Source organism: Astatotilapia calliptera, chromosome 8 (genome assembly GCF_964374335.1).
Source record: "Astatotilapia calliptera chromosome 8, fAstCal68.1, whole genome shotgun sequence".
NCBI lineage: Eukaryota > Metazoa > Chordata > Actinopteri > Cichliformes > Cichlidae > Astatotilapia > Astatotilapia calliptera.
Window position 1 is genome coordinate 27486739 of NC_137429.1, and position 72089 is coordinate 27558827.

Below are 72089 nucleotides of genomic sequence, written 5' to 3' on the forward strand. Positions count from 1 at the left end.
GGTGGATCATGTTCATTGGGGGTCTTCTCTAAAGCTGTGACAGGCTGTGACTTGTCTGATATGAGTAAAAAATGAATCCAGCCAGAAGAGAAGTTCTTAAAAAAAAAAAAAACTGCTCCAGAGTGCAATGACCTGAGACTGTGTTGATGGTTCAGCTTTCAGAATGACAAAGACCTTAAAAAGCCAACAGTGTGACTTCAGGACAAGTGTGTGACTGTCCCTGAGTGGCCCAGCTGAAGCCAAGACTTAAAAGCAGCAGAGTTTCTGTGCAGAGACATGAAGACGGTACTTCACAGATGCTTCTCATCAATTCTGACAAAACTTGACAGAATCTGCCTAAAAAATGGGCTTAACTGTCCAAATCCAGGTGTTCCAAGCCTGTAGAGACTTACCCATGACTGGAAACATAAGGTTCTGAATGATTGTTCAGTTTTTGATTTTTTTTATAAGTAAGCAAAGTTTAAAATACGGTAACACTTTGTTATAACAGGTTACTGAATGTCGACTGAAAATCCAATTTTATAAAGCATGCTAAAAGTGAATGGCTCTAAATACTTTCTGAAATGACTTACATTGAATAACAATAAGTGATGACTTGACATGAAACCTTCTGTTGCTAGGCAACAATTAGTGCCAAAAACTAAATTGAACAAGTGGCACAAGTTCCAGTTTAGTGGATGAAGTTATAATAGATGTGTAGGTCTCATCTACCTGCACTTTTTTTTTTTTTTCAAAATTAGCACCAATTGTCTTTTTTGCTGTGAGACGTTCAGGAGACAATCTAGCACTAACTAGCAATATAGGTAGGCATCTATATTGTGCAGATATATTTAAATAGCTCTCCAATCAAAATTTGTAGGCCCTACATTGTGCTACAAAGGTAGAGCCTTCCATTAATTGATTAATTGCCTCCTTCAGAACCCCAGAGAAGAGAAGAAAACAACAAGAGACAAACTGAGAAGAACAGAAAGAAAAACAGAAGAGACAAAGTGAAGGGATCTATAGAGAGAGGGAGAGAGGAAGGATGGACAGATAGACGTACAGATGTGGGCGAGGAGAAATTTATAGTTAAGTTATCACTTATTACTGTATTGAGCAAACTCAGTGGAAATAACTGCTAGAAAAAGATTGATGTGAAATAATTAAGTGTATTTGTCAGAGTTTAGATCAATGCAAAGAGGCAAATCTTGAAAATTCCATTACATAATACATTATTCAGTGTAGAGTACTGCAGTTTTCACAACAAAAACAAGATGGACAGAAGGACAAGGAGAATAATCCATAGAGAAGTGGAAAGCTGATAAGCATTCTTCTTTTCCCTCTGTATTATTGTAGGGTTTTTCCCTTCAGATATAAAGCACTGTTGCTGTGATTTGGTGATATATAAATAAACCCAATTAAACTGAATTGAATTGAAATAGATATTGGAGTCCCTCCTCTGAATGAAAGTGTGATAATTTTTATGCATGCCATAATAACTGTAGAAGCTTTGTAACGGGAGTAACGGCATCATTGTAACTGTAATGCAACCGTTGAATTTAGCGCAGTAATGCGTTACGTCACTGCATTACTGAAAAACATAATGTAGCATATTACTTTGTGAGTCTTCACACCCCAAACTGCTCCCGGGCTCATGAAACCTTCCTCTGGGCAGTAGAATTGCCAGCTGGGGAATTTTCTCCATTGCCAAAAGTATAATGCTACAAAACAACTTGTATAACTTGACTTAACAAGACTTGCAAAACCAAAACTATCTCAAGTAGCATAAATCAGCTTTATCAGCTGAGAGAGTTATCAAAATAAATATAAAAACCATCTATGCGAGCTGCCGTAACAGGCTGTGACTCAGGACCATGGTGGCAGGGGGTGGGAACTTTCTGCTTTGTATCTGCACATGTTTAAAAAGCACTTCTTGTTCCACTGAAGTGCATTTGACATCTGTAACATTACCACACATATTGTTAGCTCAGATTTCCACAGTCTAATTTTTACTTTACAGTGAAATATCTTTTTTTTTCCATCCAGACATAGTTTTTCATTGAAATTCATCTGACAGATTTACAAAATCAGATTGGTACTATTGGCATTCCATTACTCGTGACTATAGGTTTGGAAACCCTTCCTGACCCTGATTTAAATGCATATAAAGTTAAATTATATTTGTCATCCTCTTGCTCCCTGTAGTCCTTTTCTGTTCAGGGATGCAGTTATGCTTAGAGAATTACCTTTCACTAGGAACAGGACTACTTGAAATACATGAGGAAGTTGCCCTCTGGCATTTTATCGGAGGTCAGCTTATACCCTTAAGTCATAATCTAAGCAGCAGCATGGGGGAATCTTAAATCTGGCCTTTGAGGAGCTGGTCTGCTGGTTACCATACATCCTGCCTCTGAAATCAGCAGTCAGAAAGCACATAAATTTACACTGGTCTACTCATTCTTCATCACCATGCTGTCTGATCCTCTTCTGTTTGCTTAGAATTCACAATACAAGCCCCCAGTGGAGAAACAGAACTTCATCAAAAATACACAAACAGTGCAGCTCTCGGGGGTTTGGGAATATCCCCAAAGAGGAAAGTAGAAGTTGGCTACCCCTATTCCTCCTTCTGCTGTCTGCAGCTTCAGCACCAGCACTTAAGCATTCACTCCTCACTGGTAACGTTGGAGACTAGGGCTCCCCCAGGGCACCTTTTTTAACATTCCACTCAGCTGCGTCTTGGTTGCGTGATCCACACAAACAAATTGGGAATAGCCTTTGATTCAGTTGTTGAAAACACTCTCAGGGAGTTCACAGATAGACAAGGAGCATGATTTCCTAATCGCACGCTGGCAGACATGCACAAATAAATGGAAATAGGTGCAGATATGAATGCATTGTACATACACATCCCCCGAGGTGAGGGCACGTGCATTTCCTTATTGTTGTACAGGCACACAGGCTGTTGTGCATCACCTTCTGGCTTGGCTTCACCAGACTAACTGCCATTCACAGAATTCTATTCAAATCCTGCACCACAGCTCCTTGGACATGAATTGTCCTGCTCCCTGCTGTCCTCAACATGCAGAGAATGACAGGCCCTTGAAGTGTTCTGCAAAGGCTTCTCTCTATGTGGCTTCCAGTTGCACTGCTGCTGGACGATGTCCCTTTATGCTGCTGTACAATAACACATGACAGGAAGGAGACAAGTGTCTTCTTCCTCACAGTGAGATAAAGAGACAGCACGAAACAATGACAGGTGGACAGAGAGAAAGAAGGAGAGGAAGAGGGAGAATTTGCGTGTCGTGTCACTCATCCACTGGAATACCTCCCTGGTGAACCGCACAAAGAAAACCCACAGAGGGAAAAACCCAGGATTCATGGCTGAAGTGGTCCTCTGTGCTCTGATTAGATCCTCTGCAGTGTTTACAATGGTCCTGCTAGCTTCTGATAGTTTAACCGCTGCATGGCACATATGAGTGGTGGATGATACATGCAGAAAGGAAAGTTGAAAACATCAGCATAATGAAATAACACATATGACTTAAGGTCTCCCAGGTAAACCACAACCCTAATCTAGCGTTAGTGTTTTGTATGGGCTAACATCCACTCCTTTTATAGAATTTTTGCGTATTAACAAACAAACAGAAAAGCTTGTAATAGAAAAATAAAAAGTCAAAAACATGAGAATTTATTTGAAAGGTAACACTTTCTGAAAATTTGTGAGCGTCTGACTCGAGACCAACCTTATGTTATACAGGTCACCAGTGACTTGGCGGATTCTAAGGGGTTAATTAGGTAGCAGGATTGTAAACAAAGCATAAATGAAAAATATTTAATAACTTCATTCTCACCTAAATCAATTTACCCACTAATGGACATCTGATGGATACACTACTAACAATTACATTCAAATATGGAACTTTCTTGGTAAATGGACTGGTTCTTATATAGTGCTTTTCTACTCTATCTGAGCACTCAAAGCACTTTATACAACTTATTCATTCACCCAATCACACCAGCACTTTTTCTAAACTGTTGGTGCCTATCTAGCATTCACACTCTGATCGGAGAGCAACCCTGAACAACCCCATACCCAAGGATATTTGGCATGCAGACAACAGGAAAGCCAGGAATCGAACCATCAACCTTCCAATCAGTGGATGACCTGCTCCAATGCCTGAGCTACAGCCACCCCTTCTTTTTCCAATCTTCTAGACTGACTGACCTTCATGTCACTGGGTAACTGACTTGGATAGTTTAGTGGTTCTCGTTATACAGACTATAGTGAAAAGAAGACCTATGCTGCAGTAATATATATTTTAGTGGCATGGCTCAGTTAAACCCCTCCATTATACATTTTTGAAATAAAAGACGTGCTGCAAGGAAAGCAGAAGAAAGATCCCAACAGCAGACATGAAAATCATTAAGCATGAAAGGATGAGCTAGAGTGAAATAGGTGTTAAGTTATGTTCATCCATCTATCTATCTATCTATGTTTGAGTGTGTGTGTGGGAGTTTAAAGTATCATAGCTTCTGACTGGAAACTGACATGTAGAGTATGCTGGCTTGCACCCCTCCTTCAGTTTAACATCTCTGTTTATTCCCTAAACTATGAGCCTAATGAGTCAGCAGCTTTTGTCCAGCAACCTTGCACAATGTTTCCGCTTCATATAAACTTGAATAAATGGTATGCTACCTTGGGCCCTTGTGTTACTCTATCAATGGTACCTCTCCTCCAGCCCATTTACTCCTTTGTCTCCACTCCATTACCCATGATGGAGTGAAAGATGCATCGCTCCAGTTGGCTGCTCTGTCAGCTGACAAACTCTGGTAAATAATGCCAAAGAAAGTATTATATCAGAAATCATTCAGAGAATTCATACAGTTTAGATACCGTTCTCAAGTGTCATGTAGCAGGATAATCAAGCAAATGCAGACTTGTTTGTTGCTGTTGTTAAGTTAGGTAATGTCTCTGCTGGATAAAATTTGCTCATTTCTAGTTATAAAAATCACGAGTGGGTGTATAAATAAAAGAAAGTGTGAAGCATTTTTCTTCTGCCCTGTCTGGCTGAGTGCTATGTGTGACCAGAGAGAGTAATGTGGATTGCCAGATAAAGTCAGGCTTCAGTGGCACTTTTGAAATGACCCAACCCTGATAGAAACGAAATGGCTGTGTAGCATGGAGAAGCTACCTCAGCTCTGGGGTGACTGAAGACTTTTACTCCAATGATTCCTATTCCCTTTATTTCTGATGCTGTTCATTGTTGGACAAACACATGAGATTATGGTAAACAAATGTAATAAATGCTCATTTTTGGCTGAGAGGTATTTTGCTTTGATTCGTGTTTTCTAACTGGTGGAAATTTCTGGTACTGACTAATGGTGTTGGTCTTGATCCAAACTCTGCTCAGTCAAAATATGTTTCTTTTTTTCTTTTTTACAGCCATGCAAGTCTCAGGTTTTTATGCTATCCAAAACCCTGGTGGATCCAAATGGACCAGAGTCACTCTCGCAATCTAAGGTGGATCTCTAATTTAATTCTCTAATTTGGATCATGCCTAATTTTCCTCATGTCTACTCTGGTGCGCTTTGTGTACACGCACTGTGTTCAATCATAAATTCCAGGCTCTGGCACACAAACCTTTATTAGGTAATCCTTTCAAATGCTGTTTTATCATCCATATTGAAGCCTTTGGGAATGACCAATGAGCCCTGCCTTAATTCAAAATTTTAATTTCAAATTCAGTCACTATTTGTGGACTATTCTTTTAGCCCATGTGAAAGTTTACTACTTTTGGAGCACCAAAGTAGAAGAAAATAATTGGTGCAATAACGACAGAAAAGAGCCGGTGTGCATGTGGAATATGTTTAACTCCCTAATTCATTGTTTTTCCTTGGTTAAAAATGATCATGTGGCCTGACCTCGAGATAAATATCTCAGAGATCTTGCTGCTATTTGGTGAACATTTCGCATGTTGTTCAGCAAAATTACAGCTGATTAAGGTGGGGAATCGGGATCCTTTTGACTGTGTTTCTGTTTATCATCCACCTAGCCCAAACAGACCAAAGGATGCACACTAGAGCTTGTTTTTACTCTGGGTAAATATCAACATTTGATCATATTTGTTTTTATTTCTAATCATCATTGTATTTTTCTCAACTTGGACTTTTCTTGGTCTTCTGTCTCCACTTCACCCTGTGGTTAGTTCTCGTACCCTAAATTCTTCTACTGCTGTAAAACCTTCTTATGCTTTAATTTATTTATCCTCTCATAACAAAGTTGATGACTTTAATAATCTGCTGCTGCTTACATCAAATAATAATAATAATTATTGCTATTTAGGGCGATCGTGGCTCAAGAGTTGGCATTTCGCCTTGTAATGCCAACGGGGTTCGAGCCCCGACACTTCACCTATCACCTGGTGATGGCCAGGGTGGAATTATAAAGTGGAATTGTAAAGCGCTTTGAGGGTCTCATAAAGTGCTATATGAACGCAATCCATTATTATTTAAACCAACTGTTAACTGTATATTTCTGTACATTTAAGTATTATTATTCATATTGCCGCATTCAACGACCTTGTTTATAGGTAATTTCATTGTTTAATCACATTAAATTGTTCCTAATTAAATGTTTAAAAGCACTTGAAAAAGGCAAAATCCCATGTAGAATTAGGGTAACAAACTGTATTGTCATTACTGAAAATAACCGTATTTTCATGGGAAAGTTATTTTCTGTTATTTCATGGTATTATTTTGGCGCCCCAGCTGCCGGAATATTACTGTTTTTTTTAAGGATTTTTTTTTTTTTTTACGGTGTAGGTCCCCTTGCCGCATTTTCTAAATCTTCTATCAGGAACCTTGGGTTCCGTTGATGCAGGTTTCACTTTAAATGCTGATGTTAAACCTGGTTCACTCATGTTTTATTGCTTAAGAAAAACTGCAAAGTTCAGTTACATTATATCAAATTGTTTGTCATGCATTTTTCTCATCCTGTCTGGATTATTTTAAGTCATTGTTTCCTGGTACAGGAAAGTACTGGCTTTAAAGCATAGTCCACAGATTCTCTACAGAGTTGGGGTCAGGGCTTTTGGAAGGCCATACCAGAAGCTTGCCTGCTTTATCCATTCTAAACCAGTGTGAGGTGTGTTCATGATCATTGGTCTGTTGGAAGACTCATTTATGTCAAACTTTCAGTTGTTTAGCTGTTGATCTTAGGTGGAGGTTGGAGGTAGTCCTTCATTATTCATCCACTTTTTGCAATGTACGAGTACAACTGACAGCAAACAACCCAACAACATGATGCTACCAGCATCCTTCAGTTCAGTTCGTTTTATTTTCCCTTTTGGAAAACTTGGTTTACAAACAGGCTCCCAAAAACCATCAACAAAAAGAAGAAGAATATAAACAAAATTGAGCAGGTGACCATGGCCAGAGTGCAGTGGCCTGGATTTGAGTCTGATCTGCTCCACTGTCAAAGGGCAAAGATGAGAACAGATGAGGAAGGTTTTAGCAGAGAAAATTGTGTCAGAAAATTTTTCCCGACACAGCCCTTTCTGACACAATTTTCTCTGCTAAAACTTTTCTCATCTGTAATGTGTCGGAAAACCTTCCGACACATCACAGATAAGGGCTCTGGGAAACTTGGAATATTACATTGATTCCTGTCACAACCAACTATTTATGTCACTCAGTAAAATACGAATTGAATCACCAAGCAAAACAGGGATGGAATCCTTGTTGGCAAGCAGTGGTAAGAGGTTTCTTGTAGTTTGGTCACCAGTAGTTTGCATACATCTCAGGACCTCTTTGCAGAAACTCTTTAAAATCCTTTTGGTTTCTTGGCTGCTGCTCAGCAGTTTAAAGCTTCAACACCCTCCACAGATTTTCTATGTGGCTGAGTTCTGGAGACTGGCTAGGTCACTCCACGACTTCAATGTGCTTCTTCTCTAGGCGTTCCTTAAATACTTCAAACAACAGGAAGAAAGACATCAAATTTATATATAAAAGACACCAAACTAGAAAAAAGATTTTGGAAGAATAAATTAAGTTACTAGAAAGCACATACACAAAAAATCCTTCTGAAAAGGTGCTGTGTGATTTAAGAAAACAAATCCACGTTTTTGGGGTGGCTGTAGCTCAGGAGGTAGAGCAAGACATCTAGTAATTGGAAGGCTGGTGCAGTATTTTGAATGCTGGCTGCTAAAATATCCTTGAGCAAGATACTAAACCCCAAGTTGCTCTCAGATGCATCTATTAAAATGTAAATGTTAAATAGAAAGCACTTAATAAGAAGTTGTGATTGTGGCAATTTGTATAGAAGGCTCAAATACAGTAAAAAAGCTCTATATATGAATCTTCCCATAATTCTGCAGTTGTAAAAAAATGTTTTATATAAAGTTCTCTACCACTGACCATAACCCAAATCTGGAAGGTATTCACAGATTCACCTCATTTAATGGGCCAAGACTTTAGATAAATCCATATACTCCAGGAGAACAATTGTACACTCTTAATAAAATGTCCAATAACAAAGCACCTGGTCCAGATGGCTTTATTTTTTTCTGGCTGGCCCTCTCTCCCTTGTTTATAAGAATGTTCAAAGAATTTATGACTACCTTCATAACTTCTCTTTCCGATCTTTCTATGAATACTGCAACGACCATCCTGCTGTTAAAATCAAATTAAGATTCTCGAGCACCTAATTATAGACACTTTCTCTCATAAATGCAGACATTACAATTCTAAGCAAAGGTCATTTGCCAGACAGGTTCTTTCCTGACCTGTCTGGTCAGGAAAGAAACCTGTCCTGACCAGACAGGTTTCTTTAAAGTGAACATGAAACACTAGATATATAAAGATTAATTTACATGATGGAGCCCTACTCTAAAAAAAAACAAGTGAAAAAACATAAACCACTCTCATAGGGGCTGGGCTGAGTGGTCGGTTGCTGCTAGTAGACTTAATAGACTCTGGTGAACAAGTGGTGCACCTGATTCAAACAAGCTCTCCCCCACACTGTTCTTATTTAATAAATGCTCTACAGACCCTAACATTACAGCTGACAGGTCAGTTTTCCCATTTCAGTTCAGCTATCAAACAATGAGGAACCACTTACTGCTTAAGAGACGCAGAGTGAAAGTGGACAGTATATCATCATTTTTCTTTTCCTTTTTTTTAAAAACATAAAAACATTGCTGTAGCCAAGGCCAGTACACAAGTGCCCCCCTTAGACTGTTTTTAGAGTTCTTAGAGTTCTTTTTTCCCTACGAACTAATATAAGTGGAAAACAAGGACTTACCAAGTCTACTGCAAGTATACTTCTATATAGAGAAAAAGAAGGTCTACGGGTTGAAAGAAGGAGTTGGAGGCCAAGGTAATCACAGGCAACAAAAAACATGGTTTATTTTATTAATGTCATACTAACTAGAACTCAAAACAATCTCCAACCAGTAAATCTGGTGCATGTCTGTTGCTAAACAACACACTATTTGAACACCTCACCCAATGGGAGTAATGCAATGACAATGAGTCCTCCTCTCACATCCACACACAGTGCACACACTGCCTTGAATGGCCAAACAGCTCTTCTGGTTCTCCCCCTCTTCCTCTTTATAAACTATGCCCACGATTATGAGCGGAAACACCTTCAGTTTGAGGGAGGAAGACAAATTGTGCAGAGGAAGGGGAGAGCAACACACACACACACACACACACACACACACACACACACACACACACACACACACACACACACACACACACACACACACACACACACACACACACACACACAGAACCACTGCTGTAAAAACCACCATCCTGCTATCTGCTCCTCAGAATGGAGCTAGTAACTGATAATTGTTCACGCTTCATATTTTTACAGGATTTGAGCTCCGTGTAAGAATCCAGATCTCTCCCCCTTGAGATTATTGTGAAAATATTAAATTTCTTCTAACAATAAACCCAAGATCGTTCTCAAATATCCCTAATATACCTATAAGGAAGTAAAGTGTCTCTGCTGTATCGTAGGCTACTCAACACATTCCAGAACACTTTATATCACTCACATGAAATCAGTTTAACACTCCTTTAGGAGTGCAAGTATCTGATAATTTCTGCTGTAATAGGTGTATGATATCCTTCTAACAATTATTACCAGGGACTATAATTATGTATTATAATGGCTTTCAGACAAAAGGCGACTGCAGGGACAGAAGGGGAGTAGTTTGCTCTGAGATGTATTTGAGCTGATCTCTAAAGCCTATATCTCTATTAACTGTGAGCTTCCTCAGTGGCACGACGAAAGATAAATGCTAATGGCATTTACAGACCTGACAAGTGATGACAAGGCTATCATAGCTTAGGTCAACACATGGACCTCTCTGATCTCTCAGCATTTAACTATTGGCATAAAAACCTTATTATATTATTCACTTAAAAACAACGGTCAAATGTATACTGTCTGTATAATGTCTAATGTATGTCTTTTGTGTGCGCTATAGTAAATCAATAACATTTTGAAAATAAATTATTTGTTTATTTTACAAAGATATACTAAAAGAGTATGGACAGATTTGTTGGTAGCACTAAAGAGACTAATCCTTGCATTACAGTCATGTTTGAAACCAAGTGTTTAAAGTTGTTTTCATGCTTTTCATCCATTCAGCCTGCATCAAAGGAAACAAACGTCCTATTCCTTAGGTTGGTATCATTGTGTGTTTGAGATATCAGAGGCTGTAATCACAGACCTGAGGTTGTACGTAATAAATAAATAAATATGAGTAAAATTTGAATTACAAGTTTGCAGATATCTGTATACGTGTGTAAATCAATCTGCACACTTTTGAATAATTTTTCTGTAACTCAAAATTTAAAATTTCACAAATGTGTGTGAGAATTTCAAGATACAATTTTTTTGACACACTCTCACTATTTCTACAAGCTCTCATATTTTGCATTTTACCTTCATAGTTTTCTGCTGCTCTCCCACCTTTCACATGGAGCTCTACTCTGTGGGTGATGAGATTAGGAGGATAAATGATTGATTGACTTAATGTCTGTCACATGAACACAAAAACAAAAAAACCCAAACAGAATTATGTCTGTGTTCAATCAAATTAATTTATAACTTTTATGCAATATGTTCTTTCTGTGTGTTTGGCTGATGTATTGTCTGTCCATTAAAATTAAACTATAATAAAAATACTGTTCATTTCTTTGTAAATGAACTTACAAATTCATCAGAGGATCAGGTCAAGGAGCTGAAGGTTCAGGGAACCCATGGAATCTTTTTAACACAAAATAAGAAATGCAAAACTAATAAGAAAGATGCCCAACCTGACAGGAAAACTACATGATGAAACACACAACAACAGAAATATAATACCTAAAGTGACCGTAATGAAACATGAGACACGACAAAGATGCAAAAATGTCCTAATGAGAAACAACTGCAAAGATAGAAAATAAGCAAAGACATGTGCCTTTACATCCAATTACAACAAAGTGACGGCATGACTTGTTGATTACAGCTACACTAACAGTGATCTAAATCACTCCTGCTGCTCAGCTGTACATTGGTTGTGAGCCAATCGATATCTAATGTTTCCAAAACTTATATAAAAAGTCATAATCGCAATTAGAATACTTTTTATCACATTTTCGCTTCTGCCGTTTCTCGTTTTGATTTTTTGTGTCGTCATTTCAATCCTTGGCCGTTTTGCAGTCTATTTTGTACACTCATTCCTGTGAATAAAATCATAATTTCAGCATGCTTTTGCTTAACCTTTTTTGTCTTCCTGTGACCCTGCTACAACTACTTTGTGATCTACAGGTTAAGAAGTATTTTTTAGACTATAAAGAAGGACTCAATCAGAACATTAATTACAGGTAAAATGTTGAATAAACTAACCTTTTTCAGTCCAGCACACAACCACTGTCTCAGCAGGCAGTATCAGGCAGAGCATTTTCATGGCAAATTGCCCTCGCTCCCCCTGTGCACAAAAACAGGTTAGAAGCTAAAGCATCTCAGCCAATTACCACTGCGCTGTCCTAAATTTCACAGGTTCACGCTGTGTGCTAATTTCACCCTTCAACTGACTTAATAGCCATGACTCAGTACCCTCACACTAATTTAATACTAAAAAGAGCTTTTGACCTATGTACTTGTGGTACTCATTATTCTGAATGGCTCCATTTATCTTGTCATTGGTCTGTTAACTCCAGGGGAATGAGCAAAGAGCACAGGCAGCATTTCACTAAAGATTTTTGACCTAGATGCTTATTGATTAGTTTTGCAATCACTGCCAACTGATTAGATGCTCCTTGACAGGCCATCCATCCATCCATCCATCCATCCATCCATCCATCCATCCATCTTCTTTCTCTTATCCAATTTAGGGCTATGAGGGGCTGGCAGTGTGTGTCCCATACACCAAAGTTAAAGATGAAGGCTTTTAAGTACTATGGTCAATACTCATGAACAGCTATTGACCCACTCATTGCTCCTGACAAGATTAAGTTGCTGCAAATGTCACCATAACTCTGAAGTGTCAAGTCCTGTAATGAGACCTTGTTCCATGAAGAAACATTAGTCAGAACTTCATCGGGGGATAGCAAAGGGAAAGCAACTTTTTTCAAGTTAGCTTTAAAAACATAATATAGCATAAAATAAAAAGAACTGTTACAGCTGCAATCTGTAATATATAAGCACACACAAAAACTAAAAAAACAAAACAAAACTGAAGAAGATAAATGTTTTTAAAATGACTTTAAAAGTAAAAAAAAATCATCTAAATTTGGACTTCAAGTAAACTTATACTTATTTACTTAAAACTTTAAATGAAATGAAAATTGTCCAAAAAGATATTCCACAATTAACTGTAAATGACATTGTTGCTTTTAGAAACCACAGTAACGCATCCAGGTATATACTGTGCATATACTTTGTGACATAGCAGTAAATAGGTTAGTAAGTCTACACTTCATAAAATTCACATTGCGCAGGCTTACTTTCTATACAAGACAAAGTCTGAACATGCACAGAAAGCATTGCAGTGACATCGAAGACAAACTTTATATATTGACAACACCAAACACATAAGTTGACATTTGTTACTTTTAGCTGTTCAAGGGAGTCGTAATATATAACACCATCTCTTTTTGTGTTCTTAGCACAAATGAGTTATGTGTATTTATATTGCACAACAGTACTAAATCATTTATTGTTCACATGTTCCTCCTCCAGACAGGATTTCTTCACCTTCTTTTGAGCTCTATGTACCTGTAGGAAAACCTAATCTAAAAATCTAAGTAGCTTTACTTGTGCCAGCAAAATACACAAGGCCAGAAAGATATTCAAAGTGGATATGTTTGAATATCTTTGTAGTAAAAGTATGGTTAAACCTGCCTAATGTGAGCTTGTTGCTCATTGTTAGGCAGAGGTGCTATTTTTGGGTCATTATGCAACTGTCCTGTTTATCAGGTTGGGGAAACCTGCTGAGACTCAAGAAGTCACTTTGATAAACTATTAAACATTTCTCCCACTGCATCCAGATGAACACAGTGATCTTTCTGGAACCAATTCTAATTGTAGTAGTAGTAGTCTCTACTAGATCCATGTCCTGAGATTCTTTAGCTGATATATACTCTGCTATGTTTACCCATGGCCACCAACTAAGAAAGATGTGCTCCTGAGAGATTAGAAGAAAACACTTAGGTGCTGAAACTGAGCCAGGTCACTGTAGGTTTATCTGCATGAGTTACCCTTTTCCATATTATGTGGAGTTTTTAATCACCGTCAATATAAAAGTTTGAATTAGCACAACTTTCACTTCTAGTCACTTAGAGAGGATATTAATTTTTGGATTAATCCTTCATTTTCCATCTGCCATTCCCTTATTCTACCATCTGCCACAATGCGAAAATGAGCAGAGCAATGACCTTGTGCTGTTTTGGGTTTCAAAGCATCAGATTCTCTGGCTAGTCCAACTGATTTCATATCTCCGTGATGCCAATTACGACTGGCTGTCTCTGCATCGTTTGTTTACAGTCCTGCCAGCGAAGAATAGAATACAGTTTCACAGCAATATTGACCTGGGAACATATTACACAGATTTCTTAGCTGTTAAGTAACAATAGTAATTGCAGTTGGGATATGATTTACTTTACAGGTTTACAGGTTTTACTGTGTTCTTATTCTCCCTGAAGACATAAGACAAGAAGTGTTTTCCAGAAAACCCGCTTGCCTGGATCTCATTTCATCAAAAATTTTGATGGGGTACAAATGCAAATGACCAGGGATACTGCTTAAATAACACAAAAGGAATTATTAGAAGATTTAAAGTTTTTTGATTAATTCAGTGAAGCAAGTATTGATGAAAGAATTGTTGACTGAACCTTAGCTCCTTTATTCTACACTCAGCAAGTTTAAAGATTATTTTGAAGTAGGAATTTAGATTGACCAACATATTTAAATACAGTATTACAAGTCATCAAACAAATGCAGACAAACAAATAATAACTGCATTGCCATTGCCTATTGATTTTTCTTATGAGCTTGCACTACAATCAGCTGATTTCAGTTTGTTTGCTGGAGAAGGATAATAGTGGCGCAGTCTACCTTGTGAATATGGACATTACTTTTCTTTTTATTGCACACAAAGACAAGAGCGCAGTCTGTCAACCAGTCTTGACAGACACACATTTACACTGGGCCAACAGCAAAACAAGAAAGGTATCCTTGCTACTTATATGGAATAGCAATTTTATTCCCTAATTCTGGCTCAATGAAATAAGGTTGCAAAAATATACATTCACCATTTGTTTAATGTTTTAATATTCAGTTTCAAATCTTAATCTTTTTTGCTTTATTTATTAATTTTATTTTATTATTCATATTTTTATCAGAGTGAGCATCATGCTGGAAAGGGTGAACGGCAGGTTGGTGAAAGATGGCAGAAGAAGGCAGAGGAATAGAAAAAGAAAGTGGACACAAAGAAAAAGAGAAAGTGATGAAGGATGAAGCCAACAGCATGCCGCTGGATCTCCAACTGCTGCATCTGTAACAAAACACACTAAAAAAATTATAAAGTGTCTGAAAGACAAAACAAAGGGAGGTGCACAAACAGGTGTGTGTGTGTGTGTGTGACAGAGAAAGAAAGCGAGACAGAGACTGTGCGGGTCTGTGTATGAGCTTTTTCCATGAATCACACCTAAAAATGAGGGTGAGAGACTGCTACAATGCAGTCTGGAGAGCCAGACCCAGGAGACCTTGGCCCATCCACAGCCCCTGAAGAGTAGCGAGGACCTGAACTCACACATCTCGATGACAACTGTGCGTCCATCCTAGCAGAGGGAAGCCCCAGATTGAGCACCCACAGCGAAAGGGCAGGAGTGCCAAAGAACCAGAGGCAGTGGGCAGCCAACCCTGGTACGTGCAAAGGACGGGGTCCAGGGATCCAGGTACCGCCCAACATCCAGTGGAGCCCCCACTGCATGATAAAGAGGCCCAAGGCACCTCAGACCACAACCTCCATGGGAGCAGGCCAGCAACCACAAGAAAAACGCCTAGCAAGGCAGGACCAAGCAAGGAGCAGCAGGGAGGGGAACCCCCCCACCCTCAATAACAATGTTCCAGAAGGACCAAAGCTCAGCAATCCCAGACCCAGACAGACCCAGAACAGACCCAGGGCCCCCCCACACACACACACACACACAGAGAAAGTGATCATACAGAATCGCTGAGAGCCACTTGCTACAGACAGTATCAGATGATGATAAAATGTTAATAAAAAATCTCTAAAGAACTTAAAAATATAACATCAAAATATATATTCTTATTATTATCAGGGTCACGGGGGGACTTGAACCTATCCCATTCTATTCACATCGTGACAGACGACCATTTGCACACCTTTGGGCAACTTAGAATGATCAATGAACCTTACCTCACTAAATGCTTGTCTTTGGACTGTGGGAGGAAGCTGAAGTACCTGGAAACAAACCACACAAACCTGGGGAGAACATGCAAAATCCACACAGAAAGGCCACAGCCAGGACCTTCTTGCCATGAGGCAACAGTGATAACCACCACAATGCCATGCTGCTTTACAGGCCAACAAAATATAATGTAAAAAGGACAAGAGATGAATGTAACAGCAAATTGTTATTCTGGTGATTTAGTGCACAGAGCAGTAAAATAAACATTTTAATTCAAATTAATGATTTTATTGCTCAGTGTACTCTCTATGCCGCTGTGTATTTCTATAGTGATTGATGCACAATAGAGCACTACAACTTTAAACTGGACCCATTAAAAAAAATTAAAGCTTACTGTTCCACAGTGTGTGTTCTGTGTTCTTGTAGCTGCAATTCCAGCAGTGTGAAAGAGACTTAACAGCAAATTAGAATCAATCATTTCAACATTTTCTCCATTCCCAACTGAATACATGCAGATTCCTGTAACAACATGAAACACAGTTTGTGGCATTTGTTTTTATTTAGCATAGCTTGAAAGCTTGCACACATAAAACATATTTTCCCAGCTTGTGCATATGTGAACACAGTAATCAAACTTGAGTGTTGAGTGAAACAAATGCACCAAGACCCTGTGGAGAAGGTGGTCTCGGTGGGGTTCCAAATGAACTCCAGAACGGTTCCTTGATCCAAGCCAACTACCTGGTGTATGTTGCAAGTTTAAGCTACATATGCTTTACATTCGGAGCTGTGGCATGGTACTATTGATGTGCAAAGTTTGCAAGTAGGGATGGGAATTTTTAAGAAGTTAGTGATTCCGATCCCATTATATCCTCTATTGCAGGGGTCGGCAACCCTAGGCACGCGTACCAGCTGTGATGATGGCACGACCATATCTGCACTGGCCATCGGGCATACCAGGCATTTGCTCGGTGGGCCGATGGTGATTTTTTGTTTTTATGGGCCGATGATTTTTTCTTTTCTTTTTTCTTTTGTAACGGTATAAACAATGAAAGGTGGTGGATTGGCCAGATGCTGGCCGGTGTGTAAAAATAACTCAGTTGTTTGGTGGTGGCTATGGCGTAGCTTCCACAGGTTCAGTAACATTAGCAAGTGGTGGAGGCCAGCAGGTGGATGAGGGAAAGGGGAGGCAAGAGGAGAGACCCATGTTCTGGACCTGAAAACAGGGTTTGATCATTGGTTTCATTCTATAATACTGGACTTAATTTTCTACGAATGTTTGAACTTTGAGAGTGTTTAAACAAGAGAGAAAAGTGTGAAAATGTTCATGCCTGTCTGAGAAAAGTGTATAAAGTGTGTAGTGAGGGGCTTTACAGCCTTAAAACAGCTATACTAATTTTTAAAAAGCTGGCTACTTTGCGGATTTCACCTATTGCGGGTTATTTTTAGAACGTAACTCCTGTGATAAACGAGGGACCACTGTTTACCCAGGTAAGTAGTGAACCATCTTCATAGTACAGAAAACGCAGGGTAAACTATGAAGTTAGCCGAATAAGACAAGATCCTGCTTTGTAGTACAAATATCTGGTTTCAATTATTCTTGTTGATCTTGTTTTTAATTAGGTAATTATGAATCTCTTGTGTCTTTATCTCCTCCCGAATCTCACTGTCTTAATTGTCTTTAGGCGAAACATTTCTATAATTCAAATAAAAACCATGCTCCAACTATACACAGAGAGAACAGAGAAAATATGATGGTGAAGGCAGAGAAATGAGAAAGGTTTAGAAAGTGCACATACACATACGTGGAACAGGAGTCTGAGAAAAGTGCAGAAAAGATAAGGAATCATTGACCAATTAGCAGGTTCTGCCCTGCAAACAAATGAAAATAAACATAAATATCAGTCATGAGGACCTGCACAGTTTCACACCTCAGTTTGTAGAACTTGTAGAATTTGTAGAACGGTTTGTATAATTATACGTATGAACATGCAGGTGAACAAAAACACATGTTCTCTCTGGTCACATACTGATGCTTAGTCATCACCAAATAAACCTACCAAAACTCATCATGGGAGTGTTAGTCTTTGCCAGGATCAATTTCCCAGATGATTGGTGCCTGGATGTTGGGCTGTTTGTGGATCAGGATTCTGTGACCACCAAGCTGCTGAATTATTTCAGGCTCTGCTAGTCGGATGGATGATCTGATATCGTCGTGTTGGTGTTGTGTGCGATTAACATTGCAAGTGACCAATCACATTGTTGTGACGTTATTCTTTGGCGCGCCAAGCCATTCGTGCATTTATGAAATTCCAATGTTGCAAGGACAATATCAATTCTGCTTAGCGTTAATTAAAGGGTTAGAGTCAGGGTCGGGGTCCATTGATCGGCGGACAGAGGCGGTTTCTCGCAGCTTAAGGGTCAGACGGGACAAGAGAAGGTACATGTGTTTTAAGCATGTATTTCAAAAAGATATTTTCCCAGAGATGCACATGAAAAGATTTCTACAGTTGCTGATTTCCTGCTGTCTTTTATAACTACCTCCTCTGCATGTGGGTAAGAAGTGCTCCCACTGATTTAATCAGTAATTAGGTAGCATTTTCTACCTGGGATCATTTTTACTAAATTACTTGCAATCTTTGATTTTAGTTTCATATTTTTCCCTCTACTTCCACCAAGTTTTAGTTTCTTATATAATGAGCGGAATTATTACACCCGTCCTTGGCTAAAAGGCTCGTTTGTTGGTGTTTGTGCGCTGCCAAAACTGCTTCAAGCCTTAGAGTAAGGGATTTTACAAGACCTCTAAAAATGTGCTTTTGCGACTTGAAAGTGTAAGGCCCATAAATGGGAATTCCATTGTGTCTCCCAGGCACTTATTACTGCCTTAAGGATAGGTTGTATTTCTTAAATGGACTTCTCTTAATTAGTAAAAGACCATATAAACCCTACAACAGTAAATTATTATTAATTTAGTCTTATAATAAATTCTAACATTGGACAAAATAGTTGAATGCTAAATTAGTCTTGTAATGCTGAGAAGCTTGGTTAGAGTAATTAATAGTAAGATGCATCAACAGAATGTAGGTGTGTGTTAAAGTCGTTTTTAGTGATGACTCTAATCCGACATCTTACAGAAAATCAAAGTGATGTTCCCTCATTGACAAGACTTCAGTTAACAAAAATGTTGTATTCTGAAAGCATAGTTTAAGGTAGGGGGTTATCCTTGTCCCAGTGAAGAAGTATCTTTGAATCATTTTCAAGAGCTATAGTAAATAGACTGATTCTTATATAGCACTTTTCTACTTTTCTTTCTCATTCACCCAATCACATCCATTCTCACAAGCACTTTTTCTATACGTAGTGCTTCCTAAGTACATTCACACACCGATGGATGCATCAGAGAGCAATTTGGGGTTAGTATCTTGCCCAAAGATACTTGACACGCAGACTGGAGGAGCCAGGGATCGAACCACCAACCTTTCGATCAGTAGGTGGCCTCCTACCTCCTGAGCTACAGCCACCCATATAGCAAAGTGGAGTGATTCAATTCCAAATGCAAATGTTGAGTTTCACAATAAAATCATGTCATCTTGATTCTTAGGACAGCTCTGACTGAATTGTATGACCAACTTCTAACAGCCTTTGTCTTGCCTTAATCTTGCAATTAAAATCAAACATTGAATATTATTGATTTTTTTTCCATTCATGCAAGTACTTGTGCAAATTAATTAAACCATGTGAACAACCAGTTGTAATGATTCGTTTTTTTCTTTTGCCATGGAGTTGAATCCATAAGTTTTTTCTTGTAAATTTACACCATGAGCATGATATGAAATCCTCTCAAAAATAACTTAATCACACCTTTGCAAATAGCGACCCTTCAAGTCCCCCAGTCTTTATGAGAGGCAAACAAAGTCTATCCTGTTATAGATATTTTCAAAATCTCAAAGTATTCTAGTGTTTGCCAGGTATAATTTTAAATAGACTAAATGGGCTGTCTTAAATGAGCTACAATGTGCTTAATCATGATATAACACTTGATTCAGAAGGGATTTGAATTTTAGCTTTAAGCACCACTATGAATAGGGCTGTATGAGCAAGCAAACATCATTGCAACTGCTGCATTGCGTCTGTGGCCAGAAGTGATTTCCAACTCAAGGCAAAAACTGCAGTGTGTTAATTGGGGGTGTTATTTCCATGACCTCTTACCATCACTCATAGTGGCACACACAGAGAGGTGTGGTGAGGAAAACATCAGACATCACTCTGTCTTAACGGAAGTAGTTACTTTATTGCAGGGTGTCGAACTCCAGGCCTCGAGGGCCGGAGTCCTGCAGGTTTTAGATAACACACTGAGTCAACATACCTGACTCAAATGATTAGTTCATTACCAGGCCTCCGGAGAACTTCAAGACATGTTGAGGAGGTGATTTAGCCATTTGAATCAGCTGTGTTGGATCAAGGACACATCTAAAACCTGCAGCACAGGCCTGGAGTTCGACACCTGTGCTTTATTGTCTCTTGCCAATCTCTTGTACATGACAGCAACTTGGCTCCCAAAATAGCTCCATTTACTGCCAGCTTTAAATACTCTGAGACCACGCCTTCTCAATTCAGACTGGCTTATAAAAGAGCTGCAACTGCGGCAGGCCTTTTTTTTTTTTTTTTTTAACAGGGAAAACGAGATGACCACCATGGAACCTGCGAACACATTCCTACATTAGTGTTTCCCAACAAAGTGTAAGGAGACTTTAACATGTTATTGCAATGAGTTCACTAACTCAATGACCTTTATCTGATGCTGCTCCTGTGTGATGCTTTTGCCCAACATTCAGGAGAAGGAACATGCTCACTCTTTATATGCACAGGTCTTCTGTTCAAGTGTCTAAACCCTTTTTATCTAAAGGAAAGAGATTATAAGTACCACAGTGACAGATAAACAATGTTTTTCACCAGCACAGCTTGTAGAAAAATGACCCAAATCCACCCCACTGCATTGCACATTCACAGATGTTGACTCACTGAAGTCTACTCAGGTGAACAATTTAAATATGCAAACACAGTAATTGAAACGCTTGTCACTGAGGAATGTGTTTCTTAATTAATCATTTAATGCTCGTGTCACCTGCCCCACGGGGCATGCTTTATCTTTGAGAGAGAAGGTGTATGAGGAATGGTCCTACTGCACATGCAATATCAAAGCAGGCTGTCTTCGTGATACAGAGTCAAGGCGCTTAAATTATTCAAAAATAGCAGGAGGGGAGGGCTTCTCTAAGGTCTCCCACTGTGCAAGCTCTGTAAAATCACTTAAAAGTGGAACAACACAACAGGCGCAAGCCAGAAGAAAAGGATTAACAAAAGAGACTAGTCTAATGCAGCATCCATGCAGATATTTGACTTCAGTCCTGACCAAGGTAACCATTATAATCTTAGTAAGGTATTTTTCTTGAGCTGAAGCTTGGGTAATTGAGAGTAACATTGTTCTGACTGTTAATATTTTAAAAAGCTTAATGTGAGGCCCAGAAATTATTTGTGTGTTAAACTGTGCCAGCAGAGAATAACTAAAAATAATAAAATAATGTGTTATCCAGCAATATCTTCCAAATGACTGCAGTTAAATGCAAATGATTGTATATCATAGAGCAGGGGTCGCCAACCTGCTCCGGGTGATCTGGGAAAATAAAATAGAAGTATTTAGCTGAAGTGTATTTTATTTATGTAAGATCTTTTTTAACTTGTAGTTCTAAACTGGAAAATTGTGATATTGAAATATAAAAATACAATTATATTCTATTATTTTTTTCATCGCTCAAAATAAGCGTCACACTTGCGGAAGCCAGTATAGCCGCCGAAACGCCGTGCATTTATCGGGACTTTCAACCCCAGGTAGGCCAATTATGGATGTTCGGATCCACATTATGTCAGCAGCTATTCTCGACCGTGAACTATGTTACAAACAAACACCGCTCACGCCTCACAGATGACAGCTTACAGTCCTGCGTAAAGATGAAAGTGACTTCGTACAGCCCCAATTTGCAGATGCTGTGCGCAGAGGTTCAGGAGCAGAAGTCCCATTGTAAACATATCACGGCAGACCTGACGATGTTTCCATGAACACGCTTTTCAGCATCTCTTTATTGACCACTTTTCACACACGGTTGCTGACACATACAGCCGGCTGTAGCTTTTCAGCTCACAGCCCGACACACACCAACAACAGCAGAGAGAGCACAGACTTTAAGGTGGCGAGGCGTGATTGCGGGTGCCGCTCAGGTGCGTCCGCCTCCCCTGCAGCGACGCTGCAGACCACGCCCCGCCACACACATTAACCAGGTAAAATACATATTTAGACAGAATTTTGCAACTATCTACTTTTCATTTTTTAGCAGCATAGTGCTTTTATTCCCAATTATTTTTTTAAAAGTCAGGTCACATCAAGGCTCCAAAAGCTCAAAGGCGATATAAGGGTGGCGGCTCACAACAGTTTTTGTGTGCTGGATCATTTTAGTTCAGCTGAGTGTCTTTCCTTTTGTTATATTTCTTTAAGAGTTCAAAATGTGTTAATTACATAAATAAAATGTTATTTTCTCTGTAGCACTTCATGGACTTCATAAGCAGCACACTTTAGTTGTTCACACAAAGCATAAAGGTAAAAAGCAATACATACAGTGTTATCTATTTTAGATGTCAAAAAGTATTTGCGGCTCCCAGTGTTTTCTTTTACGTGGAAACCGGGTCTAAATAGCTCTTTGGGTGTTAAAGGTTGCTGACCCCTGTCATAGAGGGTTGTAAGATAAATGTTTAATTGCAGACAACAGTTTCTCTTTGAGGCATTACATTAAAACTGCTTAAATGATAAATGTTAGCAAAAGATCAAAGACATTCAAAGGATGCAGACATAGAGGTGAGTAAGTGGCAGAAATTGTCCACATTATGTTAAAGATGTGTAGAAAGAGAACTCTAAATGCTGTGTAATGGTTAAGCAAGCATTTTTAATGAATGGCATAGCTTTAAGCTACAAGCTAAACCAACCAAATTTCACACTTTTACTTTTTAGTGTCACTTTCACTCAGGTGGTTTTGAGTTCAACAAGAAAGCTTTGTGAATGGTTTATCATACGGATGTTACTGAAGGGATGGCTGCTGAGGAACTTCATATTTGAATAAAGCCTTTGGCAAAAAGTGTCAATTTCCAGGAAACCCAGCCCTGATATTTATCTCATTAAAGTTGCCTGGGTGTAGAGAGGACAGGGCTTTCCAAGTGTGCTTCAGGCTATGCTTTATTCACATCGCTGTGACCTTGGGACTCGGAAGTCCATTAAATTGTGATTAGTTTTGATGTTATTCTGCTGACTCAACCAGATATGTGTACTTATATCCCTCGCAGAGGGGAAGTCTCAAAAATTCAATTCAGGTTTTTTATTGTATCAACATTAATATAAAAACCTGCCTAATGCAGAGGAAGGGATAGTAGTATATTCTCAGGGTGATACTTCAATCAGTGGCCTCAGAGGCTCGTTGCTTGTGTGACCCTGATGGGACAGGCTGAAAACAGAATGACAGGGTGAAATGATTTTAAATTCGTGTCTGTATCCACTAAAACTGCAGTCTTTTTTACAAAATCCTCTTTTTAAAATCAGAAAAGAGGACAGTATTTTATCTGTGCTATATGCATACGCAGTGATATGTAGTAATGCACAAAGCAATTTCCACAGCTTCTTCACATCACCTCATCCTCACATGATCAAACAAACATGTCTAGCCACACCGGAGAGACCTCTGAGGATTTGTGGGTGCCTGAAGACCCCGTCTAAAGGTCTCTGATTGCTAACAACAGAGGAAGAGGAGGAGACACCTTAGAGTGTTTCCCCTTTTGGCATCTATCTATCTATCTATCTATCTATCTATCTATCTGCATACACACATATACATATACAAGAAATGTCTTTACATGCACTCTCAGGTGATTGCATCATTGCTTTAATTTTGTTTTACTTTTCGGATATATCATTGTCATTAATTTTTTGACAATGATAATTGGGAATTGAAAATGATATTTTGATTCATGATAAGCAGCACCACAGTCTATTCCAAGTTTTTTTTAAAAAAGAAAAAGATAACTTTAAGAAAAAGGGAGTAAATATTGAAAAGTTAGAATAATGCATGATGGCCATCCTTCTTTTTGCATAATAATGATCTTCACCTTTTGAAAAAATAATGCATCCTACGGTATAGATCCTGTGCAATGCAGATTGCAGTAGGGGCAGTTAAAATATTAAGAAGCCACTAATGAGTAAGAGAGAGACAGGGAGGGAAAGACATGTAGAAGTTGAAGACACTGGCTAAATCTAAAATGATATGTGTGTGTGTGTGTGTGTGTGTGTGTGTGTGTGTGTGTGTGTGTGTGTGTGTGTGTGTGTGTGTGTGTGTGTGTGTGTGTGCGTGTGTGTGTGTGCGTGTGTGTGTGTGAGAGAGAGAGAGACAGAGGGAGCACACTAATAAGAAGGAAAGACAAAATGATCACCCGCGATAACCTCTCTTTGTGCCACCTATGTTTATTCACTGATTATAACACACCCTAAGTCTCCAATAAAAGGAAATATATGAACGAAGAAAGCCTGTGTGAACTTTAACAGAAATTTCATCACTGAATCACAATTATGTCACAAATCCTCAGTTCTCCCACTGACACAAAAGTAAATAAAACTCTACAAGTCAATAGAGATATCAACAATCGTGCATGGGGTTTTAAAAGGGCCGTTGTTTTTGCACAAAAAAAAAACAAAAAAAAAAAACAAAAAAACAAAACCCCAAAATTCATGTCAGTTTCAATCAAATTCATTATTTGTTTTCCCTTTTTGTGTACAGAGCCTTATGCTTTTCTTTATGACATATGAGGCAAATTTAAAACAAAAAACAAAAAAAATCCAGCAACAATGGACTAAAAAGGTTTTTCCCATGTGTAAAAAATGGACCTTCTCTATGGTCCTGCTCTTTTCCTCCTGCCTGGTACCACTATTTCCCCTTTGCACATATCCAAACAACCTCAACCTTGCCAATCAACCTGAGCTCTCCCTCTGATAAACTCATTTCTAATCCGGTCCCTCCTGCCCACTTGAAACAAAATCGTTAATAACATCAACTCTGTCACCTCCAGCTTGGCCCCTTGTTCCATCTGAGGCTCCTTGGGCACTGTAAGTTGCTTTGAATGGTTGACCCCAGGTATTTAAACTCACCTAGCTTCACTACCGCTGCTCCTTGTAATTTCACCTTTCCGCCTGTCTTCCTCTCAATCACACACACGTTCTGTCTGGCTTTTGCTGACTTCCTTTCTCTAGTGAATACCTTCACCTTTCTAGGGAGCGGGTAGAAGAGAGTAGGCTCTCTTCTACCCGCTCCCTACTCAAGCAATTTTGTCTATGAACCTCACAGTCCATGAAGACATTTGCCTGACCTCACCTTTACCCTGTGCATTACCACCAAAAACAAGATGGGGCTCAGAACTGATCCCAGATGTAATCCCACCCATAATTTGAAATAATCTGTGACTAATACTGCACACCTAACAAGTATCTCACTGCTACACTTGACACATTCTTTCCATTTTAATCTAAGTCCTTTTCTCCTTCCTTAGTATCCAGCTCTCTCATTTAGCTCATTACTTCTTTGCTGTTTGCCTACTCAAAGAACTCCTGTCTACTTTCTTCATCTCCCTGGCTAATACCCCCATTTCTTTGCCAACCTCTGTTCTTGAATGTTTCCCTGCACTTCCTCATTTCACCAACAAGTCTCTTTGTCTTCTTTCCTCTGTTCACTGAATAAACCAAATACCTTCTTGACAATTTCTCTCACCACTTTTTCTGTACTTTCCTAGTCACGAGGTAACTTTTTACTGCAACCCAGAACCAAGAACTTCCACCATTGTTGGCTGTGCCTTCACTCGCTTCCTCTTCTTCATCGTCCAAGACTACCATCCAATGCTGCTAAGCCATTTTCTCTCCTGACACCACTTTTCAGTTTCCCATCTCTTTTAGATTGCGCCGTCTGCATCTGTGGACACCTTCATATGTTGGTACTCTTATACGTCATCCTGTATTTGTCATGAAACTGTGTGTGGCAGACAGGATTGGCCCCAATTGCAGACTCACAGACAGTAAAGTCAAAATAAGCTTTAATGCTGGACACAAGGAAAAAACTATCTAAACTGAGGATACAAAATAAAGTAGGCAGGCTGGCAGGCAGAGCATAGAGCAGGAATGAGGAGGATCGCGGCGGCAAGCATAGGAAGACACAGACACTAAATACAAGAGGGAAACACATCAAAGAGGAAACTGCTGGGAAACACGGCTGGCACAAATTACACTGACGAGACGGGGAAGAGCAAAACAAAACATGACGCACACCGACGAGAGACTATCAAAGTAAAACAGGAAGTATACAGTAGGGATGGGTATCGTTTAGGTTTTATCTGATACCAGTACCAAACCGGTACTTTTGAAACGGTGCTTGAACGGTGCTTGAACCGGTGCTTAAATAATGGAGAACACACACTTTGTCCAAAAACCTCTCATGTTTAGCTGTTTTTTGTAAAAAAAAGATAACAATGTTAGCCTTTTCTGCAGCTATAGGGGATCTATTGCATCACTCTTGGCTGGAAGCAGTGCTTAATCAATTGAAAAAAAAAAAAAAAAAACACAAACTCCTGGGCTTGCTTTCCTTCCACCTTGTCCCTTGCACACATAGTCTATCTACCTTCCTTCTTTCCATTATGTCAGACAAATATCTCGCTTTACTAGTCATAGCTCCTACATTTAAAGCCCTGTTGAAGTTCAGGGTCTGGCTGGGATCAGCATTCACTCATCTTTATCATCACTTGTCAGCTCAATGTTAGCGTGCTGTCTGTTCAGAAGCTTGGAAAGAGTATTAGGAGCATAGGAGTAGTTGTTTCTGTCTTGGGCACAGTTTGCACTTTACACCCTCACTCTTGTCCTTTTGTGCAATAAAAATAATATCCATATCCACGCTGTAGACTGCATCACTATTTTTCTCCTCCAGCACACAAAGTAAAATCAGCTGATAGAGCACATGTGCAACTTGAACTGATGAGTGGAATTGATATGCAAGCAGACTAACATTCCCAAGAAATTGAACTACTGGGAACCAGTTCTCTACAAGAACAGGTTCTCGATTCCCATCCCTACAGCTGAGAGATATAATCTCAATTCAATTCAATTCAATTATATTTATATAGCACCAAATCACAAGAACAGTCACCTCAAGGCGCTTTATATTGCACAGTAGATCGTACAATAATAGATACAGAGAAAAACCCAACAATCATATGACCCTCTATGAGCAAGCACTTTGGCGACAGTGGGAAGGAAAAACTCCCCTTTAACAGGAAGAAACCTCTGGCAGAACCAGGCTCAGGGAGGGGCGGGGCCATCTGCTGCGACCGGTTGGGGTGAGAGAAGGAAGACAGGATAAAGACATGCTGTGAAAAGCCGCGGCAGGGAATTAAAAGGAACGGACTTCAGCGTGAACGACCAGTTACCCAAAGAGATCTTGGAACGACGCAGGGTCCTCTTCCCAATCCGACGCGGCTTCATCCAGAAGGGCTCCCGCGCTGTCATCGCTGTGGACCGGCTGTACGTGGACGGACAGCTCCACCGCGACCCCAACATCACTCCGTGGCTGTATTAACCTCACACCAGATAAGAATCAGCTACACCATTTCCCTATCCACTCACACTAACTTGCATTAACATCTGTTTAACTTACCAGTATCAAATCGCATCTTAAAGTGTGATTTCATAGCAGAATTAACACCGTCACTCTCCGTCAGTGATTTAATTGGAATGTTTACGTTTTGTTTCTGTTTTTTTTTCTTCTCGTTTTTTTTTTTTTTCTCCTCCTCTCTTTTCCCCCTCTTGGTTTTATGCTGCTCACCCCTGTCCTTGGTTTCTTTCTTTATTCCTTTCACTATACAGGTCATCGGATGTTCAAGATGGGCTTTACGTCTACCAACAACTGCTCACACTGCCAAACCAATTCACCGGACAATTATATCCACGCTCTTTGGTTCTGTCCACCAGTTCAGAAGTTTTGGCGCGAGATATGTGAAGACTTATCGAAGTGTCTGAAATGTAACATTCCAACTTCCCCCTTAGTGTGTTTGTTGGGCAGCTTAGATAATGTCACTTCAGAAAAGAATATCGCCCATATGGTTTTCACTGCCCTATGCATAGCCAAGAAAACAGTCCTCATGAACTGGAAAAATAAAAATAATCTTAATTCTAACCAATATAGAAATTATCTATTAGATTACATTAGTCTTGATACAGCCTCTGCCACCACATCAGATCAATTGCTCTGGGCTCCTTTGATCAGCTCCATCACCTAGTGGGGGTGGGGGGTCATAGTTTGGTCCCGCCTTCACTGTTGTGATTGGTGTGGGGGTAGGGACAGGCTTAGGGCGTCGGGGGGTTCCCCGGAGGCATCTTCCTTGGGGGGCTCAACCCGGGGTAGCGGTCATGTCCGGTTAGGGGCTCTGTTGGCTCTCAGGTGAATGTTTCCTCGCGGCTGCGTGCAGCGGGGCTAGGGGAGGGTCTGTGCTGACGGACGTGGGTTACTGACCTGGTGGCCTGGCTGCCCCTGGGTGGGTCCGGGATGGGCGTGAGGTTCTGGGGGCGCTCCGTCTCTGGGCTGGGACCCGGATCGGGCCTCGGGGGCTTGGGTCCTGGTTGGTGTGTTGCCGGGGTTGTGGGCGGGTGGGTGCATGGGGGCCCAGCCCTGGAGCAGGGTGCCGCCGGTGCGTCGAGCCACCTGGGGGGCTCTTCAACTGGTGGGGGAGATTGTCACATCTTGCAGGAGCTTTCCTCTCCTCAGGAGCTCCCTCGGCAAGAGGGGGAGATACAGGAGAGGTGGAGGAAGATCTCAGCCTGGGTGTTTATTGTCTTATGTAGTCTGGAAGATGAGTGGATGGTGGGGTGGGTGCAGTTTTCTCTGTGGTGGGGTTGGGTGGACTGTCCCGGGCTCTGTGGGGCCGGGCGGCGCTGCTGCACTGGGCCCGGTCTGGATGGGCCTGGGCCCCCTTTCCCTGGCAGGTCGCGGAGTATGGGGGTGCCTACTGGGGTCAGCGGGGGAGCTGGCCCCAGGGAGGGGTCACCTGCCCCTCCTTTCCTTCCCTCCCCATCTCCAGCTGCCTCCCTCTTCCCGCTCCACCACAACCACCCACACATGCAGGGCCTTGGAGTAGGGGTATGTCACCAGGGTGCAGAGGAGGCTACCCCCCCCCCCCCCTCTCTGTCCCCTTCTGGCTGCCTCTGCCTCAATTTTATCCCACAACTTAGACATTCACATTACTCACACTCTCATTACACATACATATAGGATCTTGGGGGTGGGCACGATACACGGAGTCCAAAGTACCATCAGGGTGTACACCCCACCCCTGGCGTCGTTGCCCACCTCTCAATGTTAAATACACGTAGACATTGAGGGCTAGCAGGAGGGACCATGCGCTTACCTGCTGCTCTCTGGCAGGTAGCTCCAAGCCCTCCTGGGTTTTAAATGCACCTTAGAACACACATGCATCAACATTACAATGAGCGGGTGGAGGAAGGTTTGGAGTCTTCTCTCACCCCCATTCTCTGCGACCTGCTGGAGCAGGGGGGCTAGGACTAGGAGGAGGAGTTGGCCGTCCGACTGCGGTCTGGAGTGTGGAGCCTTCCTGCTGCTGCGGAGTCGGGGCGGTCTGCCTCCCCCCACCGCAGGGAAAAGGGAAACACCACCTGGGTCTGGGTGCAGTTCCCCCCTCCAGGGGCGGGGGCACCTAGACCCGGTTTGTAGAGTACGCTTGGGGAGTGTGATCGTGTGTACAACGTCTCTTTATGTCTGTCTCCACATTGGTTGAGTGTGGAGTAAGTGCATATGAGAGCATGAGGGTGGGAATGGATGTTTGTATCTGTGTGTGCCTGTATGTCTGTGTCTATATGTCAGGTTGGGTGTCAGGCGCCACCTCTCTGGGGACATCTCAGGCCCTCCAAGGTTTGGAGGCCTATCTCCCCCTACCACCACTTCCCCTGCCAGTGGCGGACCCCCTCAGACATCGTTGGTGGTTCTTTGTGTCCGGGGATGGGCGTCCAGGTACACACCGGCTCACTCCTTGGCGGCCGCTTATCGGGGCCTGGAGCCTGGGGCTCGCTCGGGCCACTTTGGAGGTGGGGTGCCCCCGGCCTCTCGGCCTTGGGCTCGGTCACTCAGGCGCAGCTGGCTGCCGGCGGAGCTCACGGGCGCGTCACTGCAACTCCCCCTGGCTTCTGCTCCGCGGCTGCTGAGTGAGCCCTCATCTGGGACTCTCCTCAGCTCTTTCCGGGACAGTGGCGCAGCTGCCCCTCTGTTGGTCTTCCTTGGTCTCTTGTGTTCTGGGGGCCTCTGGATGTCTGGAGTTTTGATCTCCTCCACACCTGCTTCACGCCCTGGAGGACGGGGCTGTGGCCCCCCCACACCCTCTAGCAGATTATTACATGAAGGAACCTTTTAAAAAACAAAAAACAAGCGCGTTCATGCTCACAGGTGTACACACAGGTGATCACACCCACAAACTACACCCTTTATGGCTCCTACCTCAAAGCACACTGTGTTCTGTTGATCTTATGTGCTGCACAATAAGGTTTAACATTTAGTATTTACTGTCATATTCCCATATATCATTGTGATGTTGTTTATTCTATTACTCTTGTTCTCTTCTGCTTGCTTTCTTTTTCCTTTCTCAGCAGGTGATCCAGGTGATTGATATATGCATTTTTTTTTCTCTGCCCGTTCTGTTGGTTTTTGTTTTTTGCCCTTCTCCCCCGTCCCTCTTCTCAGCTGTTTCTCTTTCCCTCTTTCTTTCTCCCCTTCTTTCCCCCAGTCAAGTCTGTCCCGTATTCAGTAAGTGAAAATAAAATAAACAATAAAAGGTGAAAAAAAAAAAAAAAAAAAAGACATGCTGTGGAAGAGAGACAGAGATTAATAACAGGTATGATTCAATGCAGAGAGGTCTATTATCTCTCCACCCGGGGCCTCTTTCCAGTAGAATATGACCAGAATATCTCACCTACAAGGCGTGTAGGAGGCATCTTGGTAGGATTGTCAACTGGGTCCTTTCATACAAACAACTTAGCAAAAATATGAATATGATATCTGCATCTGGTCTTGGCCATGGACATAGGATGAACTGGAGCTACACACAGTGTTATGGTTTTAAGGGTGATGGTTTTAAGGGTTTTGCCAATTATTGTAATAGGGAAATGTAGGAAAAACAAACACACAAAAAAACATTAAGAATACTTGACAAGAAGAGGACTCAAATTCAAGTCTCAGTCTGTTCTATCTATGTGTCAGTTCTACAACAACAACAACTCCAATATAGCAGTGCTGCTGCAAAGTAGATGTCTGGGATACGCTGAGCCGATCATCTCACAAGTCAACTATTTGAAAATGAATTTTGTGTCTGAAGTGCAGCGTTGTGGGTCGGAACAGCAAAGTGATTCACAACAGTCTATGGCTCGAAGCACAGGGGCATTTAGCAGCAGCTCAGTGAAATGTATGGCTGGCTATACAAATGAGGTTTCTCTCTGAAATGTCATATTTTCATTGTGGCTTTCATTTACCTGTTCTTATGCGCATAATAAAAGAATCCCTAAAAGAAAACATTATTACTCAGTTGACAGCGGAAAAAGCTGAATGATATGAAGATGGTCTTTCACTCTCTTCTCTGTTGTACAATCTTATTGTGCAATAGTTTCATTGTGCAAGTTGTTGGAAGCCCAAAAAAATACAAGTCAAAATACAATTAGGTTTAATGGACTGGGGCATTATATAGGACTTTTCTGGTCTTAGTGACCATAAGTCAGCCAACATTCATACATTTCTCTGTTATTTACACTTTAGACATTTTACCTGCCTCTCATCTATAGGCAGTTTAGACAATGTGGTTAAAATAAAAGAAAGAATGAAAATATTGAGATAGAAAGATTACAAGAAATCAATATATATACATGCATACACCTATGTACATGCCTATACAAGGCATATATGTACACACACACACACACACACACACACACACACACACACACACACACACACACACACACACACACACACACACACACACACACACACACACTATTCTATTTGAAGAAGAAGAAATCCAAAGAATGCTGAGGAAACCTATGGAGACACAGGGAGAGCATGTAAGCTCTGAAAAGACTTACAAAGGAAGACCCAAGTCAGTATTCTTTCCTGCATATAGGTACTTATACTAAACGTATCTAGATTAACACATATTGGAAGCTTTCATCTTTTTGTATTGAATGAATTTTACATCATTTAATGGTAAAGATGAACTACCATATTATTTATGGTTTGTATGGTTTGTAGAACATGCTGTTGTTTTTCTGCAAAAGTACTCAGATGCCAGTGCCAGTTAATATATTCTTTATTTTTTCAAATACATGACAACAGAGGTGGAAAGCAACGAATTACATTTACTTGCGTTACTGTAATTGAGTAGTTTTTTTGTGTATTTGTACTTTTTAAAGTCATTTTTCAAGTCTGTAATTTTACTTTTACTTAACTATATTTTTTTAAAAGTATTGTAGTTCGCTACGTTTTCAATCACACCCGTTACTGAGTAAATTAAAAATAAAAAACACCATTGCGCTTCGGAAATACTGCAGGGAATGATGGGTAGTAGAACAAATTGGCGCTAAGGTCACGTTAAAGATTGAGTCTGACATCGGTGTTACGGATCCAGTGAAAAAAGAAGCCCCGTCGAATTCTGCTGACCCTGAACTCGAAAAAACGGATGTGAACCCCTGGCCGTATTTAAGGGACCATTTCGGCTTCAAGTGCAAGAAAGGCAACAGCTTTATTATGCAGTGTAAGCTGTGTTTGCCCCAATGACTGTATAAAAGATGGACGACGCGACAGCACCCCAAAAATGAAGCCAAAACGTCTCTATCGCCCCCTGGTGTCTGGCTGCAATATAGGTCATAAACCCCGCCTCCTCCATGTTAGCGGATGGGACTAGGGTCAGACTAAAATTTATTAATTCTCCTAAGATCAACTTTTTCCAAAGATTCTTTCTTTTGTTATCAATAGTTCTCACCACGCTGATTTATGTCCAAGGGGTCTCCTTTCCCATAAGTTTGATTCTAATTCCTATCGCGGTGATGTTAAATTGGGGTGTAACGTCATCATAACAGCTTTGACTGACAGCTGCAGTCACGGAGAAACTTGCGTATCTCTGTCCGGGAATAGCAGATAGAGCTTAGGCTCTGAGAGGACGGCCAGCGTTTACGTTACGAAAACATGCCTGATTGTTTTAACCTGACAGCCTGAGGTGTTCTTCAGTAAACTGGACTACCCGACAGAAGGACCCAAGGCCCCGCTGCACTTTTTCGGTAAATTAAACGTGTTTGTAAGCTAATCCGTAACTACCGTCCTTAGCTAGGTCCTGAGACCTTAGCTAGCTAAGATAATTAAGCACTCGGCTTTCGGGGAAACTTGTTTTGTAAAGTTCGTTTAGCTAACCCGTGCAGGTGAATGAATTTACCCTGACTAAAGAAATCAAGAGAAACGTCCCGGGCTGCTCAGTCACTAATTATCGTTACTGTACTTTCATTAAGGTTCAATAAGGTTACACTAACGAATACCTCTCTATGTAGACTGTACAGAGAGTAGTATATTGTAGGTACAGCTGCGCTAAGCGATGCAGATATCAGTAGAAGGGTGCTAAACCAGCACTGCCTGCCACTCTCTGCCAGTTCCTCATGCTACAGTCGGTGGTAACTCAGCCCATTTGTGTTATAAGCTCCTGCTCATCTGTCTCGTCTTTATTGTTGCCGTTCTGTTCAGATTCATCTCCTGCCGTGTAAGTCTTCAACACTGGTCCTGTATGATTCAACTACATCAGTCAGTTTACAAACCAAAGGTTTCATACTCACCTTGCTCCTTAGCCTGTCCTCCTGCTCGTCGCGTCATGTCTCTTCCCTCTAGACCTCCTGGAACCGGCCCATCACCTCTCAGGACACTCTCACGGCCACACCCCCTTCTGTGCTAACCGGCCTCCACCTACAAGTAAGTCTGTAAATAAACCTTGTGCATAGTTCACACTGAGTCTGCTTTTGGGTCCAAACCGCAGGAACCTCTAGTCAGTGAAACAATTCTACTCAAATTCAACAAGCTAATTTTGATAAACCAAAAATTTACAAAAAACATCATCTTTGACTATGAGAGGCTTTGACTTTGAATCGTCCAAAAAATTCCTCTTACTTACTTTATGGTAAATAACACACAATTGGCAAAACAAAGTGTGAAAGAATTCCAGATTAAAGTTTTTAGTACCGCATACAAGTGAAGAGATTTGACCTTCCATCAGGTTTTATTTAATGCTGTCAGAGAAAATACAATGTCCTCTTCAAGCAGCCGACTGCATTCAGTGTTTTAAATAGAGGCTGTGAAGGTTTGAGATCAGCAGTTTTTTTTAAACACCAAACTGAGTTACTGCTGATATATAGTGACACCAGTTACACGGGTGATTAATCCTTTTGACTTTTTGTCTTTAACTTTATCAATAAAACAGCTGCAGCTTTCACTGACAGTACATGATACGGTACTTAAGCCTCTGTACGTTTTTATCATTTAATTTTGGAGTTAATATAAAGGGTGAACATATAGGAAGATTTTTCTGTTGTCATTTGTTGGTGCTGAGGTCTGAATATGAGGGCAGCTCCTTTAATTACAAAGAGAAAATAATCACAAACTGTGAAATGTAAAGATCATCCCTTAAATCTGAAATAAAGCCAACTGTTCCCTGTCCTCACACGCTGATCTGAAGTTCTGCTCTTACATTTTTTAGTTCTACAGTTCCTTATATGAATGATCAGGACCTACACAGAGTTCAGGTGACAATTAAATTTTTTTTCTTTATTTCTCGACTCCATACTCCACTCCTGTCTCCGTTCCGCGGCATCACTAAAAAGGGCCCGACCATCAACGCGACCATCTTCACCTGCGCTCTAAGCCTGCCTGGCACTGCCTCTTGAGCCTGCTACATAGGGGTGGATTTTGATTATCGATGTATCGATTAAAATCGATTCTAGCGTGGATAACGTGATATCGATTCATTAAAATCCTGAATCGATTTTTTAAATATAATTTTCTTTTGCCTGAAATGCCAGAATCTCAGGTTAAACCTCACAAAATTTCAACAACCACCAAACAGCTAAAACAGTAAATGAGAGCAGGTACGCGGATTCTGCACAAAGACGTAAACACAAAGCGCGGACCCGCCGACGGATCAGAATCGGTGAGATGTGCCTTTCTCACCCGACGGCACGGACACGTTGTGGCTGAAAGCCGACAGCTCACTGATTCTGATGTTTCGGCGGATCCGCGCTTTGTGTTTATGCATTTTTTGCTGTGTCTCCAATAAAACCTCTGTAACTTTGCTCTACTTCACTTCAGCAGCATCAGGTATTGTTCATATGTTGGTTAATGGTTTTCTTTGGTTTTTGATCTACTGCAGAATATTTTTATAAAATCCCAGAAAAATCGCCTTCATGTTTTTCTGTGTTTTATCCTCAGCTACTTTGACACAAAGGCATCTGCTGTGATGCTTACAGCTTTGATAAAGTCTCGCAAGTGTCAGCTTTCTTTTTATAGATATAAAAATATGGAAATGTACTGATGCATGATCTGAATTATATTTCTGACTGTCTGAGGCAAAATTTCCCTGATTCAAATTGAATCTGAATCGAATGGATTCTAGAAATCAGTGTTTGAGCTGCTGCCTGAGTTTTAGATAACATTTATTAATCCTTCACAGTATTTCTCTCAAAGAATGTAAGCTGTATGCAGTACTGCACATATAACTTTATGAAATTACCTCGTCAAGAATAATTCAGACTGATTCTTTAACCTGAATACTTGAAACAAACTCAGTTAAAAAAAACAGTCAGTGCTAAAAAAAATGGGAAAAATTTGACTTGAGATGCCAAATGTCTGTAGTTGATTTCAGTACATAAATATTATGCTTTGCTATTTTATTACCGTTTCTTTTTATTTTGTGGTCATGTGTGGCTATGTTTGTAACAAACTGAAATATCAGCTAGAAACTGGAACTGATATTACAGGAAGTCATTGAATAAAGAACATTTTTAGAGAGCTTCTTTGCTTTAATTTGATCCCAGTCCTTCCACTAACATGGAGGACACGGGGTTTATGACCTATACTGCAGCTAGACACCAGGGGGCGATAGATGTTTTGTTTTTCATTTTGTTAGGTTGCTAACCTAATAAACAGATTAACTGCATATTGTAAACAGGGACTGAAGAATTTTTTCCTTAGACAACATTATCCCCACATGCAACACAATTGGTTGTATGATCTAAAATTGTTGCATGTGTAATATGGGAAATAACACTTGTTTTTTTTAATTTCCTTTTTAAATAGCTGAGCTGAGAAGTCCTCCTTAAGATAAGCATTTGATATTTTTAATAACATAAGAGAAAAAAAAGAAGCATATTCAATTTTATTTATGCAGCACCAAATCACAACAGTAGGCGCCTCCTAGCGCTTCATATTGTAAGGTAAACCCTACAATAACACATACAAGGTTCACATCATTTTTAACATATTTTAACATGTATCTTACCAGTGCAGAAAGTGAAAATATAGAGATACAAAAACAATAAGAGAAGCATAAAGCCATTCTGTGCTGCTTTAAAGGCCTTGGGTGGCCCCTGAGAGACCTGAGCCATCTCTTGTCTATTCTCAGCCATCTCTTTCGCTCTCCATTCTGAGAATGAACTTCTTACCCTCCTCCCTCTTTTATCCCCTCTATTTCCTGTTTTCATCTCAACCTCTGTTCCCAACAGACACCAGAAAGAAAAGGAAAGCAGGTAAAGGTGCTCTCTGCCTCTTACGCTTCCTGCCTACATATTTTATTGAATTTATTTTAGCTGTCTGGCCTTGGCTGTCCTACTAATTCCTAACGCTGTTACCAGAGGAGCAACCATTGTATCCACATGTGCAAGTCTGTGTTTATACATGCACACTAACACATTTGCATATTATGCTCATATGTATTATCTGATACACACATACACGAATTCCCCCCTCTCTGTTTGACTTGGGAGGAATGCTTTAAGACTGGCTTGAATTATTCGCTTTGCGGAGCACAGGGCGTTTCACTCTCAGAAAGGCTAAAGAAACCTCACTATGAAATCTGTTCCCTGGAGCTTTTACACACTTAGTGAAAAAATTGATATTGCATCACTGCACCTCCTTCATGAGAGTGGTGCTTGTAGTACATTATGTGTGAAGGAAGGTTATGTTGTGTTTGCAATTACTTGAGGATATTTGAGGAAAGTCCTTTGTACCTCTAAGTGAAAAATTAAACTCAAATGTTTGAAACCTTTACTCACCAAAGCCAAACTACTGTCGACCTGCTCTCACCATCTTCAAAAGTCAGAAGAAGGATGAACACGTTTTTAGGTTGTATGGTGTAATCTACGCACATGTGCAGATCAGTTTACTGTACAGCTGATTGGATGTAAGTATTTATTTCAAGTTACATTTAATTAACTTAATAAAGTAGTTTTAAGAAGAAGCGCTACATTTTGAAATGAATGAAAATGCATATGTTTAAGGAAAAAAAACATGTTAAAATCAATCGAATGAACTAAAACAAAATAAAAAAGGTTTTACTACGGGGTGAGAATTACTTTTTGCAGTGTGGGCTGTCCCTTATAGATAAGATAAGAAACAAGGTTATTTAGGAGGGGCTCAGAGTAGGGGTTGCACACCAAAAGGAGCCGGTATGGGCATGTGACTGGAATACCTTCTAGACAACTCTCAGGTGAAGTGTTTCAAAAATGGGGAGATCATGCTTCTAGGAAATGTATAAATCTGCATGTCAGATAGTTGTGTACAAACCGCATGTCTCACTAAGTAGCTGAGAGACAACAGACTTAACCAAGAAAGTATGCATTATAAAGGAAAGCTAAAGTGAAAGCCCATTGAGCTCTACTTCTATCCTGTATTACACTTCACACTGCTGCTACCTTTTATTTAGCAGAAAATATAAAAACAAACCTCACACTTTCTGGCCCTTGTCTTCATCCCCATTTGAAATGCTTCATGGGTTGACAGGTCCAGCTTACTTCATTCGCTAAGCTTAACTGTCTAAAAGCACTAAGTTGATAAGCTCCCATTTTGCATATTTGCTCAGTGTAATTGTTATTACACTTTTATATTATACTTAGCTTAGAAGATATTATCGCTTCTTAGCATAAATCATCATCACAGTTGTCGTTGTAATGACAGAGTTGCATACATGTAGGATTTTGAATAAAAGCATGGCAGTGCAGAGATGCAATAGCAGGAAATGTTGCAGAAAATGATCCCCACAGTGAAGCAATTGCATGTCACCCCTCTCTTTGCCTAATTTTAACTTCACTCAGATGGAATTGAAAAAACATTTCACATCACCTAACTTTATGGCAAAGTCGGCTTATGTTAATTAGTATCAGCTTGCAAAAAAAGCGATGTGTTAAGATATGCGTTTGAGTCTGATATTACCATTTGTAGACTTCTGTTGTGTCGAACAGAACATATTAAATTGAAAACTCAAACTGCTTCACAAAGGAGCTGAAAATTTCCTTCAGTGTCACTTTCATAAGTATTAGAAAGCATTTCAAGGCAAAGAAAGAGGAGAGCATAAATAAATGATGGCCAAACACAGCTGGGAGTTCTCTATTATTAAGTGAGATTGCTTGAGGGTCCAGCACAGTATCTTTGCTGTTCCTAGGACTGCGCTCTTCTGGACGGAGATCTCGGATGTTGTTCCTGGGATCTGCTGGAGCCACTCGTCTAGCTTGGGAGTCACTGGACCTAGTGCCACTTACCACACTGGGGCAACTCTTACCTTCACCCTCCACATCTTCTCGAGCTCTTCTCTGAGCCCTTGGTATTTCTCCAGCTTCTCGTGTTCCTTCTTCCTGATTTTGCTGTCATTCAGTATCACTATGTCTATCACTACGGCTGTCTTCATCTGCTTGTCCACCACTACTATGTCTGGTTGGTTAGTCATCACCATTTTGTCTGTCTTTATCTGGAAGTCCCACAGGAGCTTAGCTCGATCATTCTCCACAACTCTAGAGGCGTCTCCTATTTTGGCCTCGGGACTTCCAGGTTATACTCGTCACAGATGTTCCTGTGTACAATGCAGGTCACTTGGTTATGGCGTTCCATGAATGCCCTACCGTATGCCCTGCCTGCTAGCATCTTGCACGCTGTTGTTATGTGCTGGATTTGTATAGAAATAGAATAGAATAGAATAATCCTTTAATTGTCCTACAGGGGAAATTTGGTTGTAACAGCAGCATTTACATTTATTTTGACAGCACTGACTTTTACCACCATAGACAGTATAAAGGATAGAGGCATCTTCTGGGTTTGTGCAGTTGAAAAAATACTTCTGATCCTTTAGAACTTTTTAATTTATGTTAGGTAAGCTAAAAATATCAGTTATTTTTAAGTGGTATGTTTTAATATTGACTGTCAACAGCACTGGATGGAATGCCTATGTATAAAAGTCAAGCCATTGATTCCATTATTTCCTTTGCTGTTCTCTTTTATACACTAAAGTGTCCTGCTAGTATTTTATTTTGTAAAAAAAATCCATTATTACTAAAATAAAGAACTGTGTGTTAAAAACTTTTTTGAAATACAAAGTATATTATCAAGCAAAAAAAAGTAAAAATTGTATTCCAAAAACTGATTTAGCTAATAAACACATTCATATGACTATTCAATTCAATTGTATTTGTACAGTGGCAAAACATAACAACAGTCGACTTTATATTGTCAGGTAAAGCCTACAATATTTTTTTTAAATGAAGAAAATCTGTGTATTAGGCTAAAGAATGGAATAACTAGGTGGCACTTGGAATATTTCTAAATAATTTTCTGGCCATGGGATTAACAATTTGTTTCCTTTCTTGAGCCTTATTTATGCCATTCAACCAGTTACATGCAAATGCATGCAAAGCCCAACACTGTTTGATCAGCACATCATGACTTCCACAGGTGAATTAGGAGGATGAATATATTCAGGATGTGTCACGTTAGGCGCTTTTATCCCGTGCAGCCTAGCCACAGGCTAGCTTTTAATTGGCTTCCCAGAGACATGTAAACATCAGCTCACATATACAGTGAGAAAACATCAGAGAAAATTAAATTGGGTGGAGCAGTAGGGTAAAAGGGTCAAGAAAATCACACCCTCTGTGGAACAATTACAAAATGTATGATTTCCTGTTTTTATGCAGAGAGTTTCTTGTTTTTTTGCTACGTGTCCCTCTGAGTAGGTAGTGAAATAATGCCAAGTGAGCACCTGAGGGTTGCTGGCACCAGGCAGCAATAATGAGATGACACCTCTCACTACATGGTACATGTAAATCAACCTGACATGCACTGGGAGGATCAAATCGCTTCCAGACTCTTCAGAAACAGGAGTTAAATAAAAATGGAGCGTTTGAAAGTTGATTTTTGAATAATTACACTTTATAGATGTACACAGTAGATCTAACATGTGCCGAGATGGAAATATTTGGACAAATTTGTGTTTTTGCCCTTTCACTCTTTGTGATAACCCTCTCTGCAGTTCTTCACCCTCATGCTGTTCCCTCTAGCTCTCCTCCACGTCTTTGCCTCATTTTTAATACTTCATTTTAAACTTCTGTTTACTCATCTGCTGCGTGGGTACAGAGCAACATGTATTTGCTTTTAGCAAATCAAGTAGAGAGTAAAGACACTACCACAGGCTGATTAGAGGCAAAAAGAAGGAAAGCTGTTTTTTCAAATGTTGATTTCAGAAATGTTTTCTTTTACATTTTTTGAACCCCACAGTGAGGGTGATGGCAACACACAAATCAACACCTTAGTCCAATGATGAACAGGCATATCATTGCCTCAATGTCCTCCATTGTTGTGTTGTGTTTTTCGCATACAAAGGATTGTGTTATGAGCTGCCGTCACAAATATATATACTCATATATATGCAAATATATATATACTTATTTTCAATGAATGTAAAGATGGATGAATAACAATCCATCTAAAGCATTTTCAACCCTCCATGTCGAAAATTTGCAATTCTTGATAACTGCCCTTTATTTAGAATTTTCTAAAACACCATAAGCCCATAAAATCCTCAAGATTATTAAAAAATTACTTGTATCATGGCTGGATGTTAACTCTTACAGTCTCAGTTCTTGGCACTGTTTTGTTTATTAAAAAAACAGCGGTTATTCCAGTTGAAACACCAGAAACACTTTGGAAAACTGTGCCTTTTCTGGTTTCTTCTTTGGATGCAATTGTTTCAGGTTTTTTTTGGTTAAACTTTCTATTGCATCGTCACCTTAAAGGTGCAGCCTTGTACGTCTACTGTTTCTCCTGGTGGTAAATGTGTTTTCTCATATAGACAAACAGAAGCTCTTCTGCTTATCCAGGGCCAGTTTGCAGGGCAGTAGCCTGAACAGGGAAACCCAGACTGCCCTTTCCTCAGTGTTCCCCGTTTTTCCAGGTCAGTAGAGATAAAATCTCTCCGGTGTTTCCTTAGTTTACCCTTGGACATTCTAGAGAGATTTACATAACTTGGCTGGGCTTTTTTTGCTCTGAGTAAAAACATTTCTACCATGAGGAAAATGATTAGGCCATGATTCTGTGCTAATTAAAAAATGAAATAGAAAACGTGAAACTATTCTTAAAGCGAATGGTTCTCAGAGTCAGCCCAATGTATTACAGGGCTTTAAGCATAATTTGATTTGGGGCTCCCACCACCAGCTAAACCCATCACTTTACCACCACCACTGGCATTATTAATTAGTGTCCATGTTTGATGAGTGATTGCACATTGAACAGCTAAGACAGCAATCTTCATAGTATACCTAGTGTGCTGGGAAGAAATAATGGTAGCACTTTCTATTACAGCTATCAAGTAATATCATGGCAGCAGCAGTGGTTATAGTTGAGTAATATTACACTTAAATTTATGTAACTGGGTAATAAGGGCCAAAAACTGGGGGTAATGTGGAAATAAAGACCAAAACCAATTAGTAACAGTAGCGTAATACCTTGGTAACAATATGATCTGACAAACATCTGTGGTAGTTTCTGTGTAATAAGCAGGAAACAGAGCTACAAAATGCAAAACTTCCTCCTATTTAATAACACATTACTAACCTATTAAAGCTAACATAATTACTTTTCTTTTCTTTTGTTTCCTGTTCTGTCCTGTCTGGCAGCAATCAGAATTATGATCTGAATGCATTGTTGCATTCAAATCATAAATGTGCCAAACGCAGTTCACCTTTCACCTCGCTGTTTCGCGGATTTTTTTAGTGCAAGTTTGCATGCTTTTTTTTTTTTTACGTCACATTGTGTCCTGCGTCCTGATCACTGCAGACGATCTCCTCCGTGACGTCTCTCCTGTACAGTACAGAATCGCTGCATCGATCGCTAGAAGTGTGACTCTGAAGTGCAGTACTGGATGTCCACGATGTCCACGAAATGTTTTGCACCGTCAAAAAATAAAATTGGCTACTTGAATTCACCTATCGCTGGTTATTTTTAGAACATAACACCCGCGATAAACGAGGGACAGCTGAGAAATATAACATTTGAATCCCTTTTCTCTTTTGCTCTGAGGCGCGGGGGAAAAATATCGACAAGTCGATGAACATCATTTACAGATATATTGGGTAAATGCCCAAGACATCTATAGAAATGTAAATCGCCACTTGATTCATTCATTTGCTTAACTTGTTTTGGACCGTAAATAGGGCGCGAATAGGACACCGGAAACACAGAAGTTTCCGCACCGGAAGTAGCATATGCTAACGTGCACATAGTCTATTGAAAGCATATGTGTATTGTTTGTGTATTTATACACAAGCACTCATATATATATAACAACACCCAGCACGCCCCTGCGGGCGGTTTATCCTTCAAGCTCGGGTCCTCTACCAGAGGCCTGGGAGCTTGAGGGTCCTGCGCAGTATCTTAGCTGTTCCCAGGACTGCGCTCTTCTGGACAGAGATCTCCGATGTTATTCCCGGGATCTGCTGGAGCCACTCGCCTAGCTTGGGAGTCACCGCACCTAGTGCTCCGATTACCACGGGGACCACCGTTACCTTCACCCTCCACATCCTCTCGAGCTCTTCTCTGAGCCCTTGGTATTTCTCCAGCTTCTCGTGTTCCTTCTTCCTGATATTGCTGTCATTCGGAACCGCTACATCGATCACTACGGCCGTCTTCTTCTGTTTGTCTACCACCACTATGTCCGGTTGGTTAGCCACCACCATTTTGTCCGTCTGTATCTGGAAGTCCCACAGGATCTTAGCTCGGTCATTCTCCACCACCCTTGGGGGCATCTCCCATTTTGACCTCGGGACTTCCAGGTTATACTCGGCACAGATGTTCCTGTACACTATGCCGGCCACTTGGTTATGGCGTTCCATGTATGCCTTGCCTTGCCTGCTAGCATCTTGCACCCTGCTGTTATGTGCTGGATTGTCTCTGGGGCATCTTTACACAGCCTGCACCTGGGGTCTTGCCTGGTGTGATAGACCCCAGCCTCTATGGATCTTGTGCCCAGAGCTTGTTCTTGTGCTGCCATGATTAGTGCCTCTGTGCTGTCTTTCAGTCCAGCTTTGTCCAGCCACTGGTAGGATTTCTGGATATCAGCCACCTCCTCTATCTGCCGGTGGTACATACCGTGCAGGGGCCTGTCCTTCCATGATGGTTCCTCGTCTCCCTCCTCTTTCTTGGGTTTCTGCTGCCTGAGGTATTCACTGAGCACTCGGTCAGTTGGGGCCATCTTCCCAATGTATTCTTGGATGTTCGTTGTCTCATCCTGGACTGTGGTGCTGACACTCACCAGTCCCCGGCCCCCTTCCTTCCGCTTAGCGTACAGCCTCAGGGTGCTGGACTTGGGGTGAAACCCTCCATGCATGGTAAGGAGCTTTCTTGTCTTTATGTCAGTGGCTTCTATCTCCTCCTTTGGCCAGCCTATTACCCCAGCAGGGTACCTGATCACGGGTAGGGCGTACGTGTTGATGGCCCGGATCTTGTTCTTACCATTCAGCTGACTCCTCAGGACTTGCCTGACCCTCTGCAGGTACTTGGTGGTTGCAGCTTTTCTAGCGGCCTCTTCATGGTTCCCATTCGCCTGCGGGATCCCCAAGTACTTGTAACTGTCCTCTATGTCTGCAATGTTGCCTTCTGGTAGTTCAATCCCCTCAGTTCTGACTACCTTCCCTCTCTTTGTTACCATCCGGCTACACTTCTCCAGTCCGAACGACATTCCAATGTCATTGCTGTATAGCCTGGTAGTGTGGATCAGTGAATCGATGTCTCGTTCACTCTTGGCATACAGCTTGATGTCATCCATGTACAGGAGGTGGCTGACAACTGCTCCGTTCCGTAGTCGGTATCCGTAGCCAGTCTTGTTAATGATCTCACTGAAGGGGTTCAGGCCTATGCAGAACAGCAGTGGGGACAGAGCATCTCCTTGGTAGATCCCGCACTTGATGGTGACTTGTGCTATGGGCTTGGAGTTGGCCTCTAGTGTTGTACGCCACATCCCCATTGAGTTCCTGATGAAGGCTCTTAGGGTCCCATTGATCTTGTACAATTCTAGGCATTCCAGTATCCAGCTGTGGGGCATTGAGTCATAGGCCTTCTTGTAATCAATCCAGGCAGTGCACAGGTTGGTCAGTCTGGTCTTGCAGTCTCGGCTGATTGTTCTGTCTACCAGTAGCTGGTGTTTTGCGCCTCTGGTATTCTTGCCAATTCCTTTCTGTGTCCCGCTCATGTATTGACCCATGTGCCTGTTCATCTTAGCCGATATGATGCCTGACAGGAGCTTCCATGTAGTACTGAGGCAGGTTATTGGTCGGTAGTTGGAGGGGGGGGGGACCGGTCCCTTCTTGGGGTCCTTGGGGATCAGGACCATCCGGCCTTCAGTTAGCCATTCCGGGTGTCTCTCGTTAACTAGCAGCTGGTTCATTTGTGCTGCCAGACGCTCGTGGAGTGCAGTCAGCTTCTTCAGCCAGTAGGCGTGAACCATGTCGGGCCCTGGTGCTGTCCAACTCTTCATACTGGAGACCCTTTCTTGGATATCTGCCACTGTGATGGTTACTGGACCCTGTTCAGGGAGGTCGCTGTGGTCTGCCCTCAGATCCTCTAGCCACTGAGCATTGCCGTTATGGGTTGCATCCTTCTCCCATATGCTCTTCCAGTATTGCTCCGTCTCCAGCCTTGGTGGTGCTGTTCTCTTATTGTTCCCTTGCCACTGAGAGTACACCTTTGCTGGTTCTGTGGAGAACAGCTGGTTTATTCTCCTGCCTTCTATCTCTCTGGTGTACCTCCTCAAGCGGCTGGCCAAGGCTGTGAGTCTTTGCTTGGCAGTTTCCAAGGCCTCAGGTATGGACAGCTTGCTGTATTTCTTAGGCCCCTTATTTGTCCTACCTTTCTGCAACTCCGTTAGTTGGCTAACCTCCCTCCGTGCTACTTTGATCTTGCCCATATATATATATGTATATATATATATATATATATATATATTCAAATAATTAAAAAAAAGTTCATTTACCTGTTACTACCACACACCAAATCCAGTCATTGGTACTTGCTGGCTTGTGTAGCCACTAGGTAACAAAAGCTCAACACTGCCCCCTAGCATCCTGGAGCACTTCTGTTGTGTTTTGGAGTTTGTACGTGCTTCGGAGTTTGTACGTGCTTTGTCTCTAGGGGCCACCGTAAATATAATTTTATTTATTCACTCCACATAAAATGTAATAAATAAATCCTATAATACAAAAACCTTCTATTTACATTTCAACTTTTAACTATTTAAATTTTCAGCTTTTTTTCTTTTAAACAAATGTAAAGTGAAACAACACAAAACACTGTAAACCACAACACAATTAAATATAAATTAAAATATCAAAACAAAAAGAAGATGCACATTCTCTGTCATTTGGGCCTGCATGAATAAACTTTCTGAATCCTTTATTTTCAGTTGCGGATGGCAACTGAAAATAGTTGTGGATGCTTACTATACCTTCCTAATGTCATGTTTTTTTCCCTGGCTCTCTTTCTCTCTTTCCCTCCCGCTCTGTTCCTGTGCTACTGCGAGTGTAACTACCGCCCCTCCCCCCTCCTCCCAGCACAAGTGGAAAAAAGTGCGAGAGAGAGGGTGAGAGAAGGGGTGGGGGGGACGGACTAGTGATGTGCGATACCACTGATTTCCTTTCCGATCCGATACCAAGTACTTTTCAGGGTGGTATTCAATTCAATTTTATTTATATAGCGCCAAATCACAACAAAAGTCGCCTCAAGGCGCTTCATAGATACAGAGAAAAACCCAACAATCATATGACCCCCTATGAGCAAGCACTTTGGCGACAGTGGGAAGGAAAAACTCCCTTTTAACAGGAAGAAACCTCCGGCAGAACCAGGCTCAGGGAGGGGCGGCCATCTGCTGCGACCGGTTGGGGTGAGAGAAGGAAGACAGGATAAAAACATGCTGTGGAAGAGAGACAGAGGTTAATAACAGATATGATTCAATGGAGAGAGGTCTATTAATACATAGTGAGTGAGAAAGGTGACTGGAAAGGAAAAACTCAATGCATCATGGGAATCCCCCGGCAGCCTACATCTATTGCAGCATAACAAAGGGAGGATTCAGGGTCACCTGGTCCAGCCCTAACTATATGCTTTAGAAAAAAGGAAAGTTTTAAGCCTAATCTTAAAAGTAGAGATAGTGTCTGTCTCCCGAATCCAAACTGGAAGCTGGTTCCACAGAAGAGGGGCCTGAAAACTGAAGGCTCTCCCTCCCATTCTACTTTTAAATACTCTAGGAACAACAAGTAGGCCTGCAGAGCGAGAGCGGAGCGCTCTAATAGGGTGATATGGTACTACAAGGTCATTAAGATAAGATGGGGCCTGATTATTTAAGACCTTGTATGTGAGGAGCAGGATTTTGAATTCAATTCTGGATTTAACAGGAAGCCAATGAAGGGAAGCCAAAACAGGAGAAATATGCTCTCTCTTTCTAGTCCCTGTCAGGACTCTTGCTGCAGCATTTTGGATTAGCTGAAGGCTTTTCAGTGAGTTTTTTGGACATCCTGATAATAATGAATTACAGTAGTCCAGCCTGGAAGTAATAAATGCATGAACTAGTTTTTCCGCGTCACTCTGAGACAGGATATTTCTAATTTTAGAGATGTTGCGCAAATGGAAGAAAGCAGTCTTACATATTTGTTTAATATGTGCGTTGAAGGACATGTCCTGGTCAAAAATGACTCCAAGGTTCCTCACCGCGTTACTGGAGGCCAAGGTAATGCCATCCAGAGTAAGAATCTGATTAGATACCATATTTCTAAGATTTTCAGGGCCGAGTACAATAACCTCAGTTTTATCTGAATTAAGAAGCAGAAAGTTAGCGGCCATCCAGGTCTTTATGTCTTTAAGACATTCCTGCAGTTTAACTAATTGGTGTGTGTTATCTGGCTTCATGGACAGATAGAGCTGGGTGTCATCTGCATAGCAGTGAAAATGTATGCTATGTCTTCTAATGATACTGCCTAAGGGAAGCATGTATAATGTAAACAGAATTGGTCCTAGCACTGAACCCTGTGGAACTCCATAATATCGACGATACTGATCCGATACCGATACTTTATACAAAAAAACGTATTTTATTTATTGTATCTCAAATTATAGCGTCATAATGATTACAGGACATCAGATTACTTGTTCTTATCACTTAATAATGCAGAGTTCATCATATGGAAATAAAAAAAACTGAAGTTGTGCACTATTTGAACACGTTGCCTGCCTGCAGCACTAAAGGACTCTGTGAGAGAGTGTGTCTTGCCCTAGCAGCACCTGTCCCTCTCCTCCTCTTCAGTTCGTCTCAACATACGCGCCTCATATTCTGTGATATGATTTACTCTGAGGTGTTTGACAAGGTTAGTGATGTTGCCACAACCATACATGCCAACCCTCCCGATTTTTCAGGGGGAGAATCCCAGAGCCACCATTCTCCCGAATTTCCACCTGAACAACAAAATTGAAAAACCATGTTGCAGAATTCATAGCGCGGCCCAGCCAATTCCAGTTTCCAACAATGGCGGCAGCTACTTAGTTTTAATATTACTCTTATTTCTCTTTCTGGGTCGCAAAAAAACCCCAACTTTTAACATGTTTTCAGGTGAGAATGTAGCTGTGTAAACTTCAATTATCTGAGCCGATCGACACGTCGTCTTCAAACCCCCGCAGGCTTTCACTACTCGGGTTAAACATGATATATAAGTCACTTTGATAACTTAAAAATGTTATTGTTTGGCTTTTTCAGTGTTTTGTTTGTTCGTGAGTAAATCGGTTTGGCTGAGATTAAAGTTATTAGATTAGATTAAATTAAATTTAACTTTATTAATCCCCCGGGTGGGTTCCTCCGGGGTTTTCACACAGCTGAATAAACATCAAACAGAAAACTAATTAAAGAAAGTGTGAGACGGTCGAGAGTTTACGCCAGCGCCCGGTTATAATTTAGATAGCAAGGAGCAGACGGCTGAGTTTCACTCCACCGAGGGAACTCATGACATACTACCCGGCTTTCTTTAGACCACGAAGTGCGGGTCCTAGGTGGAAGCAGCCTCTGAATTTGGACACCCCCGCTGTTTCAGTGACATTTAACGTATTTTATCCGATAAATAAACCCTGTAAAATGTGCCCTTTTGATTGTCTCCCTAATTCTGAGGTCTCAAGGTTGGGAAAGTATGGCCACAACACCTCACTTTTTTGCCACATGTATCGCAAACCACGTCTCAGCTGTTTGTGGAGGTAAAATATGTCCACACAATTAGGCTCAGCCATTGTTGTGAGTGCGCGCGCCAAGGGGCTGCGAGCCATTTATACAGCCGTATTTCACACATGACTATGAAAGGCGGAAGAGGAAGCAGTTCCTTTGAATGTAGGCAATCCGAATGTTATAGTTTCTTTCCACTGTTAATGATAAACTACAAATTAACCCTAAATTACTAAAAATATCGATATTTTAATGTGAGAATCGATTCTAGAACATAAATGATTGGTATCGGAGGAATCGATGTTTCAGGATCGATCCGCACATCACTAAAAAAAAAAACCCCACGGCTCCCAATAAGTAACCGGCTCGCGTCGTTCACTTCAAAGAGTCAGCTCTAAGAGCCATTTCGTTCGCGACCGACACATCACTAGTACACCAGACCACACTTCAAATTTTGGGAAATCGACGACGCATTTGGAGTACACTTCGGATTGGGACAGCTGTGGTCGCGTTGCTGTGACGTAATAGGTCTCAAAATGCATACTCAGGAGCGTGCGGTCGCTGGATTGGGACACAGCCAAAGTGTGGTCAACAACAGACACACATTGTGCCCCTATCGTGGTCTAAACCAATCAGAAATAGTCAGGAGCGGGACCTCTCTGATTGGCCGTGGTCCAGTTGAAAGTGCAGGTGGAAGTGGGAGGTGAGTAGCTTGAATAAAGCGATGATTCATTAAAATCTTGAATCGACTTTTAAATGTAAATGTATTTTGCCAGAAACCCCAGAATCTCAGGTTAAAGCTCACAAAACTATTTCAACAACCACCAAACAATAAATGAGAGCAGGTACACGGATTCCACACAAAGACGTAAACACAGAGCTCGGACCCGACGCAGCTTTCTCTTTCTCGGCTTTCTCACCCGACGGCCCGTACACGGACACGCCGTAGGGGCTGAAAGCCGACAGCTCACTGATTCTGATGCGTCGGGTCCACACTATTTATGTCTTTTTTGCGCTAGATTCTGAGCTGCAGGTTTTGTCTCTCCAACCAAAATTCACAGAACCAGTGGCAAAAGAAGATCCAAATTACGCTTCACATTTGATAAACATCGTCATGAATTCGCTCTTGCTTTTGCTGTTTTGCTTCCACCACGATAAAATCACACTTCATGCACAGCTTTCTCTCTCTCTCTCTCCCTGTGTGTGTGTGTACTAGAACAGTTTCCCATTTCAAATTTCTGTTTTCGCCATTATTCATTCACTTATCAGTCCACTGTTGTTCACAGCGCTATCAGCCGCTGTCTTCTTTTTTTTTTTTACTTAAATGTCCTCTGACTAGAAAGCCTAATTTCTGCTGTTCAATACTGAAGAAATGTAAACTTTTTAAAATTATGCAAAACTGCAGAATATTTTTAAGGTTATCTCCTTCATGTTCTGTGTTTTATCCTCAGTTACTTTGACACAAAGGCAACTGCTGTGATGTTCACAATTCTGATTAGGTCTCACATGTATCAGTACTGAATGATCAGAATTATAATATTTCTGACTGTCTGTCTATTGATAACTTTTTTGTTAAGTTAAGGCCGCAGACACAGACACAGAGCCACCAATCTTTGAACGCTGAAAAAGCACAGTGTATCCAGAAAACACATTATGTCGTAGTAAATGCGCTGCCCAAGTGTCCCCTCTCCCCACGGCCTTTCAGCAGCAGGTAGCAGCAAACCGGTCGTCAGAGGAGGCCGATGTGATGATTAAGTTTAACATTGTCTAAAATATTGCCAAAGAGTGGCTAAGCACTTTAAGCACAAGCACAAGATTGTTAGTTAATCATTTACAAATCAATATTGTCTGTATGGACAGCAATTTACATTACATTGTGGGTTCAAGTATTTTATTCACTTACACTGGTGCACTGTATGCAAATTATGAAGAATTTACTCAAAACTGACCTGGCTTTCATTTCACTCATGTACTTTCAGCATTTTTATCTAATTAATATTTTTTGAATTTGAGCTCTGTGATGGATAGATTCTTAGTGACTGTGGTCTGCTGTGTGCCTCCTATCCTTTCATATGCATGTTTAAAGGCTTGCAAATGAAGTACAATCTTGGTGTATATGTGTCTGTGCAGGATGATAGCCACATACCACAAAGAAAATTTCATAGGCATGGCATTTAGACTATGTTTGATGTTGCTTACTTTAATTTTGCTTGAATTTATGACTCCTGTGTGATGCGCGCGCGCACGCACACACACACACACACACAGCGTCTGAGCTGCCTTGGTCTTACCACTGTTGCTTCCGTACAACCCAACAACAGCTAATCATATACTCTTGTGATAACTATGTTGTTTTGCCCAGGGATAAAATACTGGCTTGAAGATCAGTGGATTCCAGTCACACACACACACACACACACACAATCATATAATGTTCACACACCACCCCACAGTGCTGACAAGCACCACCCTTATTCAATTTCCCAGCCTGAATATATTATTCAGGCTTCTTCCTCAGCCTCGGTATGACAAGAACAGATTGCACTGGCCTCTGATAGCTGCAGCAGCTACAGTTATGGGAAATGGAGCCACACATTTACATTTACTCATTCTATTACCTTGATTGATCTTCTGGGATGCTAGGCAGCTATTTTATGGTTAGGGTGCCATGTGTCTTTTAGAGTAATGCATAAAAAAGATTGAGGGCAGGTATTAAAAATTGCCTAAAAAGTGCAGAAGTTTGTTATCTGACACTGCAGACTTTGCAGATACAGCAACTAGTTAGAAAGCCTGAGCACGTCGGCTTTTACATCGATTTCTATGTGCTGTATGTCAGTGATGCTGAACAAACAGAACAGTCACACTTAAAGAAACATGGATTGCATTACTGTCAGGTTGACACTGGAAAGAAGACAAAGTACATTTTCACCCTCTGGTGAACGGTAGGGTCTGTCACACAACTATTCCCTATTATATGATAGGTTAATTGTGACACATAGTTTCTATGCTGCAGCTGCGGAATGTGGATTATGTTAATCTGTCTCTTCAGCAAACTAAAAAACTTTGCAATTGGAGCAATACAATTTGCTATTGATGCACGATTATAACTGAAGATGATTCCGTCTTAATACATTCTATTGAAATAAAGCAGTTAAAAGCACAGTAAGAAAATGTGAATTAAATATATAAATATAAATTAAATATGAATTAAAAAGCCAAACAAATCAAAAATATGAACTGATATTACAATTAGAATACTTCAATAATCACTAAGGAAATTAGATGAGTGAGACATTGTTTTATGTTGTAGCAGCATGCATCTTTCGCTAAGGTACCTTACATTAGTATGTTGGTGTTGTACACTGCTGTAGCTCAGCTTACTACAAGACACTGATACAAGTTTGTTACAGTCAGTTAACCTATACCGAAAAATAAAACATTCCACAAATCTTATCACACATTATTTTTCATTGTTGCTGATTTGATTGTTGTATGATGTGACAGCAATTAAGACTAACTATAGTCTTGTATTTGTCTTTGCAGCTTAAAAACCAGCCTTTATAACAATAACGACAAATCCACTAAATCAGTGAAAATTCACATATATACATATATGCACTCTTTCTCTAGGTATAGGTAATGATAGGTTATGATCCTAATGATCCCAATACCGTGTACAAACAAGCTGCAATTAAGGAACGCATGATATGTCAATTAAACAGGTGATGAGGAGGATAACCATGTTAAACTGTGTTATAGAGTCTGACAGCTGCTGGTAAGAATGACCTGTGGTAGCCCTCCTTCCTACACTGTGGGTGTAAAAGTCTACTGCTGAATGAGTTGCTCAGTGCTCGTATAGTCTCCTGCAGGGGGCGGGAGGTGTTGTCCATGATGGATGTTAGCTTAGACAACCTCCTCTCCTCCTCAACCTGCTTGATGGACTTCAGCGGACAGTCCAGAAGGCACTGGAGGAATAAAAAAAAAACCTCTCACAGTGCACCTGTCGCTCTCCAGATGAGAGACGGCCCAATGCAGCAGTTAGATGTCAGCATCATCCACCCCGATGTTCAGCTGGTAGGCAAACTGCAGCGGGTCTACATCTATATATATTATCCATATATTATTATATTACTATTTATTACTTTATTGTTAGGGCTGTTTTTTTTGTTGTGCATCTGCACCTTATTGTTGTCAATGTCTACGCATGGGACAGTGTGAAACGTAATTTCAATTCCTTTGTATGGCAAGTACATTTGAAGAAATTGACAAATAAAAGTATTCTATTCTATTCTATTCTATCTCTCCCGACTAGTGAGTGAAGGTGGTGAAGTATGATCCTCTACATGGTCTTCATCAGGTGTGAAGTCAGAGGAATGGGTCTATTGGGACCGACACCCTGCAGGAGGTCTTCCACAGAATGGGGATCCTCTCCAGACTGAGGTTAAAGATGTATGTGATAACCTCACAGAGTTGATCTGCACAGTCCCTCAATAGTCTGGAGCTGATTCCATCTGGACCCGTGAGCTTCCTGCTTTTCATCTTCTTCAGCTGACTCCACACCTGGTCAGTTGTGATGGAGATTACGACTGACCAGGTGACAACTGACCATTTACTAAATTATTCAAGAAGTAAATTAGCAAATTCAGTAGCCCCCAGTTGCACTTTTTTTTCAGTTATAGGAACGGATATCATAAGGCACCTTTCTGTTACAGACGAGATTATACTGGCAATAGACCCCACTGCAGCTTCACAGAACAGCACAGTTCAGTGATCTAGCTGGATGGATTAACTCTTTTAGTAACCACAAAAGGCAACTAGGTAGTTTTCTATATTTGTACCATGACTTTGAGAAAAACAAAAGCTCATATTTGTGATTAATGTTATTACAACAAAACATGCTTTGAAACTTTGTTATCTTGAAATAACTGCATCAAATGTATTTTTAGGCAAATTATGAAGAGTACATTTACATATAATAATTGTTAGGATGGCCTGCCTCGGCTTCTGGAAGCACCTGCAAATAAAGTTTTCTTTTATGCTTTGTCATAAGTGGCAGGCTTAAGGTGCTTAAGAAACTCTCGAACAGAGCAAAAAAAAAAGAAAAAGAAAACAGGGTTCATGCAACTAAACATCTCTATAGATCTCAAAGCAAGTGAGGAATAGATGAACTCTTATGAAATAGATGAAGAAAAGATTTGTAGATCCAAATAGTCTCAGAAAAAAGGTAAGCTTTAATGATGATGGTGTACTTTTGAACTTGGTGGTAGCTAGCAGTGATTAAAGGTTGTACATAGATTGGCATTCCCCATTGAAGATCTCTTTTTTTCCCCCTATCTTCTAGTTTTTTTGTTTATATTATGTATATATTAAGATATATACATATTATTATCAAATGAAAGTGCACATAACATGAAAACACTGATTACTGGAAGATTTCATCAGTGGCAAGGAAAGTGCTAAGTAAGATGACAGCAAATACATGACCGGTAAACACATTGTGTTAAATATATTGGCAGGCACAACGCTAACAGCCTGCTGCCAGGCCTCTGAATCCCCACACATTCTTTTTTTTTTTAGTTATTTAAATAATCTGCTGTTGGACCCAGCTTGAACTCTGCTGGCAGGACAAGGAATGAGGATAGTAGTTTTCCTCATAACCTCTGCCTTACAAAGACAACATGCAGCATACACACATAGAATAGAATAGAATTCAATCCAATAGAATAGAATATACCTTTACTGTCATTGTACATTTACAATGAATTTGTTGGTGCTCTACACCAGCCCTGTAGAAATAAAATATTAATAGTAGGACAAGAGGAATAAATAACAAACAGGAGAAATATTTACAAAACAAGCGAAAGGCACACATTAGAGACCAGGTTGTAAAGGGCTTGGAAGTGGTGCAAAGGACTTGGTCTGAATAAAATCTGTGTGTGAGTGGCTTGAATGATGAGACCATGGCTCAGATTGGTTGGTGGGTGGGCAGGGGTGGGGTGTAATTAGTGTTTGTTAACAGTCCGAAGGGCCCAGGGGAAGAAGCTGTTTGTGAATCTGGAGGTGTGGGACCTAATTGGCCCTGACCGGATGGCTGCGGGACAAACAGGTGGTGGGCAGAATGCAAGGGGGCACCTTTTATTGCACTGGTCTTAGGTAATAGGAGCTGGCAATAGCCTCCAGGGGTGGCAGAGCAATGATTTCTTGGGCAGTGCTGATTACCCTCTGCGCAGCCTTCCTATTGTAAGTAGTGGCCCTTGCATACCAGACACCCAGGCAGTAGCAGAGCACACTCTCCGCTGAGGAGCGGCAGAAGGCCAGCATGTTGCTTCTGGTCCAGCTCATTCTTCTTTAGGACATGGAGTAAGGGCAGCTGCTCCTGGGGCGTTGGTGTTGTGGGTCCAAGTGAAATTGGCGGAGATGTGGGTGCCCAGAAACCTGAAGGTGGAGACAGATTCCACCAGTTCACCATTTATAAGGGTCTCAAGGTGGTCCAGTTTGTTGGTGATGATGTCTGGGATTATGGTGTTGAATGTTGAGGTGTAGTCTACAAAGAGCATCCTCACATAGTTCTTCATGTTCTCCAGATGGCTCAGCTGTAAAGGGTGATGGTGACTTCTTCAACCTATTTCCACTGTAAACTAACTGGTAGGGGGTCAAGAGAGGGGGGTAGGCAGTCTCTGATGTACTGAGACGCTATCCACTCGGAAAACTTTATGACTATAGACATGAGGGTAATATATCTGTAGTCTCTGAAGCTGTCTATTCCAGTCTTTTTGGGGATGGGAATGATGGTGGAGGCTTTCAGACAGGCGGGAACAGTGGCATGAATCAGGGAGAGGTTGAACAGCCTGGTGAGGATCCCTTCCATTTGGTCTGCACAGGCTTTGACCACAGCCCCTGGGATGTCGTCGGGGAAGGCAGCTCTTCTGGGGTTCACTTCTCTTAGTCTTCTCCTCATGCATATGACCTCATGCTCCTGGAGGGAGAGGGGGAGTGTGCCAGGTGAAGGGCAGGTGGGGGGCGGAGTGTGGGGGAGGAGTGGTCTCGAGCAAAGAAGTTGTTGAACTCCCCTGCTAGTTTGTGGCTGCTGTCAGTGGTTGGGGCACTCTGGCCTTTCAAACTGGGGAGGGCTTGGATGCCTTTCCACACCTGGTGATGTCACAGTCCAGGTGAGCTGCTGGTAAATTCCCACAGAATCCATGTTCTCCTGCGTCTGCAATTTACTAAGGAAATTTAAGACCACCAGCAGTTTGTCAACTTGCCCACATTGGTAACAGGATCTCACGCTTCATGCTCTTAGTCTATGTACTTCTTTTTTTTCTTGAGCTACAGCTCTCAGGCCACGCAAATGCTCTTTATCTAAGCTTGCCACTTGGACACCCGGCCATACTCACTGCAGTTTCTTGCTCCGTCTCCTGGGAAGGATTTCAATTATTGCACCTGCCTGTCCTCCTGCCACCGCTTCACACCGGCGTGATGACACCATACGAGCAAGCGTTTTAGTAACAGTGGGAAGGAAAAACTCCCTTTTAACAGGATAAAAAATAAAGAGAAAGAGAACACACTGGTACTCTGAGTGCAACTACAGATTTTATGGTTAAACAAGGGGGATTTATTTGACTAGCTGGCAGCAGTTTGTTCTGCATACAATGCTGGTACTGCACATAGTGCTCCCCATGTATATATTCACTTATATTTGCGTATATAATGTTCTTCTCTTCCCCTTTTGCACAGTCGAGGAGCATGTCAGGATACATTTCACTGCATGTTATACTTGTATAACATGCAAGGTATTTTTTTGTCATTGTTAACTGGAAAGATTGGAAACATGGTGCAGAATGCAAAAATTATGCTGCACAGAAAGGATGTTCAGTGAAGAAATATCTCCCATCTAGATAAAATCTAATTATTTTTTCATATGAAAGCAAACTCTTTCTTCACCCTTGAAAAAACAAGACAAACAAACACAAAGTCTGTCAGGGACAGCAGAAGAGACAATCAAGTACACAGTGAAGCCTTGGAGCTGAAGCAATTGATACGTTTCTCCAAACATGACTTTACCTTTATGTGGAAACAGTCACTCAAAGCAACTTTATTCCTCATTAAGCACCTTTGGTTTTTTTCCATGTTACTTGTTTACCACAGTATAAATTGCAAATTTGCAGATATACACTTAAGAATAAAAAGTAGCATTTGTACTGTTGCCAAAATTGCAGGTATACAAACACAACAGCTCATACATAAATAATTAGTTAGGAATAAATGGAAAATGGACTGTCCTTTGGATCAAAATAATTCAGAGACAGCTGATGTCTTTTGATGAGGTTTATATCTGAGTCCAGGTCTGATTTGTTTTTTTCCTAATCTTTGAAACTGGAGGTCATCATACTTGGCAAGACTATAGGATTATCATTATTATTTTGAAATGTATTTCTGATTTCATGGGTAGATAAAGCTGGTTATCATCTGCATAATTATTTTTCTACATATTATAATAGCGCTGTAGCCATTATTCACTTTTCCATTTTCCCATGCTGGATATCACTAATTCCTAATAATTTCATACACTTAAAAAAATGGACGTGGCCACCATGACATTAGTTTCAGAGACCAGCTCTGTAATTCTGAATTCTGTATACATATGTCTTGATGCGTGCTCATTCATCGAGGTATGTAGATCCCAAGAGGTTGATTCTGTTTATCTGGACATATCGTTTTCAGTGGGAGAAATGTTTCGTCATCTTCCAAGTGACTTCTTCAGTCTCAGCTGACTGCAGGTTTCCCCAGCCTTATAGTGTATTTGCACAATAACTGAAACCGGCCCACTGAATTAACAATGGGCTGTGAGGGCAATTCCTTGAGCATGAATATGCGAATTGTCATGAGTACCATTCACAGAGATGTAACCATTCCCCAAAATGGTTGCAATCACAGCATTGTAAGATGGCAAAAGATGAGGACCCCTCCTCGATTTAGAAATGGTCTTTCAATTTTCAAGTTGGTGAATCAGTCAGCTAATGTTAGTGCATCATTAGCAAGCTGCAGCCATAAAGTGCATAGATGCAATTCCCAGTCACATGTTTGCTAATTAGTAATAAGTAACAGATTAATAAAATACTAGATCACAACAGGGCATATTATTTACAGTATTGGTTAAAAATAATTATTTCATAATTATTTCAAAAAGCACCAACAACACAAACATGACCAAGAATGACTCAGGTCAGACCAAGTTGGCTATAGCGCTCTGTAAAAACAAAAAATATGGCAAAGGAAAAAGAGCAACCGATGCAAAAGAAAACACCGACGACAGGAGAAGCATGATGTTTCCCATTTGACCTTGTAGTTTTCAGTTTAAATGTTACCTTAGCTTTGATTAGGTTTTCATTGTTATTCTCAAGTGTTTATGGCCCTCTGTTTGCCCATGCCTAGTTTGTGTTTGTTATATCATGGTCAAAGGAGCTTGCATGTTATATCGAGTTTCCCAGCTGTGTCCCGGTTCTTGATTTTGTGTGTATTTAAGCCCTCTGTTTTCTTTAGTTCCTTGTTGCGATCTCCCTCATTCGTCAGCTGTGTGTTCTGCTTGTTTGTTTAGTTTCTAGTACCTCCTAGTTTGGTATTCTTGCAGTCCAGGAATAAAGCTGAATTTTGTTCTGCCTACGAGTCTGCATTTTGGGACCTCATTCCTGCCTGCCTCATTCAGCCTTATGACAGGAGTTAATTAAGCAGCTTTGTGACAAGATATTGCGAAAATCTACAGACAGATCCAAATGAAATTCCTTTTAACCAATACATAGATATCAATTTCTTTGTGCATCACAAAAATACGTTTGTGAGTTTAAAATGAACAACACTGTTCCTGCGATTTTAAGGCACACTGCTGACGTGGTTGGGTCAGGACAGCTGAAAACCCCATCCATCCAGTAACTTCTACTCCCATAAAGCACTTAGCTAGGCAAACATAACTAATGGACTAATTGGCATACACTGGTCTTCATTGTCAGCATAATAAACATTAATGGAATGATGTGTCAATTTGGAATTCATTGCAGAGCAGGCCACTTTGAAGGTACCACTTCACTGAAAAAAAGGAACATGCTGATAAGCAAAGTGGTTGAGACTCATTTCGTACAAAAAATAAAAAATAAAAATCTAAAGCAGAAGATTATGAAAAAAAAGTTTAATTCAAGAAGTTCAAACAAATATTGCCCCTCACCCTTAGTTTATATTGCCCACTGACCCAGGTGGGCTATGACGCTGCCTGCAGAGATGAATGAATGAAAGCAAAGGGGAAGAGGAACAGGCTGAATCCCAGAGAGATCTGTTAGATGAGAGCAATGTAACACATCTGCTCGGTTGTCTGCTTTAATATTCACAGGAACTCCCAAGAATCTTCTGTAAAAATCCACAATGAATAATTGATGGGCTGCAGTTCCACAGAACTCCCTCCTTCTGTTAATTGGGGAAAAAAAACAAAAAAACAAAAACTGAGAGGTCTTTCTCGTGCCATCGTCCGTGCTATTACAGTCCAGTCAGTGGTAAATGCAAACTACTAACTTTATTAAAGACTTGGGGTCCAGTGGCTGATTTCAAACTATGAAATTACACTGGACTGCTAATCTAACTAATTAACTTTAGATAACTGTTTTAACATCTTTAAGTTTCCACATGCATTTAAAAAAACAAAAAACTAGAGCACAGTTTTCAATTAGGAGGAAACGGCTTTCCACCTGTATAGTTATTAAATCCTTTTTTCCCTCAACTCTGCTGGCTCTGTACGTCCATATTTGACTGACAGCTGGCTTTACCATATTTTGAATAGCAATAGGAATAGGAAGCAAAGGAATTTTTAAATGTTAAAAATGTGAAACTACTCAATTCAATTACATTTATCCATACCGAATCACGACAACAGTCACCTCAAGGTGCTTTATATTGTAAGGTAGACCCTACAATAATGCATACAGAGAAAAACCCAACAATCATATGACTGCCTGTTACGACACCTAGGTGGAAGAACGCAACACGACAACCATAATAATTTGACAGATTGCTTATAAACATTTTTTTTTAAAGTATTCTTTTGTCTCTCAAAAAGTACCCAGAGCGAATGTGTCCAAAAAACACACTTCTTCAGGAACTCTCTGCCGAGGCTTTGTTCACTTGAACAGAGTCATGTGATCAATGACATTCAAAGCTTCATTCGACACTTCACTTTTATAAGGAACTGAATCATTAGCAGGATTTGTGCTGTGTTTGGGTGATTTTTATGCAAAAGATCACAAACAAGTGTGCAACATAATTAGAGACATGGAGTCAGGAAAAGAAGACGCTCTGCCTATTCCTAATCAAAAACCAGTTCATCAGCAATTCTGCTCCCAGGTCTAAAATGTGCATAAGAAATACACAATACACACAGTTATAACTATAGAAGTTATAGTATATTATATGTAAATGTACCTGTCCACTTGTTAATTACATAATCAGCTGGAGGCAGGTACTTTACAGCACAAGCATACTCCCAACCTATTGCAAGATTGTGTTGTACATTGTTATATATATATAAATAAAAACACCCAGCACGCTCCTGCGGGCGGTTTATCCTTCAAGCTCGGGTCCTCTACCAGAGGCCTGGGAGCTTGAGGGTCCTGCGCAGTATCTTAGCTGTTCCCAGGACTGCGCTCTTGTGGACAGAGATCTCCGACGTTGTTCCCGGGATCTGCCGGAGCCACTCGCCTAGCTTGGGAGTCACCGCACCTAGTGCTCCGATATATAGTCCATGGACTGACTGACTGAAAAGAAGAAAAAAAAATAATAATTTTTTATTTTATTTATATATATATATATATATATATATATATATATATATATATATATATATATATATATATATATATATATATATATATATATATATATATATATATATATATATATATATATATATAGCGCGCATTTTTCATTTTTAATAATAAAAAACATCACGAAATCACAAGCAAAAGGAGAACACACCATGGCACATGTTTAAACAAGGTTTATTCATCTAAATGCTTTATTATTAAAACAGACTTAACATGATTTTTTTCACCCCAAAAAACACATATTCAAAGCACCACATCAGCCCGATATCAGATGATATCTGTCACATGATATCAAAAAGAAACTGTCGATTCAGCTTTTTCGAGTGGGCAATCATGATGAAGCAGTTCATTATATTTTGTAGATTCTCTTCATATGTCTGTTGTCCCTAAAGAGGGCTCTGTTAAAAAGCTTTGATTGATGAACCATTTTTCAATACAAGCTTCATTGCTTCAGAACGCTTAATATCCTTATCTAACAAAAAGGCTCAAAACCATTACATGGGTGGCACAATCCTATTTAGTGTTTTTAACTGAAAACAACCTACATGTGAAAATGTACAGGGCACGCCAGACTTACCTAGTCTTCTAACTCTCACCACAAACCTTTTAACAATCATGGTTGATTGAGGGGAAAAAAAGAGAGAGAGAGAGAGAGAGAGAGAGAGAGAGAGAGAGTACTGACTAGAAAGAGGCTCCTCTCTCTTTCTAGTCAGGACTCTTGCTGCAGCATTTTGAATTAACTGAAGGCTTTTCAAGGAGTTTTTAGGACATCCTGATAATAACGAATTACAGTATTTCAGCCTAAATAATGAATGCATGAACTAGTTTTTCAGCATCATCCTGAGACAGGATATTTTTAATTTTAGAGTTATTGAAAAAAAATGGAAGAAAGCAGTCTTACATATTTGTTTAATATGTGCATTGAAGGACATATCCTGGTCAAAAGTGACTCCAAGGTTCCTCACAGTGTTACTGGAAGCCAAGGTTATGGCATCCAGAGTAAGAGTCTGGTAAGATACCATATTTCTAAGAATTTTAGGGATGAGTATGATGACCTCAGTTTTACCTGTATTTAAAAGCAGAAAGTTAGAAGTTGTCTAGGTCTATAGATCTTTCACACCATCCTGCAGTTCTAATAATTGGTAGGTTATCTGGTTTCATGGATAGATAAAGTTGGGTGTCATCTGCATAGCAGTGAAAATGTATGTTATGCCTTCTAATGATACGGCCTAGTATATGAAATGAAGCTTAAAAGCAAGAACTAAAAGTAAGAATACAGGGAACAAACATCTGTACTATATGGATTAAAATGTGAATATATGAGAATGTAAAGTCATTGAAGCTTTGGTTGATGAATGAGGAAATTTGTGTTTGGTCAAATTTTTTTGGCAATAAATTTTATACCACTAGAAAGAAAGCCTGTTTATTTTGCTTTGAATTGTGCAGCATTTGTAATGAAAATGCAACAGAGCTGAGTATGTAGAACCATGAAAAACTTGCCAAATTTTCTCTGTCAATGCCAAACAGCGACTGACTGGCTGCCTGAATGGAGCATGGAGTCAGTTGGTATCTGCTCCAAGCAAATCACATTTGACTGACCTGGATGGGGTCTGTATAGAATAGAATAGAATAGAATAGAATGAACCTTTATTATCCCACGGATGATGGCAAGAGGAATATAAAATATAAAAGGAAGACACAAAGTAGTCCTTTATACATAAGCAACTAAAGTTCGTATATAAAGTTGACAATGTACAGAAATATGCATAGAAAAATTGTATGGCGATATGTATAAAATGTACAGTGAACAAACACGCTGATGAGTAAGATACCCCAAAAGGATGTTAAACTGTGTTATAGTGTCTGACAGCTGCTGGTAAGAAAGACCTGCGGTAGCGCTCCTTCCTACACTGTGGGTGCAAAAGTCTACTGTGAACGAGCTGCTCAGTGCTCTCAAGCAGGGAGGTGTTGTCCATGATGTTAACTGATGTTAGCTTAGACAGCATCCTCTCCTCCCCAACCTGCTCGATGGACTTCAGCGACAGTCCAGGACAGAGTTGGCCCTCTAGACCAGTAGTTTGTTGAGTTTCCCCCTGTCCCTCTCTGCCATTCCAGCAGACGACAGCATAAAAGATAGCAGTCCTTAGGAGTGTCCTGTTCACCCCGAAGGATCTCAGCCGCCATAGCAGGTGGAGACGACTTAGACCCTTTTTGTAGAGTGCATGTGTGTTTGTGTACCAATACAGTTTGTTATTGAGGTGAACACCCAAGTATTTGTCATAGGCCAACTTGAAACTGCAGATTCTTTAGGCCAAGTTCCATATAACAGTGATGTCAGAGACAGGCAATGAAGTGGACGTCCCACAAATATGACAATAGAAGACCTCAACCCCAATGAATCAGCTTGGCTATGCAGTTTGTGTCAGTGACCAACACTACTACATCGGCTTTCAGCCTGTTGAAAAATGGAATGCCCGCACACAGAAGTGTTCGACCAAGCTGGTGACACGCATGAGGCGGTACTAGGCTGTTGTTGCTGTACTTCTTCCACATGCTATTGTTTATTAAATCAGTACATTTTTAAATTGACAGTGTGTCCCGTTTCTTGAGACTTCAAGCATTCTATCCAATAAACAATGCCAAACAAGAGTAAATAGCAGAGGTAGAATTTGTTTAAAAAAAAAAATTCAACCAAATACAAATTTTGTATTAGCTTATATATGGATTGAAACAAACATCAGTAATAAATGGAATGAAGTCAGAAAAAAAATCGAATAACGTAATTAAATGTAAATAATTGGATTGAAAGCTGGAATATATTGATATACTTTTGCGTTTCTCTCTGAGAGGTAGAATTTGTACCTATATTATTATATTCTGCCCATCATGACACTTTTAAAATGCAAAAGAGAAGACTACTTTCTAAGAAATGCCCAAGAAATGTATGAAGGAAAACACCATGTACCGAGGCTCAGTGCTAGACCAAACCCTGCAGGCTCCATGAGCCAGCCTGCTCTTAGCGGAGGTGTTAAAACATGAAAACACACGAGATGTGTTACATACATTTTCTGTGTAGCTGCACGCCACAACAAGAAAGAGAGAAGCCCATCTGTTGACTAATAAAACCAGGCGAAAGCAGCAGTGGTGGAGTGAACAAGACGGGTCATAATATAGATAACAGTCCTTCATGTTTCACTGCCACACTGAAGCCTTTATACCCTTGGCTACTAGCAGGCCAGTGACACTTGCTGAGTTGTTAAAATGGTAACGCTCACTGGAGGTGATTTATGGTATGCAGCAATAGTATAGGCTTATTTCAGACACCTAAAGGCTTTTATATCTGTGTGCATGTGGGTGTGAAAAACAGGGGTTATCAATGTGTGGTCAGTAGTACAAATTCAGTAACCCATTACGTGTGTTTTACAAAGCTTTAGAGAACAAAGCAAATATTTGTCATTAGTTTGCAGTGTAAGCTCCGTTTAGTCTTTTCATTACAGGATGATGGTTATTGTTGATATGGCACTTGTGGCCACTGATGAACAATGTGACACTGAAAACATCCAGGAGCAACTGTCACATAACACAACCACAATATACCATTTTACTTTAGTAAGGTGTTTTAATAAAACACACTGAGACATTCCAAGTCCTTATCAGTATGTATCAGTGTTATAGTTTTTCTGTTTGGTACTTATAAGGTACTAGAAGCACACTCCCAGGTAGTAGTAGCAGCAGTCAATATTTTTATACTAACCTATTCTGTGTAGAACCCTTTTCATTCCTTCCTTGATGATTTATAAATGTTTTGAGAATCAGAAAGAGATAACAGAGGCCCCTGCCACAGATTCAGTGAAATGCTGATCTGTCAGCTCAGAGTATACAAATTTCACTATTGTAGTAAAGGCTTAGTTTCAGTTAATGTATTTGCATTTAAAATAATAATCTCTTGTGCACACAGTAATGTTTAATTAGGATTCATTTTCCATGATCTAATTGCACAAATTTAATGTGTTAGATTAACAAGATTTTTATATACTATTTCTATCCCTTTCCTTCATTTGAAGTCCTTTCAAAGAAAAATAAAAGTATAATGAAAAGAAAGAAACATGAAGCATGTATGATGATGAACATTTTGTGGTATACTCCTCAAGCCCTGACATCTGTTACAGATCAAAGTGGTGTCACTGAGACCCTTTGGCTTTGCTCCAACCACAAATTAAGTAAAAGGCCTAAAATCCAGCAGATGTGGTTTTACTGTAGTACAGAATTGCAGAGCTTTATGTGCTTTTGCTGTCAGTTATTCCTGCTGTAATCAGATCAGAAATGTAATCAATCCTTTTCATCCTGCCCTTGCTGTATCTTGTCTGCAAAGTGGACATTCTCTTTTTTGGATTCGTTTTAAGTGTGAGTGTGTGGTGTGAGCATCCGCCTTTGTGAGTTACTTATTGGTTATTCTAACAGGACTGGATTACTGTTACACTGAATCTTACCCTGTGTAGATTCCCTGCATACTGACAACAGCAGCTAAGTCATTGTCAGTATGCACAGTTACAGTGTAACTGCTCAAACTTTCAACAGAGCAGCAATACCACCGGTAAAGAGCTGAAACAAAATCTTTAATAGAAATATAGACTAAATATAAAGGGAAACATCCCAAAAAAATGACCTCAGACAAGCGTGACTCTCAACGTTGAGTCACTTTCTGTTCAAAACAACTTTCCAAAGGGTGGAGCTTCAGGAAGAAGCCCCACAAATACTTTTTTATTCAGTATGAGTCATTCTAATATGCCGAATATCCACAATGAAAAAGTAAAAAGTCAGGACTTGTTCCCTGACCCAAAGGTGTAAGGGGGGGGAGGGGAAACCCCCTCTCCTCCACCAACAAAAACTCCATACTCCTTTGCATCAAGTTTGTATGTCTGGGTCTCTGTCTCTTTATTTCGTGTCTTTTTTTGATAGTGTCTTGTGCTGTGTACATTGTTTTCTGATCATGTTCACCTGTGGTCTCTGGTGTGTTCCAGCTCCCCGATTACCTCATGTGTGTATCGAAGCCCTTAAATACACACACGTTTGTTTGGCGGTTCCCATGTAGGTTTAAACCCTGAGTTACACCCGACAGTGAAGGTGTCGGAATGTCAGATAAAAAGCGCGTCAATAAAGGAGAACAAACAAACAGCCTGTATGAATGTGTAAGTGAATGAGACATGTTGTTTAAAGCACATTGAGTGCTTGAGTAGAAAAGTGTAATATAGGAACCATTCAATGGAATTCACCCAGCTTGGCCAGTAGGTTATGGACTGTTTATGTGCTTAACTGACTTGTCTCACTCAAGTAAAAGTAAAGGACAGGCTCTGAAATGTACTTCGAGTAAGAAAGTTAAAAAAAAAAAACAAAACACAAAAACAAACCTCTGTTGCCTACATTGTAGAGGGTGACTTTGCCTGTAAACTGGGAAATGTGTACAGTCGTACTGAATGGAGTTAGCTCTTTTTCTCTCCCTGTTAAATACAGCAGCAGGACCTTTATTTAGCAACACACTGTGTGGAAAAAACAAAACAAAAAAACTGAACAAACAGGTTGGGTGTTTGTTTCATTTGAAATTACCTGCAACTTAAAAAAAAAGAAAAAAAAAAACCCCACACAAAACAAAAAGAAGTCACTCCCCTTATGCTTCAGTAGTGCTAGCTAAATGCCAAAGTACCACAATACCTGAACACCTGCAGTTGTTCAGGTATTGTGCCAAAAAAGAAAAAAAAAAAAAAAAAAAAATCCCATTTTTAAGCCATGACTTTGGCACACGTCATCTCTTTTTATGAGACATCCTCTGATTAATAAAAAGGCTTGCCTTTCATGCGTTACTGATTACACTTTAATTTGTTTAGCGTGAAATATCAACCCCAATAAATAACAAGCTTGTTTTGATAAGTAAGGAGTAGAAGGTACAGATATTTGTTTGAAAATGTAGGCAGTAAAAGTAAAAAAAATATATAGTCTAAGTACAGATACCTAAAAATTCTACACAAGTATGCACAGCAAACAGCATTAAATAGACACTGGAATATTTCTAACATTTTGAGTTATTTTCCAGTGTTAGAAAATCAGCACTGCACAGTGTTAGCCATTGTTAATCTTCAAAACTGACTAGGTTACTTTTAAACATAACACTGTCAAAAGTGTTAATTTCACACTCAACAGTGTTGTATTTAACACTCAGAGGTGTGGACCCATATAGACACTCTCCAGTGTTAATTTAACACTGGAGATTTTGCTGTGTGGTAACAAAGTATTAGTATTTCATTACTTCCCATCTCTGACACACACCAGGCTGTGGCTACCTATGTAACCCTCTAATGGACTATTAGGTTGTATGGCAATCAACATTATCTTAACCGTTCTTTTAGAATCACTTCAGTTTCTTGACTGGAAGTTGAAAAAGTTTTTCTTGGGTCCCTACTTTGTATTAGCATTGGCTATTTACCCATGTAGCTTGAAGTCACTGAATGTCATTCACTTTGCATCATCTCTGTTTCAGCTTAAGGGCCATGAATATCAGAACATCCAGGTACTTCATATCGGTTAGCTTATGCAAACTTGTAATCATGCATGTAGTTGCCTTTAATAATAACCCAAGGCCATGCTGTACGGCCTTAAAATAAAACTCTTTAATGACAAAGTACTTCAGTTCTTTTCTCCTGCATATTATTAGCCCTAATAATGAGTCTTTTCAATGATAATAAACAAGGAGACTTTCTGCCTAAAAAAATAAAATAAAAACTGGAATTCATAATGAAGATAAAAGACCCTCTGCTTTCATGGTCCTACCTGATTGCATATGTGATATCTCACTGCTACCAAGCAAACTGCACTGTGGGAACATCGCAAATAAATTAAGCAAAGCATGCATGTGATAATGTTCTCTTGGAGCATAAAAAGAAGTCTGAATAGCACGCATCTGTTAAGGAAGGATGAATGATAAAATTAATTAGCATCCTCAGAGATACAGTAGTGTCAGTCCTTGGTGGCTTAAAAAGCTCAAGCTGGTGATTATGGTAAAAGTAGAATATTCTGCTCGTCCTCAGACATTGTTCTGTATAGATAACATGCTGGTGAAAATCTCAGTCAGAACACAGATGTAATTTTCTTATTAGCTGTTCATCTCACCAGTTCATCCGAGTATGTAATTAAACAAATAAACATGGAAGTGTGTGCTGTAAGGAAACATCTCAGAAAATGTATTTTGCTCAGTGTTTTTGTTAATTACACTCGTGACCAAAACATTCTGAATTTGATTAAGATAAACATCCATTTATGAATGTTTTGGTTGAACATGTCTGGCATGTTACAGTAAATTGCCAAAAATAATGTCATGCGATACACTGACAAGAGTACCATGACACTGATCCGATCTCAAGGCTGTCGTGTGTTTTGTCTGTTTTTAAATGGTTGTACCCATCTCACTCGAAGACTTTGCAAAAGCAATTTTGCAGCTGATATAGCAACATTTTGTCACTCAACTCGTCATGTGCTCATGCTTGGACAGGCCCCCTTCCCGTTATATTGTATTGCACAGGGGACCACATAATACTCCAGGATATCATATAGCCAGATAAGAAAAAAAAACCCAAAACAAACCTAGGAATTCACAAGTCTGAATTAGGCTGTAGTTGTTGGTGACATAACCTAGATGAATTAACCTGTTAAGTGTTGAATAGGACTGAACTGACAGTAGAATCTAATGTGCTCAGTCACAGGAATGAATTTGAGACCTAACTCCGCACCACTGAAAAACCTTGTAGCTGGTGCAGCTGAAGATAGCATAGCTACTATTAGCTGCATCCTAGCAAATTGTCATGAGCAGCTAGGAAAAAAGGATGGCTGAGTGACAGGGAGGAGGAGGAAGTGTAGTGCTAAACATAAGCTCCAGGTTCACCATCAACCCATTTGTCTCCACTCAGTGACACACCTACCGAGGAACAAACTCTGGTTATTGGAGACCTCCGTTTTGAGACACCAGCAACCATGGTGAATTGGCTTCCAGGGGCCAGAGTAGGCGACATGCTGGCTCAGATTAAACACATTCTGTAAAATTCTAACTCACATCAGCAAAATGTGACAGTGTCACAGGTCACTAAAATTGATATCAAAGTGGTGTGTAACTTTGTGAAAACAATGTTGAAATCTTTCATTTTCTCAGGTCCCCTCCCTAACCAGACCAGGAGTGACACCTTTAGCTGTGTGTGTGTGTCCCCTCAAATTGTTGACTTTTGGAGTGGTGTCCAAAAAGAAGAAAAAAAAAAAAAAAGATTGTGGGCTTTGTAGAAAATTGGGAAACTTTAGGTTACTCCCTTCCAAGTCTTTGTCAATACATGAATGAATACTTTATCAACAAATTGATTTACTCTGCCTTATAGAAACCTTTTTACAACAGGATGATTATGTTAGTTTGAATGAAACAAGAACCATGAGACATACTAATTGTCAGAATCAGGAGGGCTAGCCTCAGCATGTCATGTCTGTGTGCAGGCAGGCAGTATGGAGGAGCCAAAGTGCAGACACTGGGTGGCGAAACGTGAACGCAAAAGAAACCAAACTGAAAATACAAAATTAAACTTACACAAGCAAGCAAGCAGGCAGCTAGGCAGGCAGCTAGGCAGGCAGCTAGGCAGGCAGCTAGGCAGGCAGCTAGGCAGGCAGCTAGGCAGGCAGCTAGGCAGGCAGCTAGGCAGGCAGGCAGGCAGGCAGGCAGGCAGGCAGAACACACACCATAGCATGAGGGGAAAACACAACAGAGACAAATGAAAATACAGGGTTTAAATACACAGAGGAGCAATCAGGGAATGGGAGACAGGAGGGAAACACAGCTGGGACAAATCAGGGCTAATTAGACAAGGGAAGCAAAACCAGACACATTATCATAGGATACAGACTGTCAAAATAAAACAGGAAACATAACACAGAGACGCAGACTTGAAAAGGGGATACAGCTGACAGGGGAGACAGAGCAATCATGGAACACAGAGGCAGAAACCAGCAGACTCTAACAAAGAAACCAAAAGACTAGAAATGATAAACACATGGCAAAAGCAAAGTTCAATAATAATGTAAAACTCAAAACACTCAGTCAACGACCCAGGTACGCTAACACAGCCTTGTCCATTCTAGCTGGAAAACTCTTAATGCCTTTAACACAGCATATTTAATCTATTTCTAGAACCCACCCACCACTTTAACCACACTGTTAAATATGACATAGAAACTGAACATTTAACAGTATTCCGTAAAAAACGTCTTTCCCAGATAATTTCCTAATAACATTTAAATTTACAATACTGGATTACACAACGATGGGGAATACATTTTTGTCACAGTAAATGTCTTTCTGAAAATGCTGTAAGGAAGTTTAAGGATGTAGTTCATACACTTGTTATCTTGTTGAATGCCACGTACTACCACAATGCAAAGCAGCTACGTGAAGTCTACAACCACAGAGGTCGATTATCTTGTTAATAATTTTACTTCCTTACTGTGCACGACTCTGGATACTACGGAGCCCCTCTGATGACATGGTCCAAAAAATGAATAAATTGTGGCCACAAAATACTACTTCGTGGGCACGAAATGGGTATAACGCGCCCAAGAAATACTTATTTGTGGCCACGAAATACTATTTCGAGGGCACAAAATGCTAATTTGTGGGCACGAAACACTTGACCGATAACCGTGATCCTTCCCAGGCCCTTGCAGTTGGTTGACAATAAAATTTATCCCGGCGTCCAGGTCGTACTTGCGTCTGTAAAGCAACTGGGCTCTCAATATCCTGTTTAATGTCTCTCCGTAATAATGGTTCCTTGCATTGCCAGGCTTTTCTAAATGCATTTGTAGCTCATTCCCAACCGTAAAATAAAACTCAATCATACTGTCTCTGTACATGGTGTATAGGTTTAGCCTACTCTTATGCCTATGGTTCTACACAACTTACACAATGTTGCCACGTTATACCCAATTCGTGCCCACAAATTAGCATTTCGTGCGCACGTTATACTATTTCGAGGGCACGAAGTAGTATTTTGTGGCCACAATTTATTTATTTTTTGGACCATGTCATCAGAAGGGCTCCGTAGGATACTGCTCCTCTGAAAAAGAAAGTCTCAAATCAGAAGTACTTGGCTGTGTGATATAACTCTCACTCACACCTTAAAGCAGATAACTCCTCAACTGGAGAGGAAATTGTATCCCACTAATTTAGAAGATCATCATTTAGCCTGGAAAAATAGTTTGCCACTGTACAAGAAAACCATCTGCAAAACTAAAACATCTTACTATTCATCGCTCATTCAAGAAAATAAATACAACACGATTTCTCTTCACCACTGTTACCAGGCAGACAAAAATCTCAGAGTTCTGTTGAGCCAAGCATTCCTTTAACCGTAACTAGTTATGATTTCATGCATTTCTTCACAAATAAAAATTTGACAATTAGAGAAAAAAATATACATAACAATCTCACAGATGTAACATTATGTACTTTCAATGCAATTCATATTTATTTAGACTCATTTTCTCCAAGTGATCTGTCTGAGTTAATTAAATAATTATTTTCTCCAAATCATCAATGTGTGTTTTAACCCTATTCCTAAAAGAATGCAACCATTATTTTATGCTTCATTGTTAAATATGATCAGTCTATCTCTATAAATCAGCTACATACCACAGGTACACCATCAAGCTGGCATAACTGTACTGTACTGTAATTTGTTATTATCAGTATATCCTAAAAACTCTCTGAAAAGCCTTCAGTTGATCCAAAATGTTACAGACTTCTGTATTGGCTTCTCTTCACTGGCTCCCTGTTAAATCCGGAATTGAATTTAAAAGCCTTCTCATCTCATACAAGGTCTTGAATAATCAGGCCCCATCTTATCTTAATGGCCTTGTAGTACCATATCACCAAATTAGAGTACTTCACTCTCAGACTGCAATAGGTGTAGGCTGCTGGGGGCTTTCCATGATGAAAGTGCTCCTTTTTCACATCTTTTTTACTCACTATGTGTTTATACCCCACTCTGGATTTTATCCTTAATTAATCTTAATCTGTCTCTTTTCCCATTTGTCTTGTCTTCCTCCTTTCATCTCATCCAGTCGTGCCATATGGCCGCCCCTCCCTAAGCCTGGTTCTGATAGAAGTTTTCTCCTGTTAAAAGGTAGTTTTTCTTCCCCATTGTTGCCAAAATACTTGTTAAAAGGGGTTTACATGGTTGTTGGGGGGTTCTCTGTTTTCTTTGTATTGTAGGGTCTTTAGCTTACAATATTAAGTACCTTAAGGCAATTGATATTGTGACTTGCCACTATATAAATAAAATCTAATTCAATTAACCAAGC

The 72089-nt window shown here is 40.4% G+C and overlaps 1 long non-coding RNA gene across 1 annotated transcript; it reads right to left on the reverse strand.

The window, feature by feature from the left end:
* Positions 1 to 7143: 7143 nt before the first annotated feature.
* LOC113027728 (uncharacterized) lies at positions 7144 to 34093 on the reverse strand. Its single transcript, XR_003273121.2, has 5 exons — positions 33914 to 34093; positions 11894 to 11975; positions 11216 to 11269; positions 10946 to 10992; positions 7144 to 7946 (listed from the first exon to the last, which is right to left on the reverse strand). It is a non-coding gene; the product is annotated as an uncharacterized LOC113027728 (long non-coding RNA).
* Positions 34094 to 72089: the final 37996 nt, after the last annotated feature.